This window comes from Panicum virgatum, chromosome 9N, assembly GCF_016808335.1.
Source record: "Panicum virgatum strain AP13 chromosome 9N, P.virgatum_v5, whole genome shotgun sequence".
In the NCBI taxonomy this organism is placed as follows: domain Eukaryota; kingdom Viridiplantae; phylum Streptophyta; class Magnoliopsida; order Poales; family Poaceae; genus Panicum; species Panicum virgatum.
In genome coordinates, this window is record NC_053153.1 from 8,532,979 (window position 1) to 8,603,923 (window position 70,945).

The window sequence follows — 70,945 nt, forward strand, 5'->3', positions numbered from 1 at the left end:
ACTCATTAGATTAATCTCGTGATTTCTGATTTTTATAAATAAATTTTATTTAATACTCTATAGATGTATCAAATATTCCATGTGATATTTTTTGATCAATTTTTTTTTAATCTAAACACACTGCTTGTGGACTGTAAACTGAAGGCTACAGTCCAGCAGTAATTGCGAGCTGGCCAAACTGCACGCCGCATCCAGGAAGCTGCTGCTCCAGCATTAACTGAACACACTGCTTGTAAATTGGGATGCCGCCGGCCGTACAGTCCTTCCGACCAACCCTCTCGGCCGGGTTCCGGCATCGATTCATTGCTTTACTGCTCATTCGGCTCTGTTTAGTTCCCAAAAATTTTTAAAATTCTCTGTCACATCGAATTTTTGGACACATGCATGGAGCATTAAATGTAATTTAAAAAAATAACTAATTCCACAGTTTAGCTAGAAATGATGAGACGAATCTTTTAAGACTAATTAATCTATAATTAGACACTAATTATCAAATAAATACGAAAGCATTATAGTAGCCAAATTCAAAAAAAATTCGCGAACTAAGCACGCAACTCGGCCTGGGGCCTTGCAGCCTGGACCTCTCGTTGGTTGGTGCGGTTTTGTCTATGCTTGTCCAATCCACAGCTCACCGCCGCGCTGATGCGGGGGCACGGCAAGAATGGCTCTGTTTGATTTGGCAACAAAACTAGCGTGCACGTTTTCGAGAAGAGAATATTACAAATGAAATATTTGTAAAATTTTTTAGAGATATGTGTAACTTTTCGCGACGAATCTAATGACGGTAATTAATTGATAATTAGCTACAGCGATGCTACAGTAACCATCTTCTAATCGCGCGGTTAAAGACCTCATTAGATTCTTCAGGATCATTAGCGCGGGGTTTCTGAAGTTAATTTTGTAAACTGATTTTGTTTGAGATCGTAATTAGTGGTCAAAGTTGTTACTTTTCCTAGCACGCTACGATTATACCGCAAAACAAACAAGGACAATGTATTTGGGCCGTGTTTGGTTCCCAAAATCAAAATTCCAAATTTTTTTTCCGGCACCTGCCTGGAGACTTAAATCTAGACGAAATAAAAAACGCATTGCGACTGTTGTCTGTAAATGGCGAGACGAATCTAATGAACCTAATTAGGCTGTAATTAGATGCTAAATTGCTACAGTAATGCTTCAGTAAATAACCTCTAATGACAAATTAATTACGCTCATTAGATTCGTCTCGCGATTTACAGACGAGTTCTGTAATTATTTTTATGATTAGTCTATGTTTAATAATTCAAATATAGAAAGATGCCTTTTCAAAATTTTTACAGCCTGCAACCAAACACGACCTTGGTCTCCTCGGCCGGCCCGGCTCCCATGCGCCGTGGAGCTGAAAGCGAGGCGCCGTCTACCCACCTCCCGATGTCTGAGAAACAGTAGCAGTTGGTTGGGTCGACTAGCTTCAGCTAGCTGCCACGACTCCATACTTGTCCTGACATGCACGCTGCCTGACATGGTGTAAGAAAAATGGCCCTATTAGGCTATTATTTTGTGATTTTGGTGATTGAGTAATAACGCAATCAATGAGACTAATGAGTTTGTCAAGTAAATATTTATGGATCACAGGGATGAATTAAAAAGGCCAAACAAACCAAAACACGAAGAAAGAACTAAAAAAATTGAAATAGACGAGTTCTGCAGAAACCAGTGGCACCGGATGATTCGATGCAGGGTCACCGGAGTATCCGGTTAGCACCGGATAAACCGACGCGTAGGCGTCGGTGCAATTTGCTGCACTGGTGGGAGAAAAGTCAAGTGGCACCGGATGATCCGACGATGCCAAGTCGGAGCGTCGGAGTAATCACCGGAGGATGTACCAGAGAGCATGTCAAGTGCGTTAAAACGAAGTCTTCAGCACCGGAGCATTGCGTCGGAGCAATAACGTCAGCAGCCAGCCGAAGATGCATTCAGCACCGGATGATCCGACGCACACCAGATGAACCGAAGCCACCCCATCAGTTTATCTGGTGCCTCCTACGTCACGTGTCAGAAGACCCAATGACTACCTCAGGGCGCAGAGTGACCGGATGATCCGGTGCCCTACCGTCGGTCTATCCGACGCCACGCAGAAAGTTGGGTAACGGCTCCCAATGGCTCTCTCCACTTGGTGGCATATATATATATGCCATCCCCCGGCAATTTAAAAATTGCTGGAGTTGCTACAAGCCTCAAACATACCCAAGAACATCTCCAAAGCCATTCAAGTGCTTATTGATCATATCTTTAGTCCTTAGCACACATTTGAGAGTGTTAGTGCTAGGTTAGCTCTTTAGAGAGTGAACAAGCAAGGCTTTGTGCCTTTATGCTGTGGTTCTCTTGTGAACCAAAGAAGACAATTTGGTGTGCCGGCCCCTTGGAGCTTTGAAGCTCGCCGGCAATGTCAACGACCCTCCGACTTGGTGTGGAGCGGGGCGGACGATCTTTGTGCGGGAGACGTGGAGACCCCCATCCTTTGTGGAGAATCTCCTTAGTGGAAATCGGGATCAAGGTGACCGTGATTGAGCTCACGAGAGAGACTTGATTGCCGAGAAGCAATACTCTTCGTGAGTGCTTCAACAACGTGGATGTAGGGGTGCCTTTGTGGCTAACCGAACCACGGGATAAACACCCGCGTTAAGAGTTTGCTTCCTCTTATCCCACTCTTTACGTTTCCGCATTTTATACTAGCAATTCTTGTATATCTTTACTTTCATAGAGTAGTTTCTTGATAGGAAAGGCTATAGGTTGCTAAACTCTTTTGGGATAGGAGTTTCACACTAGAACAACCTTAGTTATACATATAGATAGCATGTTTTAGTTTATTATTGTGCAATTTTTGTTGGATCCATAGGTTAAGATTTTAAGTAGCCTAATTCACCCCTCCCCCTCTTAGGCTAGAGCACCCGATTCGGTCTTTCAATTGGTATCAGAGCCGGAACTCACTTCTCTCAAAAAAGCCAATTTCATTGTCAATTTGTGTTTACCGACTCACTTGATCGGTTAGGATTCACCGCCTAGTGAGTTAGCTCTTTGAGGAAGGGTCGAATTCTTTAGAAATGGCTTCACGGTTCAACGGGGAAGAGTTAAGTATTTCACCATCTAGTTTTCCCCAAAAGGTTGAGAGAAAACACAAGAAGAATAAGAAGCAAAAGAAGGAGAAAAAGCCCAAGGATGAACCTTGTGTTTTTCTTGGAGAATGGGTAGATGATGGTGTAGAATTAAGCTCAAACTCAAGCTCAAGTGATGAGTCCATCAAGAGCACCACCACCCGCACTAACAAGAGAGCCTCATCATCATCTAACGCATGCCACATGGCTAAAGATATGAATAACAATGTAAGTGATGATGACTCCGACTCTCCTTCAATTGACGATCTTCTTGACTTTGTTCATGAGCACCAAAGAGTCATTAAAAAGCAATTAAAATAAATTAAAAACTTTAATGCTCTTAATGATTTTAATGATTTTCTTACTACAAATTATGAAGATTTATTGTGCAAATTCAAATTGCTTAGCAAGGAACACGAAAAACTCAAATCAAAATTTGAGAGCATTAATGACACTAATAACTTTTTGGAAATAAAGCAATCTACCCCTAGTACAAACTCAACTTCTAAGGTAGATGCTTCAACTTCTTGCATTGATTTAATTGATAAATCTTGCTCTAACCCTTACAATAAAAAATGCCATGAGTGATGACCCCATTGTCAATGAGAATGATGAACTCAAGTAAGAAGTAGAAAGGCTCATGAAGGACTTGGCTAGATTAAAGACAAAAACATAGAGAGCAATGTCCAACCTTCTCAAGATAAACATGAAGACATGGTGTAGAAGCTTGACAAGAGGTCCACCGTGACTTGCTCTAAGTGCCATCAAGAAGGCCACAAGTCCAACAAGTGTCCTCAACCAAAGAAGAAGTTTTCGGATGAGAAGAACAAGAAGAAGTTTACAATCAAGAGTTCTCTCATCTACACCAAGCCCCACCGGAGGAACAAAAGTAACAACACCTCCTATGTGATCAAAAAGAAAATCAATGGCAAGGTGGTTGCTCACAAAATTGGGAAGCAAGAAAGGAGTTGGAATCACTCCATTTGGGTGCCCAAAAATGTCATCACCAATATGAAGGGGCCTCAAATAGTATCGGTTCCAAAGGAGACTTGAAGCCCAAGTATGGCTTCAGGGGATTTGGAGGCTTGGCTAACTAGAAGATGAAGGATTCAAGTTAAACAAGCCAAACTCACATCTTGGACATTTATTGCCCAAGTCCCCCATAAGATAATGGTAGCTAGATTTCAATTCAATCATCATGTAGCTCCATTGCCCTTGCTAGGTTGTTTGCATTGCATCACTTAGTGCTATATATGGTGGGTTGCTTGTGTCATGATTCTAACCCATGAGCAACCTATATGGTTTGATAAGTGTGTAAAAAGCTACACAAGGTTACCCTTCATGGTACATGGACTTCATGAGATATGTGTTTCATTTGTGTACCATGAGCACAAGCTATAGGGTAAACTTCCCATTGTTGTCAAAAACAATATGCATACTTTTGATTAGTGATTCAAACACTAAATGCACACATTTAGGAGGAGCTCATCCTATGGTTTGTGATTTTGAGACTAACTTGTTTTCAAGCTTATCTTTTGTAGTCTCTTTCCGGAATTAACACTCTAAGAGAATGTTGTTCACTTCTAATGTGAATTGACAACTCTATAAGAGTGATTAGACAAATTAGTGTGCTTTCATGCATATTGAGTCATGCTCTATTGAACTTAATATCTAAGTTCATAGGCTATGTGCTCATATATTTGCTCACCTTGGTGTACGAAGTGCTCTTCACCTCAAAACTTTCAAATTGGTGCATGCAAGGTATCTAATCCCCCGGAGGTATGCATGGTCTATAACTCCTTCAATTGATATCTTTTTCGATTCTTTTTTTATAGAGCTACCTCCGTGCATGATATGATCTAAGGTTTCTCCTTCAAATGTCTAGTTGTGCATATAATTTTTACATTATCATTTTGTGCACATACTTTGTGGAAAGCTTAGCTCATGTCATGCTAGTTTCGTGATTTTGTGATCCACCTTAGCAATCGCTCAATTGGTATCTTCATTGATATCATACAAATTGGATCGTGATTCATGGAACTAACCCCCTAGACTACTAACTTTTCCCTTTGATCTATATTGTTTTGCCAAGCCTTCTTAGATGATTTGATTCTAAAGGGGGAGAAATTTAGATCAAAGCAAGATAAAAATGAGCATCACCCAAAGGGGAGAACAACTTTGATTCCAAAGGAGGAGGAAAAGAAGAAGAAGTAGCAAACATGGGAATAAACAAAGGGGGAATCATGGATTTAGGGGGAGGCCATGTCAACATTGGATGATGGTAAGCATCCAAGCAAGTGTAAGTGGGTCAATTTGTCAATTTTCGTAAAATTTATACTTGTTTTGATTGTGTTGTCATCAATCACCAAAAAGAGGGAGATTGTAAGGAAAATGGCCCTATTAGGCCATTGTTTTGTGATTTTGGTGATTGAGTAACAACGCAATCAATGAGACTAATGAGTTTGTCAAGTAAACATTTATAGATCCCAGGGATGAAGTAAAAAGGCCAAACAAAGTAAAACACGAAGAAAGAATTCAAAGAAAGATTGAAATGGACGAGTTCTGCAGAAGCCAGTGGCACCAGATGATCTGATGCAGGGTCACCGGAGTATCCGGTTAGCACCGGATAAACCGACACGTAGACGTCGGTGCAATTTGCTGCACTGGTGGGAGAAAAGCCAAGTAGCACTGGATGATCCGACGATGCCAAGTCGGAGCATCGGAGTAATCACCGGAGGATATACTAGAGAGCATGTCAAGCGCGTTAAAGCGAAGTCTTCAGCACCGGATGATCCGACGAGCAAAGGAGCATTGCGTCGGAGCAATAACGTCAGCAGCCAGCCGAAGATGCATTCAGCACCACATGATCCGACGCACACCGGATGAACCGAAGCCACCCCATCAGTTTATCCGGTGCCTCCTACGTCACGTGTCAAAAGACCCAACGGCTACCTCAGGGCGCAGAGTGATCGGATGATTCGGCGCCCTACCGTCGGTCTATCCGACGCCACGCAGAAAGTTGGGTAACGGCTCCCAATGGCTCTCTCCACTTGGTGGCCTATATATATGCCATCCCCCGGCCATTTGAAGATTGCTGGAGTTGCTACAAGCCTCAAACACACCCAAGAACATCTCCAAGCCATTCAAGTGCTTATTGATCATATCTTTAGTTCTTAGCACATATTTGAGAGTGTTAGTGTTAGGTTAGCTCTTTAGAGAGTGAACAAGCAAGACTTCGTGCCTTTATGCTGTGGTTTTCTTGTGAACCAAAGAAGACATCTTGGTGCGCTGGCCCCTTGGAGCTTTGAAACTCGCCGGCAACGTCAACGACCCTCGACTTGGTGTGAAGCGGCGTGGACGATCTTTGTGCGGAGGATGTGGAGACCTCCATCTTTTGTGGAGAATCTCCTTAGTGGAAATCGGGATCAAGGTGACCGTGATTGAGCTCACGGGAGAGACTTAATTGCCAAGAAGCAATACTCTTAGTGAGTGCTTCAACAACGTGGATGTAGGGGTGCCTTTGTGGCTAACCGAACCACGGGATAAACACCCGCGTCAAGAGTTTGCTTTCTCCTATCCCACTCTTTACGTTTCCGCATTTCATACTAGCAATTCTTGTATGTCTTTACTTTTATAGAGTAGTTTTTTGATAGGAAAGGCTATAGGTTGCTAAAATCTTTTAGGATAGGGGTTTCACACTAGAACAACCTTAGTTGCATATATAGATAGCATGTTTTAGTTTATTACTGTGCAATTTTTGTTGGAGTTATAGGTTAAGGTTTTAGGTAGTCTAATTCACCCCTTCCCCCTCTTAGGCTAGAGCACCCGATCCGGTCTTTCACATGGGCTCCAAATCGGATCACCGAGGTAAGGTACATGCTAGCCGCCCTCTAGGGTAAAAATCTTGCTACCTTTCGCAGCATGCAACCACCGGAGGAGCTTTTTCCACGCATGCTCTCCAGTCTGGCAGTCTCCATCCGCTCGTACCCATCGTCGCCCCTCCCCTGGAGCCGGTGCGTGCGATGGGATCGATTTGGCCAGGCGAGCGGCGACAGGGGGCAAAAAGAAAAGCGTCGAAAGGATCGGCAACTAACCGCCTGCTTTCCCCTAGAATTTGGCACTAGCAGCGGTGTCTTTCTTCTCCCGGGCCCGGGCATGCATCATCATGCCATGCGCGCACTCCTTTTCCGGTGCCATCATGCGCCCGCCTTTTTTTCTGCCGCGATGACGCTATGGATGGAGCTAGAGCTAGCGGTAGCGGCGTCGGTTTGCATTCAAACTGAACCGACCGGCTGGCGAGGTTTTTTTTTAAACGGAACCAGCAGGAGAGCTGCCGGTTGTATTAATAAGAAGGAAAGCCAAGAGGCTTCAAAACTGTATAGAGATTAGCACAAAGCCAGAAAAAAATGGGGTGCTAAAAACACAAGTGGACTCACACTCTACCAATAAGGTGTGCTAGGTGCTTCGCACTCGCCACAATCCACAAAGCGGTTTCATTTCTAATTTTTGTTGGCACCATGAAAGAGGGCGCTTCTGTACGGTTGAAGATACGAGCGTTGCGCTCCATCCAAACTTCCCAACAAACAAAGATGACTATGGATTTCAAACCTCTGCGCGGAATTCCTCGTGTCCCGGCCAACGCCGACCACCACTCATGGACTGAAGCTGTTTGTTTCCAATTTATCGGATGTAGTGATGGTTCCCCTAGCCAAGTAGAAATATCCACCCAAATATGCCTAGTCAACCTGCATTCGGTGAAGAGGTGCATTCCAGTCTCAGGAGCCCTGCGGCAAAGTACACAAACCGGGTTGTGTGGCCAACCTCTCGCATGTAATCTGCCCGCTGTCCAAATTCTATCTTGAACCGCAAGCCAGCTGAAGAATTTGCATTTTGGAGGTGCCCAAGCCGACCAAATGATTTCGTTGAGGTTTGTGCTAATCGACCTTAGGAATTGCGCATGATAAGCTGAGCTTGTCGAAAACTGGCCAGACTCGCTAAACATCCAAGCTATTTCATCTTGACTGTGCAGCCTCAAGTTTACCTGTTGAACAATCTTTCAAAGTTGCACAAATTCCACAAAGAGTTGTGCAGAGAAAGATGGGTGTAGGAGGTCCAAATCCTTGATTCATGTGTTGCCATTTAAAGCTTCCTGTAACGTTCTATTCTTCTTCTTTGAGATTTTGTAGACAGACGGTGCCAGTTCCTTTGCACGGAGACCCTGAATCCAAGCGTTGTTCCAAAAGGATATTTTCTCTCCATTTCCAATTGTGATGTTTGTTGCTGCTGCAAAAAGTTGTTGGTCTGTTTCATTGCAAGGCAGCTCATTGCCGATCCAAGGTTTGTCCTCTGGATTCCAAGCTCGCCACAGCCACTTGAGCGCGAAGTGCTCTCGTGAATTTACCTAGATGTAAAATACCCAGTCCTCCATTTTTCTTTGATCTCGCAGCCCGTGTCCAGTTTAGACTATGGTTGTATTCAGCCCTTGACGGCGAGGTTTACACTATTGTTGTATTCGGTCCTTGTTTAGATGCGTAAAAGTGAAGCTGTAAAGCATTACAGCACTTTCGTTTATATTTGGTAATTATTGTCCCATCATGGATTAACTAGGCTGAAAAGATTCGTCTCACAAATTACAGACAAATTGTGTAATTAATTATTTTGTTTAGCTATATTTAATACTTCATGCATGCATTCAAAGATTTGATGTGATGGGGAATCTTGTAAATTTTGGAATTTTGAAGGAAACTAAACAGGGGTCAGTATTCTAGCGGCCAGGACCTCACCGGCGGCGAAGCTTTGCGTGCGCATGCGCAGGGTCCCTGGACCGAACGAAGGGCAGCGTGTGTTGCAAGTGAAGGTTGCATAGAATATTCTATCTATCCCACTGTTTGGTGCAGTGTCGGTGTCCGCTTAGACTGACTTCAACAACGGAACGCAAAATGAGAGAGGCATTGGTTCGTTTGCCTCGCACATAGTACATGCCTCGCACACACAAAATTTCTTGTCTCCAACGGCAGAGGCAAAATCACGCGGGGAAGGAGGGAGCCGGAGCGAGAGGAGGGCGAGGCGGACCGCGCGCCGGCGGGGCCGGTTCCCGCGTTGAGCCCCACGGCCGGCGGCGGCGGGCTGCGGCACCGGCGGACGCGATGCCACGAGGCCACCGCGGGGCCTAGAGCCGCTTCGGCTCCTCGACAACGGCACCCACGCGCGGCTCGAGACCATCCTCTCGGGCAAGGACGGCCTCGCCGCAGCCGCGCCGCCGGAGAGGAGGAGGCGGCCCGCCGGGGGCGTGTGGCGGCGTGGGCGGAGGTTGTTGGAGCTGGAGTTCAAGGAGGTCAAGGGCCTGCGGGACCTCGGCGAGGAGGAAACGGAGGTCAGGAGGGCAACGACCTCAAGGAAGACGACGAGCCCCGCCGCCTGGGATCTGCCCGGGATCCTCCCCCCGCCGCCGTGGAGGGGCCGGCGGCCGGCGGAGTAGCACAGCCTCCTCCGCGCCTCCCGCCCCGGCGATGAGGTGGAGGCCGGGTATGCCGCCGCGCCGCCGCTCCTGGAGCCCCTTGTGCGCCGACGATGCCCCTTGGAGGGAGCCTGGGGAGGAGCCCCTTGCTCGCCGCCGACGCCCCTGGCCGTCCGCCATGGTCGATTCAAGCTCCGCCTGCGCCGATTCGAGGCGGGGCACGGCGGCTCCTCCGTCCCGGCCGGCCCCTCCCTCTCTGGCCCCCTCGATTCGGCTACTCGAGGTCCGGGCTGTGGGAGGCGCGCGGCGGACGGCGCGGCGCGCGGCGGCCGGTCTGCGGCGAGCTCGCACGGCGGCGTCCAAGGCGAGGCGGAGGGGCTGCGCGCGGCGGCCCGGCCGCGTCCTACTCCCTGCGCCGGCTGCGACTGGCGGCGGCCCTCCTCCTTCCGCGCCCCGCCTCCACCTCCCCGTCGCCATCCCTCCCTGCGACGGCACGTCTGTGAAAGTTCATCTCGGCCTCTAGTGTGTTTTGGTGGATTGATTGACACCACGATTAAAGGACTAACTATCTTGTTGAGTATATGAGCAGGAATTGATTATCATAATTGTAATCTATGTGATGAAATAAATCAAGATTCAAGACATATGCTCATATGACAAGATGAATGACATATTCTAGTATGAGAATATTAACAAGCAACAACTACCATGGAAATTGGGATATGTATCAACGATAAAGAATTTATTCATATATCCAAATGAAGCTTGTTGATGTAAGTGGAATTCAAAATGACAAGCCAAGGTATTATGAATGAGACAAATGTGTATGCTTAGGCATAGTCTCACAATTGGAGAAACTTGTCATAAGGAATGTATGAGATAGTTGATGATCAAGCAAGCATGAAAGAAATGATATTCATTGTAATGGCAAAATCAATGTGAGTTCAAGAGGGCTCTTGAGAATAAATGGATGGGATCGAAAGACGAGTTTCTAGAGGCTATGTAAGCAAAGGCTTGGCATGAGCAAGGAAACCGATAATGATCAAGTCCAAGAATTCTAAGAGACAAGGAGAATTTCACATTGAGAAGCATTATTCATTAGAAGAAGAAAAATAGCTTGAGGATCAAAATGGATTTCATTGTAAGTTAAATGTGATACAAGCCTACATGAAGCTATATGTGATGCAAGGATGAAGAGTTGGAATTCGGGAATGGGTTTCTAGGTACTAAGCTTGGAGAAGGGCAATTGTGGTTGTACCGAGGAACCAATGCTAGGGTGACGAAACGTTCTTTGGGTTCAACTTGAAGAATCTTGGTCATGTGTGATGTTCATGTTGGCAAGTATCAATCTTTCTAGAATCTTATTGTGAAGACGGTGACTTGAACTAGAAGTGGATTTCATTCAAAGATAAAGGTTCAAGGTCACTAGCTCAAGGAAGATGTGCTCAAAGTAAAGAAGTCAAATTGGATGCACACCTCAGATTGTGATTGATCAACACACGGCATAGGATGAAAAAGAGAAGCTCAAGAAGTTGAAATATAATTTATCTTTGATCTTGAGTTTAGGTATGCCGTACTATCAAGAGGGATGCATCACAATGGTTTTTGGTTTTGTCTCAGTGCTCAAGTAACCCATGTGAGTTGAGAGAGACACAAAAGCCTCACGTACACATTTTAACATTGCTGCCAGGGCAAATCCGGAAGTTCCGGATTTGAAATCCGGAAGTTCCGGATTTGAAATCCGGAAGTTCCGGATTTGAAATCCGGAAGTTCCGGATTTGAAATCCGGAAGTTCCGGATTTGGCACACGTGGCACTAACGGCTAGTTGGTTTGAAAACCCGGAGGTTCCGGGTTGTAGAATCCGGAAGTTCCGGGTTCTAACTGTCACGTAACGGCTAGTTTTGTTGGGACCGGCTATTTATACCCCTTAGCCCCCTCCTTGGTGGGCTGCTGTTCCAGGCTTTATTCTGTTCATTGCTGGTCGTCCCAAGAAGCTTGGTAGCCATAGTTGAGCTCTCCCCAACCTCTCTTTGTGAGATTGTGTGATTAGTGTATATCCTTGAGTTGGGTTGAGAGAGTGAATGCTTGAGAACACTAAAGAGCACAGCAAACCTTGAGCACTTGAGATTAGCCGTGATTTGTGTGAGTCGCATTTGTTACTCTTGGAGGTGAAGCCTCCTAGACAGCTAGGCGTCACCGGTTAGCTCCCAAGGATTGTGGTGAGTGGCGGCAAGTTTGTTGCAGCATCGATCTTGTGCCACGAGGGCGCATGGTCATATAGTGGAAGGAGGAAATAGCTTGACCTTGGGGTCGATATAAGCTTCCTCAACGGAGACTAGAATTCACATGTGGGTGCATAGGGCGAATCTGAACTTCGGTAAAACAAATCCTTGTGTTCGTTGCATTTACATTTGTTTTGTGGATTTGAGGAGCTCTCCATTAGGCACTTGTGTCTTGGAGATATTGTTGTTTCATATATGCATGATCTGCGTGAACCTGCTTAAGAAACTTCTCTGAGCAGACTCTACAATTGGGGTTTGAATTTACATTCATTTTTTAGCACTACTTTTATTGTGTTCAATCTGTTCTGAGTGAACTCAGAAGTTCCGGATTGACAAACCCGAAAGTTCCGAGTTCACCTACTGTCTAGCCCAAATCCGGAAATTCCGGATTTGAAACCCGGAAGTTCCGGGTTTGGCAGACAGTCAATTTTATCCGTTGCGCTTGAGTGAAAAGTTGTAGGTGCACCTATTCACCCCCCTCTAGAAGACATCACGGTCCTTTCAGTCTGCGCGCACCGGGTGCCTGCGCGCGGCGGTGGCGCCGGTAGCAGATCCTGGCGGCCCCGTGGTGCTCCTCCCCTTCTCTTCCCTTCCCTTCCCTTCCACGGCGTGCTCCGCTCTCGCCGGCCCGTGCGTCCATGCTCCAAATGCATTCGAGGAGAGAGGGGATGTATTTTTACATCTCCTCTCTCCTCGGAAGGAAGTTTGCCTCGCCCGCTGCCTCTGCTGTTGGAGCTCCGCTCGTCGAGGCACAGTGGCGAGCGCGAGGCAAAATTGCTTTTGCCTCGCGCTGTTGGACTCAGTCTTAGCCTCGGCATGTTTAGGCGTCGTTCGCAGAATGAAATGGATAGCTGCCGGAAACCATCGAAGACACTGGCAGTGGACAGTTGGATCTTCATTCAAGACTGAACTGTATATAAGCTGCTAACGGTTTGGGTTAAAACCGGTTGTAGCGGTTTGGATTTTGCATTGGGTCTACTTCAATTTGTTGGGATATAGTTTCTCTAGCAATTAATTTGGTTTGGTTTCACAAGAGAAACGGCTTGCTTTGATTTGGGATATTAATATTGTCGAGTGGCTACTCTCTTAACATGGCATCCACGTATAGGTCTAGTCACACTGTTTTGCACAGAGTAGCTGCCAGTCACACCGAGTCATCTCCAACCAATTTTAGTCAATTTCAATAAAATTTTATAGTGTGAACGCGAAATTTTATTTCCGGGATCCGACTCATGTTGTGGGACCCACGTGCAGTTCTAGCTACGCTGCTTTGCAGAGAGTAGCTACCAGTCATATTGAGTCATTTTTAACAAATCTCAATCAATTTCGATAAAATTTTAGAGTTCGACTCTTGATGTAGAGCCCACGTGTAGGTCTAGTCACACTGCTTTGCATAAAGTAGCTGCCAGTCATACTAAGTCATCTTCAATAAATTACAGTTAATTTTGATAAAATTTATGGTGTGAATGCGGGGTTTTATTTTCAGGATTTGGTTCTCAACACGGAACCCATATTTATATATATTTATGCTGTTTTGCACAAAATATTCATTTCAACCTAAGTTTCTAGGAGGCCTAAATAGGGTGGTGTGGTTTGGTTTTTACGTGCTATAGAGTGGTTTGAAGTGGTTTATATCTGTATATTTAATAAAAGTAGTTTGACGTGGTTTTAGTCTGGATCTCAAACCACTAGCACCTTGAGCGGTATATAGGAAACACGATCGGGGCACACTGTTAAATAACCGTTTGGATTCGAGCTCCAAACTACGGTATTCAAATTGAAAACAGGTTGATGAAAGATCAGTAGATCACCAGAGGAGTTTTCATTTCAAGGAAAAACAGGATCACTGGAAGTTTTTTTTTTTTGAAAAGCTGATCACTGGAAGTTAGAATTGAGACCTTTATTGAATACGTACATCCTTTAGCACAAAACCAATTCATTTTTCAGCTAGTACAACAGATAAGCACGTACTGTATCAAATTTCCCCTTAGCAATGCAAAGTTGCAAGAAAGAAAAAGCAAACACACCTAACTAAATTCACCATCCCTTGTCTCGAAAAAAGGCGCCAAACTACCCAGCTCGTGCCCAGCACAAACTAGCAATAATTTTCATACCTTCCATTTTCAGCTATTTCCGTCAGTATATACTGTATGTATTGAGGACGTATGTGTAGCGATCCGGCCGGCAGATTCTTTGTGTTCATCCCTCCAGGTCCAGGATGGCAATGTGGCATTATCCGGCGAAGCGATACGTGTGGTTTCCCTGGTTGCAGGTGATCTATCGGTCAGCGGAACGACGTGGACGAGGCGCTGGCCCCGAACGTGTCGCCGGGATACCGGTCGAACATCTGCGGCGCGTCGCCGGGGCCGGGGAGCAGCGCGTCCTGCGACGCCTCGTCGGTGACGCGCCACACCTTGATGGACTTGTCGAGGCTGCCGCTGTACACGATCCACCGCGACGCCGACGAGCCCCCTCCGCCGGCGCTGGATGACTCGCTGGAGTCGCCGTTGTCCTCGACGACGGCGATGCACCTGATGGGCTCGGTGTGGCCCGTCAGCACCGAGAGGCACGAGTGCATGCCGCCCTCGCGCCGCCACACGAAGATGGTGTTGTCGGCGGAGCCGCTGAGCAGGAGCGCGCCGGCGGAGGCGAGGCAGAAAACGGCCTTCTTGTGGCCGCGGAGCACGCCGCCGTGGACGAGGTGGCGGTCGCCCTCCCAGAAGTTGACCAGCCCGTCGGAGGAGCCGCAGTAGAGCACCGGCGCGACGGCGCTCACGGCGAGCGCGTTCACCGCGTGCTCCTGCTTGAGCAGCGTCTGCACCGCCGAGTGCTTGGTGCTCTTCCCCTGCAGCTCGCGCCGCCACACCTTGACCGTGCCGTCCGCCGAGCCCGTGAACACCAGCCCGTCGTACGCCGCCACGACGGCGTTCACGTTGTCGTCGTGCGCCACCACCGACTCGAGGCACTTGGAGTCGGTGATGCGCCACACCTTGAAGGTGCGGTCCCAGGACCCCGAGTAGAGCAGCCCCTGCGCCGGCTCCGTCGGGCTCAGGCACGACACGGCGTCGCTGTGCCGGATCCACAGCGCCGACCGGTTCTTGCGCACCTCCACGTAGTTGGACGGGTTCAGCGAGCCGCGCAGGAAGTCGCGCAGCCGCGGCAGGCTGCCCACGCGCTTGTGCAGGCCGTTCTTGGGCGACACCTTCCACACCCGGATCTTGCCGTCCTGGTGCCCGGTGAAGATGCGCTCGCCGGAGATGACGATGGCCTTCACGAGGCCGCTCGAGGACTTGAACCCCCCGGAGTCCTTCTGCTTGCGCCACACGCGGATGTTCTTGCTGTCCGAGCCGGTGTACAGCGTGTCGGTCTTGGCGGCGAGCGAGTAGATGTGCCCCTCCTCCCTCACCAGCGAGCCGATGAGGCTCGTCCCCGGCGCCATGGTCGGCGGCACGCCGAGCCCGACGCCGGACGCCTCGCTGTGGTGCGACCAGGGGGACGCCATGGTCTGGTTCCAGGGGGACATGTTGTACGGCGAGCACTCGCCGCTGAAGCTGGACGGGTAGTCGGAGTAGAACCCGGGGCTCGCGCCGCCGGTGGCGGAGGAGCTGCTGTTCCGGTTCGAGTATTCATCGTTGGTGCCCCCCGAGAACTGGAGGTTCGGGTCCGAGTGCGGCGCCGGCAGAGGGAGGTTGGACGGGTGCGAGCGGGAGACGCCACTGCCGGCGCCCTCGCCGTCGCTGTCTCTCATCTGCTTCTTGCCGGAGGCCGTGATTGGAGCTCCCCGGTAGGGCGAATGGGAGAATTGCGAGGAGGGGAAGAGCGGGCCTGTGGATGTGTGGGTCAGAGCTAGAGGGAGAGGCGAAGAGAAAGTGGCGGGAAGGGACAAGTCGTTACGACCGTTAAAGAGGTTGGGGGCGGGGAAGAAATGGTGGGACCACCGCCCGCGAATCCCTCCCTCTCATCAGTTTATTATTAGGAGGCACAGACTATCTTTAGAAATGGAGCATAGCAACTCCATCCAATTCGATCGATCCTAAGAAATCTGAGCTGATCTCTGGAGAGCTGGATTGGTATGTTTACAGACCCGCTCCCAATTTTTGGCCAATAAAAAGATGAGTTTTACAAACTGCACTCGTTTTACAGGTGTTTAAGAGAAAGGATAAGACTTGCAGGATACTGACACCAGGCTGGGGGATGTGATCTCAATAAGCTTGGCATATTCTACAATTATCAGATCCACGAGCATACGTGGATGGCCTCCAAAATATACTTTGTATGTCTTAGGCCTACAAGACAACCAACAACACGGCAAGCACGCATATTATTCAGAGATCATACTGGAAATGCAACTGTCCAAGAAGAGTGATGCTTAATATGGGCTATTATTCATTATAAGATCTTGCAGTAGGTGTTTACAATATGGGCTATTGACAGAAGTCGCATATGCTGTAAATTGCCAATCACTCTCTTAACATAAGATGCCATTCCACTTTCGCCATGGATTTATGTTTACATGATCATGCCCATCTGAACTCCAACAATTGTCTTGGCATCTTTGCTTGCTGCTGAAAAGAAAACAAAAGATAGTTTGTTCAGTGATCGCAGTCACCATTCTTCTGCAAAGGCGATCAAGAGGGAAAGGACTCAAGATTCGGAATTTAGTTCTTTAAACAACTGAGTTACTGCACCAGTGCTCCCAAGTCCCAACTACAACTGAATTACTGCACCTTAAACAATAAAACTCGACTAGATCAAGATGGAGCATACCTTATCATTCAGATCTTAGTTCTTGTATTTCATGGTCTCTTTCTCAAATCCAACTGTTGGGAACTGTTTTGCAAATTCCTCCACGTCATGGCGAAGCTTTGCAATCTCAGCTTGGATTTTGCTATCAGATTGCAAGGTGGCAACAAAGTCCTTCAGCTTCGTTCCACCTATTTTGCAAGAGTTAAAAACGAAAACATATATCAGATTACCCCACTAGTGACGCAGACACCTCAATAAATGCAAATACTTTCTTTAAGAAAAAGGACTTTGAGTGACCTGTCGTTGCAGCCTTAACCTTCACAGCCAAGTTCACTGCTGCATCAAAGAAGTCAGCAACCTTAGCGAAATCTTCCTCCACAAATCCTCTGGATGTAAGAGCTGGGGTTCCTGCATGATGCAGAGCTGCTATTAAGAATTTCCAAACTTTATTTTGAAATAAATCCAAAGCATATATTCTACAGCCACATATTTACCCATCCTGATGCCTCCTGGTACCATAGCTGAAACATCGCCAGGAACAGTGTTCTTGTTTGCTGCAATATGCACAGTTTCTAAAACCTTCTCCACCCTTGAACCATCTATCCCCTATAAGTAAAATTGGAAGACCATTAGTTCAGACATAGCATCAGAATTGGACAAGCATTTCCCCCCCCCCAAAATTAGCACAATTAGCTAACATGTATATAGTAACAGCTAGGCATCAGGTCGAATGGACAGCAACCAATACTTTCACTAATAATGACAACAGACAAGCAAACCAAAGGTTTATCGATCATTATAATTAGGATTGATGCTCCCAGTTCCAAACTAACAAAACATGCAATTTGAAACACATTTTTTTTCTCTTACCTTATTCTTGAGGTTAACAAGGACCAAATGGTTATCAGTTCCACCAGAGACAAGCTCGTATCCTTTTGCTACCAAGCTCTGAATAAAAATATTTCCATCAATAAGTGATTTTAAACTGTATAACACAAGTAACAATGCTTTAGAACTAGATATTTTTGTTTTAAAACATCTGGGGTGATGAAAATGAAAGATAACATCATTGAAAACTATTTGATCTAAATGTAGCTAATCCAGCAAAGTGCTTTGAGATCAGGGACAAAATAAAACAGATAAACTAAAAGAATTTCCTAAAAGCATCTGCTAATATAAACAGTAAACAAGTTAATCATCGTATTAAGTGAGCATACCTGTGCAAATTTAGCACTGTTACTGATAACTTGCTCTTGATAAGCTCGGTACTCTGGAGTAGTTGCCTGAAATATAAGCAACAACTGGTAGCCTTAGACAAAGGAAAGCAATATGAATAAAAGGTAGTATGAAACAGCATAGGTGGCACATACCTGCTTAAGCGCAACAGCTAAGCCAGTAATGGTATGGTTATGAGGCCCACCTTGCAAACCTGGAAAGACGGCAGCGTTGATCTTGTCCTCAAAATCATACATAACCTGTAAAATATATACCTTAGTCCCTTTATTTTCTTACGTATTATAGCATGAAGTAAGTAGAAGAAACAGCTTCAACATCCTACGCTACTATATTTTACCGTTTCCCTCCAGTTATACCTCTTTTCCATGCTTATTTATTTCTTTCACTCCCTTCCTGTAAAATATCATGGCTCCACGTGGCCCACGAAGTGACTTGTGAGTAGTGGTAGTCACTACATCTGCATAATCAAAAGGAGATGGAATGACGCCAGCTGCAACAAGCCCACTGATATGTGCCATGTCTGCTAGAAGTATTGCTTTCTGCTTGTTGCATATCTGTCAATTGCATAACATGAACGAATTATTTGTCTGATTACAAGAGAAAATGGTTCACATTTCATTGTTAAAGCAGAAACTTGCCTTCCGCATACGATCATAATCATATAGGCGAGCATATGCACTCGCACCAGCTATGATCAACTTCGGCCTGAAAAGAACTGCACTTTTCTCCAACTGTACAAGGTAGCAATGAAGCATAGGAGCAAATAATGTGTCTGATTCATCAAAACAATTTTACCATTGAAAGGGACATGCCACACAATAAATATATCCTAGATAAGAATTTTTTTTTCACTAAAAAGGAAAAAAAGGAACACACTACTGCCATCTGTAAAAGCGACTAAGCTATCTGAATAAGCTGATGACATAAACAATATGAAATAAGGAAGAAAAGTACCTGATCGTAATCAATTAAGCCAGTGCTTTCATCCAATCTGTAGGGCATCGTCTCAAAGAATATCGAAGTTGCCGAAATCTTCTTAGTGTCAGTCTGCAAACATTAAGTAGAACCTTTGAGCAACAGGAGTTTCAGTAGCATACATGAACATTTCTAAGAACTAAGGGAAACAATAACTCATTAGTAAATATATGAGTATGTGCGCATTACATAATCATGTGTGCAGGTAGCATGTAGCTTGCATAGCAAGTGCCAATGCAAGAATAAAACAACCATAAAGATTAAAACTTCTGCAGGGCTAGCAAGGAAAACAAGCAACAGAGGACACATTCATGCTTGTATGCTTCCTCTGAATAAAAACAGTAAGGAGATAAAAGTAAAATCCAGACCCATGTACCTGGTAACCATGAGAAAGATGTCCACCGTGTGGAAGATCCAAAGCCATGATCCTTTCATGTGGCTTCAATAGCGCAGTGTACACCTGGAAGTTGGCAGGTGAACCTGATAGAGGTTGCACATTCACTGCAGAGGTAAAAAATGGCTATTATGAGCAATGCCAACATATAAAGTCCCATGCACTCGGAAAACCTTGCAAGACTTTATAGCATTTCTAAATTGCACAAACCATTACGCATTCCCTTAATATAATTAATGGTAAAACAGATTGTTTCCAACATCTTCCCAAATTTGCACTAAAACTAGAAAAGAGAAAATAATTACATGCTTCAATTCAATGAAATAAAGGCGTTAATTATGATGAGGCAACATAATATATATTGGCCTCTTTTGCGCAATGGTTTTGTAAGACTGTACAATATTTTACCTCCCCACTTCGCTGGGTCCAAGCGGAAAGCCTCCAAAGCACGTTTCTGACACAAGGATTCAGCCATATCAATGTATCTGCAACCAAAAAAAACAGAACAACCAATACATGTTATCCATGTATTCGCGCAGACAGTAATTCGATTTCTCTTGCAAACATGCGTGTTTCCGTCGAAACAATCCCGACAATGACACCTGATAGAGCAGGGCCTTACTCATTCCCACCGTAGTATCTCGCGCCGGGGTACCCCTCGCTGTACTTGTTGGTCATGACGGAACCCACCGCCTGCATCACTGACACCGACGTGAAATTCTCCGACGGGATTAGCTCCAGCCCCTGCACCACATAAGCACAATTCAATAAACCTTGAAAAAAAAAGAATATTGAATGATCCAACATTGCAATGAGCCAATGACTGAAGAAGTACGTCTAAGAAAAGATGACTGAAGAAGCAGTGACCTTCCATTGGCGGGCCTTCTCGAGCTCGATGATGTCAGCAATCTCGGGGTCGACCTCTTCAAGCGGCGCGTTCAACTGCTTTGGCCACTGTACCCGACGCCAAGAACACGAGATGAACAAAAGCGAGCGACAGACACGGAGCAAGGGACACACCAACGATTCAGAACAGAGTAATCAGAACGTACGGTAATACTGGATCTCTCCTCCCTCGCCGGCAGGGACGCCTGCGCACCCAAAAAGGCCAAACCAAATCAGAAAAAAACGAATCAGCACCGCCCCATGAATCTTCCCTTCTTTCGAGGGGGGTAGGTAGAAAGATAAGAACAGAGTCCCGCCGTGGCGCCGTGCCACGAAAATGAATCAAGAAGCGGGCGGTGCCGTACCATGTAGTAGAGCGGCGTGATGCGGGAGAGCGGCTGGTGGCGGCGGAGCGCGTTGGCGGAGAGCTTTCGGAGAGCCGTCGCCATGGCCATGGTGGGCTCGTCCTCCTCCTCCTCCTGTGCAAGGATTGGAGCCTCGACTCACGAGTACGGGAGGTTGTGGAATCGGTGGCGCTTTTGGGAGGTTGCGCTCGTGGGTGTGGTTGGATGGCCATGGCCTGGCCACTGCCGCAGCCCGCAGTCATCAGAACCCACCACGCAGTAGTCAGTCCACACCAAACGCATCAGCGTCACCAACCATGAAAGGTGCATTTCCATACCGATTTTGTGCAGTATAATGTATTTTCTGTTCTGTTTGTCTTGTTTCTTGAAAGGAGTCTGTTCTGTTTGTCTTCAAATCATTTATCACTCATTATCTGAGATTCTTCATTTGTATATTTTTTTGGAAATGAAATTTTCTTGCTCATTTTTGTGGCATTTATTATTAGCAACATACACATAGCGACGCGCACTCTAAATGATTTTTCTTTCTCCTCTAATGACATTTTCAGTTGATAGAAAGATTCTGGGCATTTTCTCCTCGATTCGTTAGATTTTATAAAAAGTGTTAATTGCACGGGGTGATCTTGAACCTGCTGCATTACTATAAAACGAGCAGTCGGTATAAGTATCAACAGGGGAAGAACTTATTTCTATTTGGGCACCTCAAATGGCCGCTAGAGCAAGGGTTGGTCCCAGAAGGGAGACATTAGAATAAAAAAAGGATGTCCTGGGTTTGTTTTTAGCGTCGAGTATTTTAAACCGTCACGATGGCCACCAACCATGGCAGGAAAGATTCTTCACATCGCATCGAACCCTACAGACAGATATGATTTGGGAAGTATTTATTTCAAAAAAAAAAGATTTGGGAAGTAGCGCTAATCAGAAAGGCAGGGCAAGAAATCGCAAATAACACTTTCTCGATCGTCCACTACCAAACATTCGGAAAGCGACACTAGAAGAAGTGATAGTACTATATTCTTTTCTCAGCATAAGAGACAGCCATTGCCAATTCAATGATCTTTATTTCTTTCAAAAAGATTAATTTACCATTCATCCGTAGGAAATGCACGTATAATTTAACCGCAGAAAATTATAAACATGAGAGACGAGATGATTTTATCTGAATGTCTACGGAGAGGACTGCGCCAGGATGTTGCTACCCTACCTAGGTGCATCCAGGCCACCCGAGCCCTATCTGTTCCACGATCACCAACAGAATAGATACTGCCCACGAGTTCGGACTAATGCAGATAAAGCGATCATTATCTGTCAAACAATAAAAGGAACAGAAATTAATGACTAAAGATAATCAGAAGATTTTTCTCTCCTTTTCTGTCTTCATTATTTTTTTTCAGCCCAAAGGACTGGGGACAATCATGCATATAGGTACAAAGCTATAGCCAAAGTGGAAGAATCATATTAGTGGTGTCAGACTAAATCTTAAGTTATTGCATTTCTAATACCATATTATGCTTAATCAGGTAAAATTATCTGATAACTGGAATGAGGTTTCGTGCTTGGGATCAGCAAAGCAAGAAATGTAAAACATTTCTATTCACAGCATGTTCATTGGAAATCAGAGATCAAACTAGAATTCCAGTTCCAAAATTGCATGTCTAACACCTATATCTCAAGGAAAACCACATGGCCACACGAGGGAACCACCAAAATCACAAGTACAGTAAAAAACTATATGTACATTTTATATGGACCAGATAAAGTCCACATCGGTTCCTAGGGTTATGGGGAAAAAGGGTTAGCCAGGGTCAGCCGAAAAAAACTTGTCTTCCTTTTATCCATGCTCTTCAGCCTCAGCCGAGCCATCCAGCTCTACGTGGAGCTGTGCGCCATGGGAGCCATTGGAGTGCATACCAATCTCAAGCTGGATTACAAGAACATTGCATTAGCTTCGGCATTCCACATTGTTGATGTCTGGAATATATAGGGAATGACCAGGCCATGGGGCTGCAAGTGTATGCTCAATTACTCTGCTAATCCACTAGGAGCAATCCGTTCATGCATATCGTGGAATCTCTTTGGCCAGACTTGCAAGGATGGATCAAATTCAAACCCTCCTACAGGTAAAGCATAAAACAGGTTCACTATCCTCTGCAGTAACTAGCAGCCAGAGCCTCTGCTGGACATGCCACAACAATCCTTCTTTTATTCCGGATCTTCTGTACCACCAAAGCTCTGAAAATGTGACAACAATTTTATAGAAAAAATGCATATATATATGAGCCCTAAATACAAATATTGAAAAAACCATACAATCAAAATTGACAAATGAGTATTAAAGGAAATTTATACCAGTGCCGTAGGCTCCCGCACTGCGGGGTCAGGGGGAGGTTATTAGCGGGAGGTCTTTCCCACACATCGTGCAATGTGTAGAGGCCACCGCTCGAACCTGTGACCTCTCGGTTCACAAGCGGCAAGCACTACCACTTGCACCAGGCCGCCCTTTTTATTAAAGGAAATTTATCCACTAGAAAAAATCATGAACATGAAAAGAGCGACGGTTACCTTACGGGGTGTAATACACTAACATTTCTGTGAGAAAAACAGTAGCTAAGTATAACTGACATGTTGCTCATAGAAAAAGAAAGTAATGGTATAATCAAAAGTAAACCCAAGATTAATCAATACAACCATAGGAACGTAGAGTAACTATGTATCATTTGAATGAGTGATGCAGGGCCAGAAAGATTATTCTATATGTTAAGGTTGATATTGAACAACAAACAGAGGAGAAATCAACTAAGAAGGGGGCATACTAACTAGGGAAAGAAAAGTGAATATCAGAACATGAGATGTTTGGTTCAAAAAAAAGAACATGAGATGTTCACCAAGGTCTCAACTTCAGCTAATCCTGGACATGATTAAAAATTGTATCCTTCTTCAGGTTTTTAACTAACCACTCATTCAGGTTTCTAAGGATAGTGCAGTGTGAAAAGGTTTTACAGCTCGGCTTACTCTATAATTGCGCAAGAATCCTGCACCCTGGTCTGGTAATGTTTTTGAACCATGAAGCCGTCCTCCTTTTGGATTATACAAGACCGACGCATCTTCGAAGAAATTGAAGAACAAAAATTCAGTATGTTGTCCTTAAACTTGCAGTGAATAACAATTGACTAACTCAAATTCAACATTAACTAGGCAGATCCACAAAGTTGGTAACTGTCACATAGGTACTTAAACATGGAAGTAATGTCAACTAAGTTGTTAAAACTTATTTTGCTAGCTTTCTGACAAGGAACAGTTGCTCAGCTGTCTGCCTGTCTCCCAGCAAGAATAAATGGGTTGCTCATCAAGATACAAGAAGGCTTTGATGGTTTGTTATCAGGATTTTGCCACTATCGAGAATCCCCTGTCCCACCTGGAGGTCGCATGCCACCAGTTACCCTGGTAACTGTGTTGAAGGCACTGTTCGCGTACACGGCCGTTTAGGCTGTGTGCACGCTACAAAGTGGCTTACCGTTTAATCAGCCGTTTATCCCGTTTAATCACCGTTAAGTCCATTCAAAAGGCCGTTTAGCCCGAATAAGTAGCTAAACGGTAGGTGACCGTTTAGTCCGTTTAAACGTTTAGTGTAAAGGCCAGAACCAAATATTGCTGCTCAAGCAGACATCATTACCATCCTTTTAATTAAGCAAGAACCGTTCAGTTTCTAAGGTATCTCAAGTTTAGCTTTTACTAGCAAAGTCTATCACTGCAGAGTTCCCTGACTCACCGAGTGCTGTTTACTAAGTCGTCGTTAACGAACCTCTTCCAATGGTGTTTGCCCTCTCTTACATCCCAGTTTCCGTTTTATCTTGAGAACATCAGTAAACAAACAGGTTGATTTGTGGCAAAAAAAACATATGTTATAATGCATAGCAGCCACATATATGGAGGCCTATGATTTAAAACCATAAAGTGAGACAAATAGAAAGGTTTTATGTAGCCTTGTAGGCTTGGGCATAATATCAAGTTATTACCTGGATCGTTTGCCGATGCACTTTGAAGGAAGTCACGTCTTTGAATCATATCCATGGTGTCCATCCCTCATACATATTGCATAAGTTGTCAATACTTGTTGCTTGTTTAAGAAGATAGTCAACTTGCTCGGAAATATTCAAGGACCTTGACATAATAACATGGGATCAATAAAAAGGTAAACATAAATAAATAAATTGACTGCTAAAATTATTTCCCCTTAGTTACCGACCTGGTGCCATCTATATCCCTTCCATGTAACTTATGTTCCACTTGCTTCAGGATGGACAGAGCAAAAAGATTTTTACCTGTGGCCATCAAACAGAACAAGCAAACTTAGCTGTAATTTTTTCTCAGCTTCAGAATCCTTCAGGCATAATACTTGATGAGAAGCTAAGTTCTCGGACACAACAAAAAAAATGAAAATAGAAAAGGTTTATGATGATTTACGATAATCAGTTTTGAATTGCAAAGACATAATATGAGAGAACCATAAATTATCCATCATTGGGCATTAGTATTTTCTATAAAAACCGAAGTTAGATAGCATACTGCTTAAAAAGTTAAACTGAAGTTAAATAGCATATTAAATAAAAAGTTGAGTAAGTTAAAGATATCTTATTAGTTTTCTCCAGCATATGTAATTTTAGTTGCTACTCAGAGCAAAATTATTTGCAGTGTCAACATGATGCTGACTGTACATTTACAAACAGGCTAAAACAAGATCTGATAAATTTAAGTGTTGAGATACACTATACACTTCTTGAAGAAGTTTCTGTAGGAGAGAATAATGCTTGTATTCCTCCAACCCTAGAAGGGTGGGCATATATAGTACCTACACATGGGCCTCTAGATAGGCCTCTATACACATGGGCTCAATATACTCCAACACCCCCCGCAGTCTGAACTACCGGCGCAGCGGTGTTCAAGACTGGACAACAAGAAAGCTAACACCCCCCGCAGTCTGAACTAGCCACCGGCTACGTTGAGGCTGGATCGAAACTCCGAGAAGGTCGACGAGGGCAGTCCCTTGGTGAAGATGTCAGCAAACTGGGAGGTAGTCGGGACATGGACTACCCGAACATCGCCGATGGCGACTCTGTCGCGCACGAAGTGTAGGTCGATCTCCATGTTAGAAGCTCAATTCTAACTCTCATTGAGCTGAGAGGATGACAATGAACTTGGGGCAATTTTCTGGTTTTCTCATATTCACAAACTCAAAGCCATGCCAACCCAAGGGGCTGGGGATACATACTTATAGGCAGCCAGGGTAGGCAGCCAAGATTGCTGCAGCGAGGCAGCAGTCAAGCAAAAGATGCTAAGATGCTAGTCAAAAGAACTAAAGCTAGATGTTGTCCTAGCAAACTGACTGTCCTAACAAACTGAAATATGCTAAAGGAATAGATGCTCTGGTCCTTGCAAGGACCCTATGCCTTATCCATCCAGCACAAAGACTTATCCATCATTCTCCCCCTAAGTCTTGTGCGTCGTCTTGTGGGAGGATTGGACCATCCCGGCCCTGGAGCAGAGCTCAAGGAACTATCCTCCCAAGGGGCTTGGTGAGCAGGTCTGCAAGCTGGTCCTTGGTGTTGATGTAGCTTGCCTTGATGCTCCCGTCCTCCAAGCAGCCTCGGATGAAGTGGTACCTCACCCGGATGTGCTTGCTCCGTTCATGGAAAACGGGGTTCTTCGCCAAGGCCAGGGCGGACTTGCTGTCCACCCTGAGCTCCACCGCTCCAATGTCTCTGCCGAGTAGATCACCAAGCAGTCGAGCGAGCCAGAGCGCCTGAGTCGACGCGGTGGAGGCCGCTATGTACTCGGCCTCGCAACTGGACAAGGCCACCACCTGCTGCTTGACCGACTGCCAGCTAACAAGGCACTCGCCGAGGAAGAAGATGATCCCGCTCGTGCTCTTGCTGGTGTCGATGTCGCCGGCGTGGTCGCTGTCGCTGTACCCGACGAAGTGTGCCGCTCCAGGGCACCTCGGGTAGTGGAGACCGTGGTCGAGAGTCCCCGCAACATAGCGGATGATCCTCTTCACGGCCTGCTGGTGCTCCGTCGTCGGTCGCTGCATGAACCGACTAATGTAGCCGACGGAGAACGCCAAGTCCGGCCGCGTGTGGGCGAGGTAGCGGAGGCTCCCCACAAGACGCCGGTACTGAGTAGCGTCCACCTCCTCTGTCGTGCTGTCACGGCTCAGCTTCAGCCTCTCCTCCATTGGAGTGAGAGCTGGGTTGCAGTCGGTGAGCCCGGCAAGCTCGACGACGCGCTTGGCGTAGGCGGTCTGTCGAAGTGTGATCCCGGAGTCGTCCTGCTGCACCTCGATCCCCAGGTAGAAGGAGAGAGGCCCCAGGTCGCTCATCTGAAAGGTGGCCTTCATCTCCTCCTTGAACGCCACCACCTCCTCATCCTTGGTGCCGGTGATCACCAAGTCGTCGACGTAGACACCCACCAGCAGGGCATTGCCTCCATTGCCCCGCCGGTAGATGGCCGCCTCGTGCGGGCTTTGCTCGAAGCCCATCCCCTTGAGCGTGGAGTCCAGCTTGGCGTTCCACGCCCTCGGGGCCTGCCGCAAGCCATAGAGGGCCTTGCGCAGACGTAGCACCTTACCCTCCTTGCCGGGGATCGCAAACCCCGGCGGCTGGTGCACGTAGACCTCCTCCTTGAAGTCGACTTGACGTCCATGTGATGGACGCGTCAGCCCTCCTGGGCAGCCAGCGCAAGGAGAAGTCGCACGGACTCCATCCGTGCCACGGGAGCGAAGGCATCGTCGAAGTCGACTCCCTCCTGCTGCACGAAACCTCGTGCCACCAGGCGAGCCTTGTGCTTGACGACGGTGCCGGCCTCATCCCTCTTCAGCTTGAACACCCACTTAAGGGTGATCGCACGGTGACCACGAGGGAGATCAGCAAGCTCCCAAGTGCGGTTCTTCTCAACCGCGTCCATCTCCGACTGCATCGCGGCACGCCATGCCGCGTGTCCCTCGGCCTCTGCGAAAGACCGAGGCTCGCCGTCGTCGCACGCGAGGTGCAACTGTGCCTCCAGGTCGTAAGGCACCAGTCCCGGCACCGGCTGATCGCCGAGAAGGTCCTCCATCGTACGGTACCACAGTGGCTCACCGTCGTGGTACGCGTCGATGCGCTCCTCGTCGTGAGATAGCAGAGTAGCGAACTCCACCGGGCTGTGCTCAGCATGAGCAGGTGCTGTAGTAGGCGTGCCCGGAGGAGTGGCTGTCGGTGCTGGAGTGCGCGGCGTCGCCGGCTGTGGTGGTGCAGCCGAGGAACTTGGCGCAGCCGGAGTCGTAGCAGAAGAGCATGGTGCCGCCGGTGTGGCGGGCGCCGGAGTCGGTGGAGGCTCGGGGACCGGGGTAGGCACGCTCGGCGAAGAGGAGCTGCCTACTCCCCCGGCTCCCTCGAAGTGGACGTACTCGACGGTGAAGTCGTCGTACGTCGGAGCCGAGCCGTCGTCCACCGCCTTGTCCCACGCCCATCCTCGCCCTTCGTCAAACACAACGTCGCGCGCCGTGCGCACACGCTGTGTCTCCGGGTCGAGAATGCGGTAGGCCTTCGAACCCTCCGCGTAGCCGATGAACATTCCCGGAGTGCTCCTGTCGTCGAGCTTGCCGATGTGGCCAAGCTCCTTGGCGAACGCGAGGCAGCCGAAGACCCGCAGGTGGGAAACCGCCGGCTTACGCCCATGCCAAGCCTCATACGGCGTCATGCCGTCGAGTGCCTTGGTGGGCGAGCGGTTGAGGATGTAGACGGCCGTCACCACCGCCTCTCCCCAGAAGACGGCCGGCATGCCCCTCTGCTTGAGGGCCCGGGCCATCCCCACCACCGTCTGGTTGCGCCGCTCGACGACGCCATTCTGCTACGGGCTGTACGGCGCAGAGTAGTGGCGTTGGATGCCCTCATCCGCGCAGTACGCCATGAATTCGACCGCCGTGAACTCGCCGCCGTTGTCGGTGCGCAGCACGCGCAACTTGCGGCCGCTCTCCGCCTCCGCAGCAGCCTGAGCACGCCTGATGGCGTCCGCAGCCTCTCCCTTGCTGCCGAGGATCATCACCCACATGAAGCGGGAGAGGTCGTCGACGAGCAGCAGGAAGTAGCACCGTCCTCCTGGTGTGACTGGTGTCACCGGGCCACACAAGTCCCCGTGTACGAGCTCGAGCCGCTCCTTGGCTCGGAAGCTCGCCTGCTGGGGGAAGGAGTGCCGCCTCTACTTCGTCAGCACGCAGACGTCGCAGAGCTGCTCCACGTGGTCGAGGCAAGGGAGGGCTCGCACCATCTCCTTGGCGCCGAGCCGCTTCAGGGCCTCAAAGTGGAGGTGCCCAAAGCGCTCGTGCCACTACCATGCCTCGTCGTCCCTGCGAGCTGCAAGACAAAGAGGCTGGGCCACCCCGACATGGAGGATGTAGAGGCGGTTCTTCCCTCGAACCACCCTGGCGAGAAGCTGGCGACAGTGGTCCCAAATGCGGAGGACCCCGCTGTCGATCACCACGCGGGAGCCGCTCTCATCGAGCTGCCCAAGGCTGATTTCCGCAGCGCCGGGATGTAGTAGACTCCGGTGAGCATCCGGTGCTCTCCGGTCTTGGCGGTGAAGATCACGGAGCCCACGCCCTTGATCTCCATGGCGGCGGAGTCCCCGAACCTGACGGAGCCACCTACGTCGACGTCCAGGTCGGAGAACTCCCGCCGCCCGGTCATGTGGTGCGTGGCGCCGGAGTCGAGGTACCAGCCATCGACCCTGTCGTCGTCGGAGCCGTTGCCGAGGAGAACTCGGGCACGCGGCTCGTCGAGGTGGAGTAGAGCGGTGACAGGTGGTGCCGCCGGATGCGGCTCCATGTCTCCGTGGAATAGGAACAGAGCTGGCTCGTCATCCGGCTGGGCCTCCGCGACATGGGCTTGGCCCCCACGCCTCCGCTGCGGGCAGTCCCTGGCCTAGTGGCCGGGCCTGCCACAGTTGTGGCAGGCGTCGTCTCGTGCCGCCTTGGGCCTGTCAGCGGCGCCGCCCTGAGCATCTCCGCGGGCGCCACCCTCGGCACGCCCTCGTGCCCCGGCTTGGGCACCTCCGCGCCCCTTTCGCGGCTTGCCGCGCTTGCGGCCACCAGTCGAGGAAGAGGGCTCCCCCCTGGACCGCCGCCGGGCGCGCGGGCCCCTGGACCGCCGCCGGGCGCGCGGGCCCCTGGACCGCCGCCGGGCGCGCCGCCGTCCAGGCCGCCGCCGGGCGCGCGGGCCCCTGGACCGCCGCCGGGCGCGCCGCCGTCCAGGCCGCCGCCAGGCGCGCGGGCCCCTGGACCGTCGCCGGGCGCGCCGCCGTCCAGGCCGCCGCCGCCGGGGTGGGCTGCTGCCCACCGCGCGATCCGGTCCCGCGCTCTCTCCCTCTCCAACTCCTCAAGGTCCTCGTCGGCGGTGGCGTCGCCGGCGATGGAGCCGCTGAGGCTGCCGCGCAAGGTCTCAACCTCGATCTCCGCTGCACGCGCTGCATCCTCCGCCGCCTCTGCTTCCACCTCCGCCCTGGCCGCCGCCAGCTCCGCTGCAGCCAGCCTGGCCGCCCTCGCCGCTGCTGCAGCGGCTTGTGCCGTCGCTCGCCTGCGCTCCTCTGTCGCGGCGAGCTCGGCTTCTCGCTGACGCCGTGCGCTCGAGGCGACCGAGCGCTGAGACGGTGCGTCGGACATGGCGCGCCTCCAAGGGGCTGCTGCGTGGAGAAGACGCAGCCTCAGACGAGCTGCTGCTCGTCTGCTCGGGTGAGGAAGGTGGAGCAGAGGGTGCAGCAGGTGCTGCTGTGCTAGCTGCTGCTGCTGCGCTAGCTGCTGCTGGTGGCTGAACTGCTGCTTGGGAGGAAGAAGAGCAGGAGATGTCTAACCTACAGGAAAGTACGGCTCGGATACCAGATGTTAGAAGCTCAATTCTAACTCTCATTGAGCTGAGAGGATGACAATGAACTTGGGGCAATTTTCTAGTTTTCTCATATTCACAAACTCAAAGCCATGCCAACCCAAAGGGCTGGGGATACATACTTATAGGCAGCCAGGGCAGGCAACCAAGATTGCTGCAGCGAGGCAGCAGTCAAGCAAAAGATGCTAAGATACTAGTCAAAAGAACTAAAGCTAGATGTTGTCCTAGCAAACTGACTGTCCTAGCAAACTGAAATATGCTAAAGTAATAGATGCTCTGGTCCTTGCAAGGACCCTATGCCTTATCCATCCAGCACAAAGACTTATCCATCACTCCACGTGCTTCGTCCGCTGATGCTGGACGGGGTTGGTGGAGAGATACACAGCGCTGACGTTGTCGCAGTAGACGAGCGTGCTCTTGGCGAGCGGGTTGTGGAGCTCCGCCAAGAGCTGTCGCAGCCAGGACAGCCTCCGCCACGCCGTTAGCGACAGCCCGGTACTCCGCCTCGGCACTGGAGCGGGAGACAACCGGCTGCCGCTTGGACGACCAGGAGACCAGGTTGCCGCCCAGGAAGACGGCGTAGCCGGAGGTGGAGCGACGAGTGTCCGGACAGCCAGCCCAGAAGCGTCGGTGTAGACCACCAGCTCAGCAGAGGATGAGCGGTGAAGTACCAGGCCGAGGTCCACAGTGCCACGGACGTACCGGAGGAGACGCTTCAGCGCAGCAAGGTGTGACTCCCGGGGATCATGCATATGGAGACAGACCTGCTGAACAGCGTAGGTGAGATCCGGCCTGGTGAAGGTGAGGTACTGCAAAGCGCCGGCCAGACTCCGGTAGGCAGTAGGATCATCCACCGGATCACCTAGGTCAGCAGACAGCTTCGCCTGAGTGTCGACTGGAGTGGAGCAGGGCTTGCAATCAGTCATCCCAGCCCGCTCCAGAATATCGAGGGCGTACTGTCGCTGGTGAAGGAGAAGACCAGACTGGCGAGGCTCAACAGTGACGCCCAAGAAGTGGGGGAGCTGACCGAGATCCTTCATAGCGAACTCCTGCTGCAGAGAGGAGATGACACTCTGAAGCAACTGCTGACTGGAAGCTGTGAGCACAATGTCGTCGACATATAGCAGCAGATAGGCAGTCTCATCCCCACGGTGGTAGATGAAGAGAGACGTGTCAGACTTGGCCTCGGTGAACCCCAGTGTCATCAAGAACGTGGCGAACCGAGAGTACCAAGCCCGAGGAGGCTGCTTCAGTCCATAGAGAGACTTGTTGAGCCGGCAGACCATATCCGGACGACTCGAGTCCACAAATCCCGCTGGCTGAGAGCAGTAGACAGTCTCTGACAAGGTGCCGTGAAGAAACGCATTCTTCACATACAGCTGGTGCACAGGCCAGGAGCGCGAGAGCGCAAGCGAGAGGACTGTGCGCACCGTAGCGGGCTTCACGACCGGGCTGAAGGTCTCATCATAGTCCACACCAGGCCGCTGAGTGAACCCCCGGAGAACCCAGCGAGCCTTGTAGCACTCCAGTGTGCCGTCAGCCCGACGCTTATGCGTCCAGATCCACTTGCCAGTCACCACATTGCAACCAGACGGACGCGGCACGAGGTCCCACGTCTGGTTGGCAAGAAGAGCCGCGTACTCCTCTTCCATCGCGCGACGCCAGTGAGGATCCGCCAAGGCGTCGCGGACAGAGGAGAGTACTGGAGAGACCCGCGGCTCTCCCTCGGTGGCGGAGAGAGTCGCAGCCTGGGACGCCATCCGCCGAATCACCATGGGATGGATATGCCGAGGATCCCGATGGATGACCGGCGGGTGGTACACCTCCGGCTCGGCTCGAGGGGGAGCCGGAGGAGGCTGCGGCGGCGACGGCTCCGGTGTCGGCGTCGCAGGAGCCTCCGGAGCAAGAGGCGGCGCCGGTGTCGACGCCGAACGACGCCGGTACACCTGCACCGGCTCAGCGTACCGCTGCGGCGCCGGGTTCGGCGCCGAGCGACGCCGGTACACCTTCACCGGCTGAGCGTACCGCGCAGGTGCAGGTGGAAGCACCAGAGCCGCGCGTGGCGCCGCAGGAGACACCGGGCCCGTGCACGGCACGACCGGAGGTCCGGGGGCCGCGCGTGGCGCGACCGCGGGCACCGGGGCCGCGCTCGGCGCAGCAAGGATCACCGGAAACGGTGCCGGTGTGCCGGGAAAACCTGCAGGAAGAGGACAGACAGATAACGGTGTCTGAACCACCGGGTCAGTCGGAAACAGAGACTCCAGCTCGGGGTCAGGAGAAGGTGTAGAGGAGGTAGAGTAGGGGAAATCCGATTCGTCAAAGACGACGTGTCGGGAGATCAGAACCCGGCGAGAGGTGATGTCAAAGCATCGGTACCCCTTGTGGTCAGGGGAGTACCCGAGAAACACACAACGAGTCGAGCGGGGCGCAAGCTTGTGAGAAGCGGTGGCGGAGGTGTTAGGGTAACACACACACCCGAAGACCCGAAGGTGGTCGTAGCGAGGAGGGGTACCGAAGAGAGCGTGGTGTGGAGTGGGAGCAGGAGAAGCAGTGGACGGAAGACGGTTGAGCAGGTAGGTGGCGGTGTGGAGGCTCTCAGCCCAGAAGCGCGGGGGCAGAGAAGCCTGGATCAGAAGGGTGCGCACGACGTCGTTCGTCATGCGAATCATCCGCTCAGCCTTGCTGTTCTGAGGAGAGGTATACGGACAAGACATACGCAGCTGAACACCCCGAGACAGGAAGAAGGAACGGGAGGTGGAGTTGTCAAACTCCCGCCCGTTGTCACACTGGACGGCCTTAACGGTGAGGCCGAACTGAGTGGACACCCAGGCAAAGAAGTGGAGAGTGGGGAAGGTCTCAGACTTGGCGCGCAAAGGAAAGGTCCAAGAGTAGTGCAAGAAGTCGTCGACCACCACCAGATAGTACTTATAACCAGAAAGGCTAAGTACAGGAGAGGTCCACAGGTCACAGTGAACAAGGTCAAACGCATGCGTCGCATGCGAAGAAGAGGAAAAAGGGAGCCGAACATGTCGACCGAGCTGGCACGCATGACAGAGGGGCTCAGCAGGAGCCCTAGTACCAGGAACATCGGTACTACGACTGAGCTGAGCCAGAACGTCGTGGCCAGGGTGACCAAGACGGCGGTGCCAGGTGGTGTCAGACGGCGTCGTGGCAAAAGCGGCAGACCAAGACGGCCAGGGCGAAGAAGAAGAGTGGTGCAGCGGAAGAAGAAAGGCGAAGGGTGTAAAGGGGCCCCGTGCTGTCACACCGGAGTAGCGGACGCCGGGAGGCCGAATCCTTTACAGTGAGGCCAGAAGAATCAAACTCGATGGAACAAGAATTGTCAGCTGTAAACTAACGAATGGAAAGAAGGTTATGAACCATCTGAGGAGCAACAAGGACATTGGGGAGACGAAAAGAGCCAGGAGCAGAACCCACGGCGGTGACAGGAAGTCAAGACCCGTCACCAACCATGATGGAAGAAGGACAAGAGGGGTGTGGGGGTCGGACAGAATAGAGGACACCAGCATGTGGGGTGGTGTGGAAGGAGGCACCCGAGTCGGCGATCCACTCGGTGCAGACCGGCGGCATCCGCCCCATGGCGCTGAAGGACTGCGCCAGTGCGGCCTGGTCGCACCCCCCAGGCCAGGTCGGCTGCTGGCTGGGTGGAGCGGGCAGTGTCCAGAACGGCGCGAACAAGGGAGCAGCAGCGGCGAGCATGGCCGCCGGCTGGGGCCGCGGACGAGGGCCCGCGCCGGCCTGGACCGGCGCGGCGTGCGCGGCGGGCGCGACAGCCTGCGCAGCGGCGAGAGAGGCAGCAGCCCGCGTAGGGTCCCTGGGCGCGACGGCAGGGGCGGCGTGCGTGGCGGGCGCGACGGCCTGCGCAACGTGCGCGGCGGCGAGGGAGGCAGCGGCCCGCGTGGCCTGTGCAGCGTGCGCGGCGGGCGCGACGGCGGCCACAAAGGCGGCGGCGGCGGCCAGGTCTGCGGGCGTGACGGCCTGAGCCTGCGCGGCGGGCGCAATGGCGGCGTGCGCGGCGAGCGCGACAGCCTGCGCGGCGGCCACAAGTCCGCGCCCGTAGCCGGGTAGGTCGGGCTGCACTTGCAGCGCCTGCTGCAGGGGAGGAGGCAGCTGGGCGGTGGCGGCGACGGCGACGGGCGGCATCAGGCCGGATCTGCGGCCTCGCGGCCCAAGCAGAGGAGGGGGTGTGGCAGCAGGGCGACGGCAGGTCCCGCGGAGGCAGCAGCTGTGGTGGGCCACGCGCCCTGGGCGGCCAGGGCAGTGACGGCAAACTGGGCAGGCCACGCATGCCTGGCGGCCAGGGCGGCGTCTGCCTGGGCAGGCCATGCGCGGCGGCTGCCTGGTCAGCGGCGGCGGCCTGGGCAGGCCACACGCGCCCGGCGGCCAGGGCAGCGGCTGCCTAGACAGCGGCAGCGGCCTGGGCGGCCGGAGGAGCACCGGTTCCGACGGATCCGGCGGCGGTGGCGCTGCTCCAGGCGGCTCCAGGCGGAGCAGAGGAGGATTCGGCCCCGGGAACGGCCTGGGCGGCGGCGGCGGCGGCTGCAGCCCCGGCCTGGGCTCCGCCCGCGCCTGTGCCCGCACCAGGGCCAGCCTGGGCGGCCAGCGCGGCGGCAGGGCGGCCCTGGGCGGCGGCGGCGGCGGCTGCAGCCCCGGCCTGGGCTCCGCCCGCGCCTGCGCCCGCGCCAGGGCCAGCCTGGGAGGCCAGCGCGGCAGCAGGGCGGCCCCAGGCGGCGGTGGCGCTGCTCCAGGCGGGCGGCGGCGTCGGAGCAGAGGAACCGGCCCCGAGCAGAGGAGGCGTGGCTCCAGGCCTGGGAAGCGCAGATCCGGCGGCGGCGGCCTCGTGGGCGACGGATCCAGCGGCCCCCAAGCCCCTGCTGGCGGCGGCGGCCCTGCCCTGCTCGGGATCGAGCAGGGCCAGGGAGGCGGCGGGCCTGGCAGGCCAGGGCGCCGGCGCAGAGAGAGGGGAAGGAAGGGAAGAGAGGGAGGGGAAGGAGAGGGGAGGAGGACGGGCCGGCGGCCGGCCATGGTGGCCGGCGGCGGCGGCGGCGGGCTGGGGAGTGGAGAGGGAGAAAACCTAGACTAAAGATACCATGTAGGAGAGAATAATGCTTGTATTCCTCCAACCCTAGAAGGGTGGGCATATATAGTACCTACACATTGGCCTCTAGATGAGCCTCTATACACATGGGCTCAATATACTCCAACAGTTTCAAAGCAGCTTATTCTCTATCAGCCATCCACCCTGTTAGCGCGCCCCACCTAGCCAATCCGACCATAAAACCCAGGTGTTATAGTGGGAGGGGTGGAAGCTTTTATCCATAGTCCATCACACCCTTTTATTGGTCTTACCTCTGGTCACTCGAATCGAAGAATCTGCATAGGATTTAGGATCACTGTTTTCGCATTCTTGTCCTCTAACTTGTTTGAGGGCTGCACTATTATTGTCACTTCCAATTCTTCCCTCCACCAATTGGGTTTCAACCTCATGAATATTGCTAGCATGGGTCAATGCGGCATTGCTTGATATAGAATGATTATCACTACTGTTTCTTGTTTCCTGGTCAGTAGCACCAGGATCTTCTATTTCAGTCCTGACGTCCATAAGAGCATGTACTTTCTCTAAGTTGTCAGAAGAACTATTCTGGGTCAACCTTGTGGTACATCCAGAGCTACTAGTGTATGAGTGCTCTGGAGGTGAAATCCAACATCCATCTTGCAAAGATACGTCTGTATTCATTTCTAAATCTGGAGAGCCACATTCCATGTTTTCAGAAGAGTCTCTATCCTTCTCAGTTGATGAATCACTTTGCAAAAGATCTGAATGTGTCGAGGGTATATCCTGGGATTTCACAGATGCCCTTTCTCCTGGAACTTCTAGAGCCTGTGAATACGAGAAAAGATAAGTGAAATAATTGGCACCTAGACACATGTAATATGTTGTAAAAAGAAAGGGTTTAATGTTAAATTTTATGTCCATCAAATACATCTATATTCCTAAGAGCAAAAATAGCAATAAAGCTTACTAAAAAACCAAAGCAGAAACATCAGTATGTCAGATGCCTATTTAGAAATTCAGACTCACGCACATTGACTAGGATGTTCAAACCAGGTCAAGGCTCTGCTAATATATTACTGTACCTGAAGGTTTGCAAAACATTCACCTATTCTTATGCCTTAAAGTTCAAACTGTGGGGTGCAAATGATTAGCATGCTCTCAGCATATAACATTTCTTAGCTAAGTACCTTATGAAGATTCCCAGCATGAATACTTGAAAGGTGTCCAAGCTTCATTACCATGGAATGCAGTCCCTCCACATTCTCAGTAAGTGGACCCAATAGTGGTTCTATAATTTTACAAGCTTCCCTAATTTTAATGTTATAAGATTGGTATAATGCTTTTCCATGAATAAGGGGCACACTGTCATTGTTCTTCTCTCTTTCCTTTGAAATCGCTTCAAACATTACAGTTACATCAGCAGATAGACTGGCTTCAAGTGGAAATAAAATTGCATTTGCCTGTCAAACACAAAATAAAAGCCCTTTCTTCAGACAAAGGAAACAATTTCATGCTCTACAAAAAACTATATTGATGGTATGTATTTATATGTTCTGGGAATAATGTTTAGCATATCCCAATAATGTGGTATAACCCACATATATCATATATCGAAACCATGCCAATATTAAACTTCAATATCCTCAACTGAAAAAAGTAATTATATTGAAATTGGGGAAGGAAATGTAATGAACAAATAAAAGCCGTGACAAGCCTTGGAAAGATTGGTCATAAGGGAACTGTGCACTGCAGCAGCTTCCTTCCCCAGAGTGTACACATCATGCAACCCATCTGCTATAGTCAAAACCTGCAAATAATTTACCATGAAATCAAGAACAAGAAATAACTGATTCTCATCGTCACGAACATATCTAATTCTTCATGGTGGAAGAGTTAAATTCATAAAAGACTCGTATAAAATTCAGTAATGTGAAATAGCGAGCTAAATAATATTAATTAATTTCTAGATTTCGCTATAGTGGTTGCAAACCATTTGCAGACTTCAACAGCTCAATTTACATGATTAACTTCATTGACTCCTATGCAGTCAAAAAACTCAAAACAGAAAGTTCCATCAAGATGACATTTGATTAAGTACCTCATCGAGCAAGGAACCACATTCAGAAGTCAAAGCAGAGCGATCCTGCGAGACATGTTTGAATCCAGATAGCAATGCACTTACTTCACAAGCATGTTCATACATGGCTACAAGAGCATCCTGTAGATTAACTGGCAAAAGATATACCAATATGATTATATAATGGGAAAAAAGGATATATACAAATTCCCACACTGGATGATCAAAAGAAACGAAGCAACAACTCCAATTAGGAGTGGCATACCTAGAGCAGATTTTGCTTTTACAGAGACTACAGAAACCTGGTTATTTGCTGAAAACAAGCCTTTTCCCGCAGCTTCCAGGTTGAGTTGGCCAAGTTTCCACTCCTGTTCTGCACCTGCTTGGAACATATGTAAATATAACTATTATGAAACAGGAGAAGCTTATGAAGAACAACATGAGGAACCATAGTGGTAGAAGGGTGCAGAACTTTCAGATTTTGAATAGACTTTGGTGGTATTTGTATATGTTGCTTCAATGATTGTTCTGAGCACTACAGAGTAAACTAAAAAAAATAAAACAGTAAACACAAGCCACCACAGCCTATACACTAACACACCAGCACAATTACATCCCACAATAAACTACAGGCTATTTTCAGTGAATTCAGTTTTTTAGAAAAGAATAAGTTATTCTGTCTTGATTAATTTTAAGCGAGGCAAAACAATCACCAAGAGAGTTGGATACTCATGTGCACACGAACAGCATCTGAGCATACCTGTAATGGAAGCATGACAAGAAGATTATAGTCAACTTACATGTAAAGGAATGATACGCTGCATCTAGACGTGTCAGGAGATTCAAGAAAGTTTGCTGCCAGGCCCTGCCTTTGTCCATAGATTGTTCGGAAGCTTTATACTCAGGAATGAAGTAAAGTCCATCTCTGGATGCTTCAAACTCCAAAACAGATGTGCACAACTTAACAAGATCAGATGCCTCTTCTTGAACCACTCGAAGCAATTTCCTCCTTTTCAAAAGATGGCTGTGAAATTCAGGGGGAATTCCTGAACCCTTTGCAGTTGAACCACCTGCACCAGAAGTATTTGGACCAGCACAGGCCCATCCCATCGCTCTCTCAAGTTGTCCTTCAGCTGAAACAGAAATGCTTTCACAAGCTTGCAGGAATTCAATTGACCTTGTAATCAATGAGACCGAAGACTGAAACTTATCTAACAAGTTGTTTCTGGTCAGATTTAAAATCAAAGAGACGAATTTATCATCACCAAGAATATTTTGTGATAAAACCTTTGCCTTCTGCGCATGGGGTGATGAAAGATCATGGAGCCATTCAACCTGAACTGTTTCCAAAATGATTTTGCGCAGAGCCTCTGTGAGCTCATTCAATTGCTTTTTCATTAGCGAAACTGTAGTCCGGGCAGCTCTAACTGTCTCATGAGCATTACAATACTCCTCAAGCATTAATGCAACCCTTCCAACAGCAGCAGAATCTCTTTTAGGTTGATCTGATTCTGTTCTTCCTTGACTCAGCTGCAGTGAAACACTAATCTCTTCATCTAAACTTAGGATGAGTGAAGGAGCAGCCCTTTCTGTAATATACCTGAAAACTTGTTTTTCCACATGGGCTGCAAGCTTCTTTTTAAGAGTCAGGTAAAGTTGATTGGCGTTAATACCATGCTCAACAGAAGACGAAATCTCATGCATGCACATATCAAGGATTGAATCCAGAAGATTGAGTTCCCAAACAAAAAAAGCATGATCCTTCAATATGCCAACTAGAGGCCACACCAAATCAGACAATGAAGAACCCAAAGACAAAGCATCTTTCATATTTGAAATGGGTCTATCTATTTGAGAAGGAAACACATGATCAAGCGATTCCAGGTCAGCAAAGGGCTTTGTCAAGATTGAAAGGAGGACCTTGCTTTGTCTAAAATGAAATTCATTTTCATTATCACGAGCCACCAGAGATGAGAAGTACTGTTTAGAAGAAAGCAATGAGTTGATGACACTGTCTTCTACTTTCATAAGTGATGAAATACACATATCTTTCTTGCTCCATGTTTCATGTAGTTGTTCCAATTGTGCCCTGCAGATTTCCTCCTGCGAAGCGAGCTCCTCTGCTTCTTCCCAAGATAGATGTTCTCTGCCTCTCGCAGCAGCTTCTTCAAGAGCTATTTGCTGCTCAGTAATTCGGCCAACTCTTACAGAGTAGCTCTGTTCCAATTCGGTAAGAGATGTTCTCTCAAGTTCTATTTCAATCAGCTTCTCTAGAGCTTTATCAACAGAACTGCGTATCTTAGAAATTGAACCAACAGCTTCCATTACCTCTGAATTGTGTGAAACAAATGATCTTATAAATTCTGGAAGAAAAGATTCAGTCATTTGTTCAATCATGTTGACACTTGAGTGCAAAGCGGCCTGAAAAGTAGAAGCCCAGTGCCTAGGGTGGGGATTTGCATAAGCAGCACTTGTTTCAGCTAAGGTTTTCCCAATAACTTCATGCACTTCATCAACAACTCCAGAGATCAATGAACATTTTTCTATGTGCTGTTCAAAAAATTGCAAGCCCATTCCAGCATCAACCTGAAGACCAGAATCATCTGCCCTAAATTTAGCTTCTCCAATAGCTTTAGTTGAGAGGTCAGACACTTTGGCTCTAATATCACTATATAGCTGGCCCACAGCAATCCCAAGAATAGAAAGTACCTTACTTGTTGTCTCTTGTATATCATTCTTGGCTGGAGTTTTGATCTCACCCTGTCTAAGACTTTCTTTATGTGACAAATGAGTATCATCGCCATCCTTCTTTTGTGAAGGCAATTGAATAGAGTTCATGAATGCAGAAAGTATCCGCTCTTTGGATTGCACTTCATTATCCAATCCAATAGAATTCATCAGTTCAGAACATTCCCTTGCAAGTCTTTCCACGCATGTAACATAACTTTCCATCTGATTTAAGAGATCCCGATATCTTTGCTGCACTAGATGAATGCCTTCACCTTGAACCTTAGCAATGACTTCTGCAGCCTGTCTTTTGGCAAGGGAAAGCATATCTTGTGATGTACTTCTTACAGATAGCTGCAAAACTTGCGCCCAACTAGAAATTGGACTGGTTGTGATGTAGTTAACTGGAAGAACTTGCTGCAGCACTAAGGAATATTCACCAAGTGAGTCTAAAGCAGAGGAAAGCCCACCCTGCAACTCAGATATTAATTGAGAAACCTCCCTATCCAACTCAGAGCACTGTGCTCTTGTTGGCTCTGGTACAACTGTAAGTGGAACTCCTGATTCTTGGACAGCTGAAATAAGGCTTAACGCCTCGTCCTTACAATTCAATTGCATGCATGACTCAACGCACACAACAGAGTTGTCCTGTATAGCCTCAAGAACTCGTGCATGTTTTTCCACCCATATTTTAAGCTTGTTAGCTTCATCAACTACTGCAGCTTTTGCTTCTGCTAACTCATGAGCATGAATTTCAAATGAAGTGCGAGATTTCTCAGCAACTGAAGTAGCATCAGCTAGGACTGACTTAGCCGACATTTCATTCTGCAAAACACTTGATCTCTCTTTCTCAGCATGATAAAATATAGCTGATGCAACCTCGTAGTGATCTAAAGTATCCAAGAATTTCTGCACATGGAGAGGAGGAATCAGTAGATGTAAATGTTTTATTTGAGATGCTTAATCTTTTACTTGCAGATTTGAAAATAATACCTTTAGAGCAGACACTGTGGCTGGCAAATTAGTTAAGAAAATATCCTTATGCTCCTGGGGAAAGGAAACTGTTCGATCAGATAGTGATGACGACAAATAAAAAACCTTAATAGTTCAGGGAAGGTGACAGCTACAAAATGGGCCTCATTCCTGCAGTAATTATCATAGCATCTGGGTGTACTAGTGCATGAAAGATGGCAATAAAGAGTGATATATCACCCAATTTATTGCTACCATCCTATCGGAACCTATGTAGATCGGAACCTATGCAGATAATGAAACAATTAACCTACTATATATTTCTTAGGAATAAACTAAACAAGCAAGTTTGGCTAAAACCATGCATACAACATCAGTTAGTTAATTTGCTAGAAAGTCCTTACACATTTCCTTCAATCATTGATAACTAAAAAGTTTCCATATTAGACGTTACTCCCTCTACTCGATCATTTTTGACTCTTTGGACAAGTCATGATCTCCAGTAAGTAACTTTGGCCATCAAAATTAAATTATTCTTTAGTAATATATTAGGAAAAGAAAAAAAAATCACGTTTTGAAAGTACTTCTAATGATAGATAATAAACCTAATGATGCAATTTTCATATGAAAAACTAAATTGTTTTGTGTAGTGGTCAAAGCTAAAGTCTGACCATTCAAGTTCTACAATATTGCTGGGTAGAGTTTTGCATAACAAATACAATAAGATAACAGACTTTCCACAATGTAGAGCACATTTAGTACCAGCTCCTGGTTAAACAATAAACCCACTAATGACCAGGTAGATGAAAGAGACATTTGCAATGATGCTGTGTCAATGCTGCCACTCCAGATGTAAACAAGGTCATGTGTTTTTTTCCCCAAATACGCAAGGGAGCTGCGCATTAAGAAAGATTCCTGGCAGATGTGCACAAGGCCATGTGGGCAGTCAAGGAAGAAGGCACTTTGTGGTGCATGGCTAGAGCTAAGGAACTCAAGATTCCACTCTTGGGAATAGGTTAGGTATTTATTGATTTCCTGGCAGGTTGTTTTTTTCTTACTTAAAAAGTGCACTGGATCTGGATGTAAAGCTTTGTAAGGTGTAGTACAGTTTCCTTTATTCTACTTTAATGAAATGATATGTATCACAAGAGGTCAAAAAGAGAAGCTTCAACTCCAATAGCAAACAATTACCTGCAAAGGAACACGGATTTCTTGAATTCTTGAAGAGAACAAGCTCAAACTAACTGCTAATTCCATCCCTTTCTTCTCTTCACCAGCAATTCCTGCTTCATCTTGGATATTTCCTCGTGTCCACTCAATCAATGGGTCCCAAACAAATACTTCCAACAACATCAAGATGATATCTTTGTTCTTCAAGAGGACATTCATAACTTCCTCACAAGAAACTCTAAAAACACCTTCCACACCAGTCAATCCTAAAGCTGATTCAATAGTTTGAGTGAGACGGAATGGAACAATTTCTGGAATCTTCAGCCTTTTCCCTTTATCAAAACATATGTTGTAATCTATATGAACTACATCACCATTGCTGAAATCCATAAGAATGTTGTCCAGATGTCTATCTCCTAGACCCAGCATATGGCCAACCATGCTCATGGCTGCTAAACTACTCGAGAATCTGCAACGAAAAATTGATTCATAGCTAAGCTCTCACCAGGTGTAACAACTTTAATCATCAAGCAGTAAAATCAAGAAGGAAAATTTCAGTTATCAATCTTAGAAAGGCTGTCATAGTATTCTTTGGTAACCTGCATCATGTTAAACAAATGAGTTACCAAGAATTTGTTCCTCAAGGAATTCTTGAACTCTTAATCAAGTTACCATATATAAAAAAAAACAAACATAATAGCATGGCACATGTTACTTCACAAACCCTTTCTTGTAAACACAAAAATTTTATCCAGAGTTCCTAATATTAACACAAGTGCCAAACACTGAAGATGTCCCACACACACACATCAAACTCTTGTCAACACTGATGGAATCCTATCCAAGAGAAAGTACAATGCATTAAAAAAGGGGGGACTACTATAGTTTTAGAATATATTGTTTACTCATTAAAGACTAAAGCTATTCAATTTAAAATATATAATCATATAAGTCTTCTGTGTTCAATGTGATTTCCTAATGTTACCTACAATTAACAGCATATTTATTCTTTGACAACTAGCAGGAAAAAAAACATTTTTTTTGCCAAGGAGGGTGGGGGTATTGAGCTCTCAGCCTCCTAGCAGTGGCAAGGAGCAAGTTGCGAATAATGTATGTGTTCAAAATAAAGGTGCCATGCCTTGCATACCTCTTTACTTTGGAGTTAAAGTTTCTGAAACCTTCGCTTGCACACCACATTTCTTGCCACAGAATCTGTTTTGGAGTCTCATTCATAAGCTCCAATAGAACTTTTCTTTTAACATCTAGGGGCCAATCTCTTCGTGATACTACCCTTTTGATCCCTTTTTCTTTAAGTGCTGGTATAATTTTTCCATAGAACATATCACTTGGACGGGGAACAGGTGGAACAGGGTTGTGAACATTACCAGTGCTAACTGAAGATAGCTGTGCCTCTGCCTGTGCCAACTGCGAACGCTTTTGCCATGATTTGTACACATTGTATATGCTACTTACATTTTCCACCCACTGGATCAGTCCAGCTCGTCCACTAACTGGTGTAACAGAATAAAACCGTAGTGCAATATTTCTACTCCGAGTGTCAGAAGACGAGTACAACAAGCAATTTATCGCCTCCAACAACTGCATTATCCGAGAATCAAGGCGTAGATCCTCCCGGCCCTTGAGAAGGTAAGTATACCTTTGACCATCAGATCCTTGCAAGATGAGCTTCTTAGGTCTTGTCTTTGTTGAAAGTATTGTCACCTCTTTGCAGAAGGAAGATACAGTTACAGTGCCATGGTTTCCAGTAAAAGATTCTAAGGAATCAAGTATCTGCTTCTCAAAACCAGGCATTGGAATGTCAGAGGTTGACAAAGCAGCTAGATGTGGAGCAATTTCACTTAACAATATGCATGACTTTCTTTGATGCGTGGCTAAAGAAGCAGCAATTGAATCAAAAGGCTGCCAAATCTCTCCTAATGTTGTCAGAGACCCAGGGGGCGTCTTAAGGGTTGCAATTGCATGTTTCAGCTTAGCATTATATTCCTTATGGAACCACATTTCATGAGATGTTTTTGGTTCACGAGATGTAGATGCCAGACGACGTTCCAAGGCTACAATGATTGGAGTCATCACAGCAGAATATTTTGCAGCATTTATCTTGTTCTTTTCTGCTGAACTCAGTGTAGAATTTGCAGCGACCCTTGCAGCTTCCTCTTTAAGTATATTGATTCTCCTTAAAACATCTGCATCACAATAGAAATTTGGCCAATATTAACATTTGCATCTCCTCAAGAACTATAGTTTACTTAACATAAATATATTTGTCATGGGCAGTCAGCTGGGTCTTATGGGCCAGATCGAGAGTATTGTAGGCCCATTAGGGTTAGAATTAGAGATAAGATTAGATATCTTGCTTAAGGATTAAGTAAGCCTCTCTATATAAAGAGAGATGTAGCAATCAAAGGAAGCATTTAGTAAAATCAATCTATTATCCCAGTCCCCCTTGTCCAGTTCTCCTAACCCTGCCTTCGTGGTGTGGCTGACACCACCATAGGCCAGATACAAATCATGTCTACACTATTTTATGCAACAGTAACTGGACAATATGCTTCCAACTAAACTTCAAGATGATCTACTGCCAGTGACAAGAAAATTTTCCCTATAAGAAAATACATTTACAGTATTGGAACCTGAAACTGAAGGATCACATGAATCATGTCAATATGTCATAAACACTCAAGGGGCACAATCAATCCTAGCAATTCTATGCAGTGATGTTTTTTCATCATTTCATGGCACTGGAACTAGATAACAGTCTTGTCATGTGCAGTAGCACATGACACTAAAGGAACATGTAATTCCATAAATCATAGATTAAAACAAATGAAAACTTAAGGTACTTTTCTTTAAACCAACTTTGTTTTACCACTTATATCACCTAACTGAAAACATCTAGATTCCGTAGAAATGTCGAGCTGAACCTTAAGCTAACTCCTATGTTGGTATCTAAGTTTTCAATCAAGGCCTGGCTCCTCTAGCTGATTCGACAGGACAGCGAAAGGGGAGGTGAGGCTTACTGCTTACCTGAATGGAGATCTTGTAAAGTGCTCAGCCATTGTTCCTCCCAAAGAACAGTGATCATACCTAGCTCCTCAATTGCAAGCTTAACATCTTTGATTAAATTGGGGTATAGCTTAGCCTATGAAAACAGAAAGGTTTAAAAACATAAAATGGCACCACTAGTAGTCTAAACTCTAAAGTAGATAACCATAGCCTGATATGGTAAGGTAAAATACCAGAAAGTCTGATATGCGCTGAAGCTCCTCGGAGGGTTCTCCTTCACAAGCATTGATATCAACCAACGTAGGATATACAATCGAACAAGGAGAAAGTTTTCCTAGCTTCAGTAATATACTCTCCAAAAGTTCCCTTACTATCTTCTCTGGGTGGGAACTCAAGCGTGCAAAAAGTTGAGGTATAATCTCCTGCATATTTCCAAAGAATATAAATATAATTATGTAGTAATTATTATCAAAATCTCATAATTACGTAATATAGGCCACTATCATGATGTACCTGCCATGGCAATAAAGGAACTGCAGAAACCCCGCTTTCAAGTGTTTCCTTCAGTTCCACCCCATAGTTCAACATTATGTGAAGGAGATACAGCATCGCACGCATAGTGTAGCTTCTTGTCTTCCCTTTCAAAGCATCAGGGTGATACGAAGGTTGAAGCTCAGTTGATGAATTTTGAAGATACTGAAAATAAGCATGTGCTGCATGCCCAAAGAGTGATACCCTCCTTTTCCTTAAAGACCACCAAATTTCAATAAGCTTGTCTATTAGAGGTGCCTTATCCTTTGCACAATCACATTTACAAAGAACTACTAGTTCTGATGCTAGAACTGCTGGGGGATCTTCACCTTCATGGGCCTCAAAGCCTGGTGCTCCAGCTGCAGTTTCTATTATATGAATTGCTTGTTCAATAATTAAAGTTATGGGGTCCGCTGTCACTGGATAAACGGACCCCACATGATCTGCATGTTTATTAGCACAGATGCTCCTGATTATTTCCTCCACCTCTGACTTCTCCTCATCTGTCAAGTGATATCTATCTGGGGAAAGTTCAGGCTGAAGAACAGGGGACAGTGAATTCTGCAAATTTGAATCTTTTCCAGACAGAGAATAACTGGCATGTGTGAAGCACCAGTATGCATAAGCAAGCCAAGCTTTACCCATGCTGGGGCAAAGTTGCCAGGATATCTTCCGAGCAGTGCCTATGATTTCTTGGGCAAGTGCATGATAATTCAAAGATGAAACAGACACACTATCACCAAACAAAAGTTTCTGTGTCCCATTTTCAAAGCCATCAGAATCACTGAAATCTTCTATTAACTTTGGAATTATCGTATTTAAGATAGGAGTTGAGTTTTCTTGCTCCATCCAGGTTGAGAGTTTCAAACAAGCCCTAGCAATCAGTGAACGTGAAGGGCCAATGTCAGGTGAACAATTAATGGTAGACTGAACGCTAGCACGGACCAGTGACCACATATCAGATAGAGCTTCTTCATTATTTCCCTTTTCACGCTTCAGCAAGGCACCTTCATACTTAATGTTTAATTCAAGTATTTCCTTGTCCATCTCATCAGATGACTTCAAAGGATGATTTATGAGGTACTGGTTTAAACGGCTAGCCAACATAAAGTTTCCCTGCTTTCTAGCAAGACTTGCAAGCTTCTGACAGAGAAGAAGAGTGGATAAAGAAGATGGCTGTGCATTACGGTACACTTTGAAGAGCTTTAGCCACATGCTGCAATCTTGATGCATTCTATCGATGGGATCATGAAGGACTTTCTGTAAAGAATCCATTATTGATTGTGATTGATTAGGTCCATTTCGGTAGGTCAACCCCGAAGCTTCCTCAAATGCAAAGATGCAATGAAGCTGGCCAGCGCAAGCAGCAGCTTCAGGCAATCCATTGAGTGGGGCAACAGAGAGAGCTTCATCCAACATCAATTTAGCCTTATCAAGCTCCTCTTTTATGCCCTCCAACTTGCTATTAGATCGAAGCATTCCACGCAAGAGCATAAGTTCACTTCTCTCAATTGCAACCTTGGGATCAAGGGTGAGCTCGCTGCTGCTTTTCGGAGTCAGGTCAAGATAACCCCAAGCTGAATGAAAGTCCCCCTCGTCAAAGCATGCCATCGCATGAATAGCATTAAGTTCGTTGCCAGCACTTGTTAGAGCACCTGAATAAGGTTTGCCAGCATGTACAGCACGGAGAACTTGTAACTCTGCAAGCCAGCTCTCTAAACATTTCCAATCTGAAAGGGATGTGTAGCACTCAATGACGCGCTCTATGATGTACTGAATGCCATCAGACTTCATGGAGGTAAGTGCTTCCTCCGACTGAAGTAGATGGGAGTAATGTGCAGCAGCCTTTTCATACTGCCCCTGGGATTGATAGATCAGTCCTGACATCCACGACAAGTACTTGTCGCAATCAGATACACCCTGCACTAGTTGATTGTCTTGCTCAAAGTAAGTGTAGAATGTTGATATAGCCCACTTCTGAAGTCCAACTAAGGCATCTGTTTCATGGCATCTGCACAGTGACAAGGAAGCATGCCGGAGGACCTTCAGAACATCTGCTTCTAACCTCTCTCTAAAACTGTGACTTTCAGTAGCCCCTCCTGTGTGACTGTTGCCTCTGAGGGATGATGCAGCCAGGTTTCTGAGATCTACCAGCTGCAATGAACAGTAGGGAACGACTGCATCACTGCAATGCATAGCTAATCCTGCATTCAACATTGGATCACAAATTCGCGAAAACCACTCTTCACAAACTCGTTTATTTGTGCGGAAAAACACAGAACTTGCTTTTGGTGGGGGTGATAGAACAAAGGAACCTTCATATGCATTGTAAGCATATTTTTTCAATGCCTCAACAAAATCCAATAGCAGACGCATTGGCAATAAGCAAATGTCAGCTGGCCCTGTATACCTGCCTTCACCTTCCTTAGCTTCCGGCGTCAATACATTTGTTACATCCAAAAGCATGCGTTCTAGAGCTGCAAATGTCTGAGTAGGACCACCTAGATGAGTTCGAAGCCGAAGGTTAATGCAATGTCTAGCAGCTTCATGGATTCCCCACCAAACTGCAGCATGATTGTTCACGGAGTATATCCTATCAATAGTAGCTCTGTCCACACCAGGACCTTTGGGGAGATCGTTCCCATCAGCATCTCCAGACATATCAGTATGACCAGAAAGCATATCTTTCTTGCCACGGTAACTAAAGACCAGACGTTGCACCCAAGATGAAAGAGGTAGCTTCAATCTGAGAGAAAGGTAGCTCAAAATAGAAACGAGCTGCTGCCAGTGGAGTTTCCTAGGTTGTTGCTTCACAGCAAGCACATGCCTCCAGTTCATGCAATGGTTGGACATGTTAGCAATATCTGAGGAATTCAGATAACTGTGCTTGTCCACAAGCAAGCCAAATGCATATGTTGTTATAGGCAAAGCGATTGAAAATAACCTTAGAAATACATCCTTTACATTACTATCTGGATCACTAAGCTTGTCATGCAGAACCTGAGCAACAACCGAGAAGTTCATGGGATTGATGAGCCTACCCAGGAATAGTAACTCCAAGGTTAATGCAACATGGCATCTCACTTTAGGCTCCCTATCATATGCGCAATCCAAGACAGTGAAAAGGATACCATTCGAAAGTGTAGCATCCCCGATGACCTCATAAGAGAAACTAAACTTATTCACATCCCTCTCCATTCCACGAATCAAATTTTCAAATGAAGCTATCCAATCTAGAGCCTCTAATTTCAGTGTCATGGATGATGATGCATTAAGACCCTGAACTATGTATTTGCCATATTTATGCACAAACTTCTTTTTACACTCACAAGAAATCAGCTGAATTTTACTACCTCCAGAGCCTCTTTCAAATGATTCAGACGTTGGCATAATACTTGAGAGTTCCACGTTGCTCAGTTTGTGTAGTGTAGAGAAAATCTGAAACTGCATCTCATGGAAATTATGGAAAGGGGTACCAAATGGGTCAAGCTTCTCTGAGATGAATGATGTCAAGCTAGTTGCTCTCTCATTTCTCTTTCTTGTATCAAGTGCAATCGTGGCCAGAAGAATCTTCAGATCAAATTTTATTAGTGAAAGCAACTGATCCTCTGAATATTGTGCCCAAGAATGTGCACCTGAGTTTGACTTGCTTTTCCTTTCACTGTTAGGCTCTAAGGAGAGACTCTGGATATCAGGGCAACTTACTTGCACTTCCTCAAGCAGAGATTTTATCAGCTCTAATTCTTTCATCAACGACGCAGTTGCTTGATCAACTACATCTTCCGATCCATGTTGTAGGCAAAAAAGGTATGTAGCTGCTGAGTTTGCGACCACGGTGTGGTTTGGATGAAGACGCAACTTAGGCAAAATTGAACTGAACTCAAGCAAAGCTCCCACAGAAGATGCTCGGAGACCCAAATTTTGCAGTGACAGAACTTGCAGGTTAGTCTTAAGTGCTGCCACCAACTGTGCTGATGAGGCAACTTCCAAGCTCTTGGCTAACACATCCACAAAAAGGACATAAAATTCAGCAAACCTTTCCTGCAGAATCTCGGCAAGCAAGACCAAGCATCTGGATGCTTCTTCCATCCTCTCAGACCAGCCAAGCTTTGAGGCTATCACTGATGCACACCTTAAAAGCTGAGGAGCTAACCCTTCCAGTGGCCCAGCTACAAGTTCCCTTAGGTTATTTCGCTCAGCCACACCAGACGCCATGATCTGCAGTACTGTAGAGAAGCAAGCAAACAGCGGACGAAGCCGCCCAGAATTATGGCTGGCTGCAAGGTTGGGATCATGCACAAGCACCTCCATGTCGGCTAAGAACTTTGGAAGCAACCCAAGCGAGAACTGTAGATTCCCAAGCCAATGCCACTGAAACTGCAAAAAGCTATCCATAATCATGCTGCGATCGGCATCAGCAAGGTCCGGCACAAACGCCCACCCAAGGAGCAGGTCCATGATATCAACAAACTGCGGACGGAAGCAGTGGGGGAACTTGGCGGCAATAAGCATGAGCAGGCCGAGCAGACACCGGAGCACGGCGAGAGACGTCCGCTCATCCTCGAGCACGTCACGGCAGGCGGCAAGGAGAGGCGGCACGAACCGCTCGACCGGGGACACGTCCCCGGTGGCCAGGAGCTCCCGGAGCCCTTCGGCGACGAGCGCGGCTGAGGAGGGGTCCCCCAGGAGCGGCAGCGCCCAGGCGACGAACCCGTCCGGAAGGCCCCCCGGGGCTTCGTGCGAGCACAGCACAGCGCAGAGCGTCGCGTACGCCGACACCGCCACGCGTCGCACGGCGTAGGACCTGCACAGCAAACCGTCAAGCACGAGCCGGATGAGTTGGGGGAGGCGAAGAGAAGCAGAGAAAGGTGCACTTACGCATCGTCAGCGAGGAGGACCGAGAGGGGCGGGGCGAGGAAGGGGGCGAGGGCGGGGAGGAGGGGCCGGTTGGGCGGGTGGAGGAAGGAGAGGCGGAGGTTGGAGAGGGCGGCGGTGCGGGAGGCGTCATCGGAGGGGTGCGGGGGCTCGCCGGCGGCCGCGGAGAGGAGGGAGGAGAGGCGCTGCTGCAGCTGGTGGTGCGCGTAGGAGGGGCGAGGGTTTTGCATTGTCGCGCCCCCGCGCCGTCAATCTCATCGGGCTCCGCCGCGCTCCGCTCGCCGGAGAAACAGCTGTGGGCTGTGGCGTCGCCGTCTTCTCTTGTGGAGCGCCAGATGAACCCGACGAGTAGGGGGATGGGCCCGTTATGGCCCGCTGAGCCCGATGACCGTGTGCAGCGGCCCATACGATGCTAAATGGGGCGTTCTTTTCTTTTTATATTAAAAAAATCAAAATTTCAAAAATATATGTCCATTTTGAAAAAATTCAAAACTATCCCCCGGTCGCCGTATGGGGGCGACAGGCCCTAGATGTAATTTTTTTCTTTAAATTTGCAACGAGGTCCTGTCGCCCCCCCCCCCCTCGGGCGACCGGTGGCCCCCGCCCACAGGCGCGACAGGGGGGCCTGTCGTCGCCCCCCCGGGCGACCGGGCCATACCCCTCTATATAAGCATCCAACCATCATTCCCTTCTCATTTGAGCCCGAAAATTCCACCAAAAATCCAGAAAAAAAGAGGGGTGAGGAGAAGGAAAACGGCGAAGCCCTGCCGGATTCCGCACTTGTGATCTGCAGGTTAGTCCATTTAGTTTATATATTTTTCCATTGGTATTGTAGAGTAATTTAATTTAATTAGTGCTAGTAGAACCATTTAAGTAGGAGTTTAATGATACTTTAGTTACGTAGTAGTAAATTAGTTTAGAAAATTAGTACTACGCATTTATTATTACAATTGCAGTAGTATTAGAGACGTGTTTATAAATTAATTACGATTTAGAATACAATTTGGCATATGCAGTATAGAATAGAATTAATCACGTAGTTATGAATACTTATACGTTGTAGTTGAATTCCATACTTAGTTTTTATGGATTATTGAATAAGGTAGTGAAGTAAAGAGTATAACTCGATAAGTATTCTGTGATATACAGATATGTCGAGCAAGATGCAGTTTCAAGTATTTTATGGTGACTACAATGTTTTGTATGGGCCAAATGGAGTAGACCTTTCTGCCTTTAAGTGCACATCTAGCGCCATAGATAAACCTCTGGAAAGGAGTTTTGGTTTCATATGTAAGTGGCTGCAGCGTGGGTTCCATGTTGATCCGTTGACACATGTGATGACCGTCCAGACTCTTGTTAATTGGGAGGTAGAAAGTGATTTATGTGAATTGATGATGATACACAGCACTGATGACTGACAGAAGTACATGCAAGCAGCTCTAGAGCGTGGGTGGCCTCTGGCCATTCTTGTTCAAATCCGGGAGAAGACACAAAATGAAATCCAACATGGTGCAGATCAAGCAACTCCGAGTATTCGAAGAGAGACCAATTATGTTGAGCAAGATGAGTCAGAAGAGATAGAGAACCAAAACATGGGACCACAGGGCCTTACTGATGAGGGAGAGAGGATACATAGCATTGTGGACGAGATGGAGGCAGAAAACCAAACCGCAATAGAGATGGAAGAATATGAGGGCTCATCTGATGACGAGCAGTACTCATTGCCAAAAGAGTGGAAGGAGCATGGTTTTGGCAGTCATGTCGCAGAAGACGTACGAAATCAGGAGTGTGAGTACAGAGGGAATGAGGTAGTGCAAGGTGCAACATATCCAAACATTGAAGTCGTAAAAGATGCTGTGAGACTATAGGCAATATCATTGAAACGAGAATTTAGAGTCGTAAAGTCTGGCAGTAAAGAATATGAGGTGAAGTGTGTGAATGATGGATGTCCATGGCGAGTACATGCATTCAAGGGAAAATGGAAGTCGAATTGGAAATGTTCCATTGTGACAGAGCACACTTGTTTGCTGTCAGAAGTTCTTCCCTCGCATCGCAATATATCATGCGACTTTGTTGCAAAGCAAATATATGGGTTGATTATGGACAACCTAAATTATGAGCAAAAAATGAGTGTTCGACACATTGAGCAGACTTACCAGTACACCATTAGTTATTTGAAGGCATGGCGGGCTAAACAAAGGGTGTTTGAGATGCGGTTCGGCACATACGAGGCATCATATGATCGTATGTTATCCCAGGTTGCTGCTAAAAATCCTGAAATCTTTTATGACACATACCTCGTACCAGCCGTGACTAGGGGCAAAGAATTATGCAACGAGCCTTCTTTTGCATAGGTACTTGTGTTAGAGCATTTCAGTGTTGTCTTCCGGTGATCTGCATTGATGGCACATTTCTGATTGGAAGGTATAAAGGTCAGATACTCACCGCAATTGGGGTAGATTGCAACAACCAAATAGTTCCGCTCGCATTTGCATTTGTTGAGAATGAGAACTTAGACAGTTGGTATTGGTTCCTTGAACGAGTGAAGGTTCATGTCGCATTCTTTGCCCAGACATACGTGACAAAAGACGACAACCCAATAGCAGTGCCCTTCCACCATTTCAAAAAGATGTGACAACACGGCAACCACACCAGCTCACCTTCAAAGCCGTCTCTCTGGCGAGGACGACAGACCTGTCATTCTACAGCGAAGGTCTGTGGCATGTAGTGGGGAAGGCGGCATCTAGGCGCGATCGACCGAGCCGCAGCAATGCAGTGCTGTGAGTCTGCATGCATAGAGATGCATCGAGTAGTCATTTCGAGAATCGAATCTAGCCTTTTTAGTGTTAGGTTAGCTAGCCTCTTCATTGTGTTGTCATGTAGGCTTTTTAGGTGCATTTGCACTCCACACTCCGGGTATCAGACCTTTGTGCGCCTATAAATACTCCGAAGTTTGTGAACTCCCAGCAGCACTCAAACACCAAAGCTCATTGTATACCCAATGTCTGGAGGTGAGTCTAGCGGGAAGAATTACTACGGTTTTGGGAAAGTAAAAGGGGGAAGAAAGGGAGACCCCATAATATGGGAGGGGTCTCTTGGACCTGATTCCTTTCCGGAATCAGTGTTTGAGTTTCCGCCACAGCACAAGAGCGAATTTACCAATGAAAATCATCTTCGACAATACGATAACTGTAGAGAACCATGGCCAAAATGCAGACATGGTGAGGACTGCTTAGTGCAGATGTGCACCGACGGGATGGATGGCAGTCGGCATTTCTTTAAATGTCCACACGCATGGGTAATACTCGGTTGTTTCATTTCTTTATCTTCAATGAGACACCTTACATGAAATTTGTTTTGCAGTCTTCCGATGCTCCAGAAAATTATGATTTTACTAGGTGGGTCGATCCTGCACCAATTGATTCTGTTTAGGAGTTCATCGAGTACCTCCAGATAAAGATCTTTGATCTGAAATGCAAAGTGAACCATTATGAGAAAGTGAGCAAGGGAAACAAAGACGACGAAGATGATGATACCAGCAATGCTACCGGTTCACAGGATGAACCATGCACTATTCCTTACTGCAACTACCCTTGTCACAAGAAGAAGGGCCCTGCGCCTCCGGCACCACCGCCTGCACCACCTGCAATGGGTGGGTACTGCGGAGAAGGCTCAACGCAGTTTGCTATGTGGGGGTACGGCTACTAGGACTACCCTAGTGCTAGTGACATGCTGCATCGTTGTGTTTGTTGTGTTTTTTTTTAAATTACCTAAGGCATGTTAGGTTAGTCCAGAATCTGTTTACCGTAGTTTGCAATGGGTTCTGTCATGCCACTGCATATGTGATGTGTGTTCCATTATCGTTGTATTATGATGTAAACTTGATGGTTCACATTATGTAATGCATTTCTTAGTTATTATTTCTTATCGTTATATTAATTAAATGTGTGCTTTTTAGTATTCTAGTGACATGAAAAGCTCCGAAAATATTAAGGACAAGTTCAAAGATTTCATAGATTCCCGGCTACAACTGCAAAATAATGGTAAAAGTTACAACACACAGAGTCAAGCTCTCAACTGAAAATATAAACAACTAATTGCAGTGGCATGTGCACGCAATAAGGTAATTTCTTGTTGCATCTAAAACTACCATGCCTTATGGAATGTAAAATGCCGGGATTATATGGTACTACTCTATTGAGTGCACCGAGGATATTTACCCTTCCTAATTGCTTCGGGCCCGGCTTTCTTCGCACGGCGTGCCCTCTCTCGCTTTCTCTCTCTGCCAGCTTCACGTTCGGCCGCCGCCTTACGATCCACCTCCTCCATCCTCTTGTGGATCTCTTCTTGCTCTTTTTTGCGCTTCTCCTCTTGCTGTTCCTCGTGCTTCATTCGGCGCCAACATTCTGCAGCCCACCTTGCTTGTTGTTCCACAAAGTTCTTTGCCTGCACGGTGTTGAACCACTGCATAAAATCACAAGGCGGAGGAGACTTTGTCCAACAAAAGTTAGAATCATAACTCAATGTTAGGTCACAAAGAAAAATAGCGTATGTTGTCCTCCTACCTTGGCCCGGTCTTTGCCGTATCGCTTAGGTGGATCATATTCGTAGTTCTCACACATAAAGAACCTCATGCCGTAGTCATCTCCTAAAACCTCAGATTGCATGAACTTGCATAACGAACCGCAGAAGCACATTGGCACATCAATTCCTTCAGGTACGGTGGCTACACACTTCCTCCACGGAATGTAGGTTGATCCTGACGAAGACATTGGCGCTATAGTGTGTTGCGCCAAATGACGAACAATGATTTAAATAATGCACATATCGTATACCAAATCGATGCGTGAAAATATAGGTACTGTCATAATTCTATTGTCTTATGCTGCAATATCAATAAGGTACTGTCATAATTCTATTCTAATGCATAATTAATTTAAAAACAAGTCTGTAATAGTACTCAAATTGTAATACTAAATGAGTGTTCTAAAGCACCAAATCTAATTCAGCTAATCCGCTAATTAAATTAAATTGTTATACAATATCAACGGATTCATACGGAAGTTACCGGTAGATCACAATTGCGGAATTCGACAGAGCTTCGCCGCTTTTCTTCTCCTCACCCCTCTCTTTTTTCCTGAATTTTTTTGGCTCAAATGACAAGGGAATGGCGGCCAGGGCTTATATAGGGGGAAGGGACCCTGTCGCCCCTGGGGTGGGCGACAGGCCCCTATCGCCCGTTGGGGGGGGGGCGACAGGCCCCCTTTCATTTTTTTTCGGCCATGGACCTCGTTGCAAATTTGAAGAAAAAAAAACATCTAAGGCCTGTCGCCCCCCATAGGGCGACCGGGGGTATTTTTGAAAATTTTCAAAACGGACATATATTTTTGAAATTTTGTTTTTTTTAAATATAAAAAAGAAAAAAGTCCCTAAATGGGGCTACCTCTATCTATTTTCTAAAGGTCTCTGTATTTGCTCCAACTCCAACAATAATCCTTAATAATTTTAAAAAAACATAATTATTAATTCTAACTTATAATTTAAAATAGAGAATTCTCTAGAGACCTCCTAGGAATGGAAGGTGGAGTAACGAAGAATTTGTAGGACTCCCCAAAATAGAGGGCCCAGTAAAGGATCTGATGAAGCGCACCTTTTTAGTTTAATCCGTTAAATTTAAGATAGGAGGTTTTGAGGGTCTTTTAAAATTGTTCTTACTTCTAGCAAAAATATTATGAGTTTAATTTCCCCCTAATACTAAACCATGAAACCATATATAAATCACCTATCAACTAGTTTTTTTTTGCCATCTGGTGGGACTAATGCTAGTGGCTCTTAGTATTCTTACACATTATAGATTATAATTCAATAAGAGTTCGGTGAACTAACAGTACATAACAGTATTCTTGATGTGATCTCAGAATTGATATTGACAGGGCAACATCTCCAAGGTGCCGCTTGGGAAGTGCATGGACTATGTTGACATGTACTTTCTCCATCTATTTTTATAAGGCGCACACATATATCAAAATTCAAATTTTAGAATCTTTGATCAATAATTTTACTACTAATTTTTAATTTTTAATATAAATTTTATATGGTTGGATTCATAATCAAATATACTTTACCATGATTATAAGTTTATAATCATAAGTCATATAATATATGATAAATAAATGGTCAAAATGTTATTTGGAAGACCATGTCATGTTATACTATATTTTATAAAAATGGGTGGAGGGAGTATAATATAATGGGTGCTGAAGCTAGTAACCTTTCTTCTAGCCATTGTCGAATAAGCTAGTTATTTCTTTGTGTGATTTGTTCAATTGGGTGCCATGATTGACTCTATCGCACAAGCCAAGCCAGTGAATGAGCTTACTGTTGCGTTTTCTTCCTACTGTAGTAACTTAATGTCAAGTGTGAGCAGGGCGTAGCCAGAATTTGGATATAGGAGGAGCCAAACAGTCATCCGTACAAGTGACAAAAATATGACATGATACATACAAAAGTACATATACTAACTCAAGTAGAGCATCGCTAATAAGTAAATCAACACGAATTGCAGCATACAATTGTCTACTAATTAGTTCTTAGAGATAACAAAATAAGGTTGCTACAGAATCTGCGATGATGAATCTCGAGGCCTTTAAATGGATATTCTTTCAAAACAGGTTGATATGGACCCTCTGATATATAGAATTGTAGAGCTTCATCTTGTTGCGCCGGCAAGAGTTTCCAAATTTGTTTGCGTTTACATGGTCCCTCTCAAATGCTGTAGTTAAAACTCTATCTTGTTCAATTTTGGAATGTGCAGATTGATTTTGTTATGGTTCTGGGACTTGCATTTCATCCGGTTCAGCAGCTTGGTCATTGTTGACACTAGGATTTTCGGTAGCAACAACTGGCTTATACCAACTATCAAGGGTTCTTACTCTTCATCTTGGATAAACAATCTAATGTTGGTGATTAGTACATTTCATTAGGGAGCACTAGTGATGCTACCGGAGCATTGGGGGAGAGGCCCCTGCACGCCCCCTGTGTCTCCGCCCCTGAGTGTGAGGCAGTAAGATGCATGTACTCTGGTTCTTCTGCCTCGGTTTCTTGTTTATTATATTGTCTGTAAGTCAAGCAAGGCAATTTGTGGCTTGATGTTTTTACTTTGACGTGTTCATCGTTGGTGTGAATTTTGAATATGTGGGATGACAAACAAGTTTTAGCTGACTTGGTTAGATGGCTCCAGTAGCACTTCTCATATCCTAAGTTCGACTTCCGGTACGAGCGACTTTCAGGTTGAGGTGAATTTTAGGTCCTTGGAGGTCGTGAGTTCGACTCCCCAGTAGCAACCAGTTTGTGCCTGCACCCATGCCTTCTACCAGCATAGTGTGCCAAACTTTTCGGAGCTGATCTAAAAGAGCAGCGGCGCATGTAGGTGGTTGTTGGGGAAGTCCGCGCCCCACACAGACCGTGGGGCTACGAGGTGAAGCGGGCGGCAAGACTTCATGAAGGAAGGCGGAATGGGGTTGAGGCGGAGCGGCTAATTCGATCCGTAGCGTCGGGAGCTGATCTGGATGGTGGGAAGGGCGTTCGATCCGTCGGACTCCCTATCTCTTGCATTTTCGGGAAGGGAAAGGGGAAAGGACGCCATTCTCGATTCACAACCCGAACACTGAGGGCTGGTTGACTATGGAAGGTCGACATGCACGATAGGAGTGTCGGTGAAGGGAGCGCCCACCTCGATGGCCGGTCCCTGCTGACCTTCGGGGTTGCTGCTTCAACTGCTTCTCCTCATCTCATCATGCGGGGTGCCGGTCCAAGCCGCGTTGCTTCACGTATCTCAACCTAGGACACATTTCTTCAGCTTGCCCCACTCGGCTTTGATGGTCAATGGTGATACAAGAAAGGTCTAAACTCCCTCATAATCCTTGGTGCTTGAACCATCTGGAAAGTTCGAAATGATTGTGTGTTCAATGGTGCTACCCCTAGCATAACTACGCCTCTTTGCTCGTGCTAGGGAGGAAGCCCAGTTATGGGGTTTAACTGGTGCTAATAAGGGGTCGTCCTTGCACGCAGCCAGTGTTGCCGTAGCTTAGTGGGTGTGTGGTATCTTTCTTGACAGCAATAGGCGATTAGGGTCTTGTAGTAAAGGATGTGTGGGTGTGTGTTTGGGTCTATGTAAGACTCTCTCTCTTCTATTAATACAATGAATACGTAGTTCTCTGCGTATTGGAGAAAACAAATTATTCTCGATCGGTGGCAGATGCACGCATGTTGTTTTTGTTTATTTTGTTCATCTGCTGTTTTAGTAGCAAAATACAGTATGGGTTCGAGTTCCTCTCACCCTTTTTAACATGACCTGAAACAAGGCTGAAAGTCCCAGACTTGCCCGAAGCAAACTCCTATCTGCCAAGCTGCCACACATCACTTACTGTATGTAGACAGGACCAAGGTTTTCCTTATCATGGAGACAAAAATGATATTTTTAATATATCAGTATTACCGGTGGGGCCCGATAAATTTAGTTTACCGCTAAAAAAATTCGGCATTTTGAAATCACTCGCGCCCATCCACGTTTTCGTGGCCCGCTAAAAGCCCAGGAACGCGTAAAAGTGCTCCTGCAGGCCTCCCAAACCCTTGCACACAAACGTCCACGGCCTCGCCATCGTCAAGCCAAGCTTCGCATTGTCCTCGCTGCCCGCTAATGCGGCCACATAATCATGTTCACATGCGCACCCACGCGCTCGCACTACACCAGCCGAAGGACTGAACCTAGATGCTGACCAGAGTCGCCGCATTCCTCGCCGCCGACGAACTCCACCTCGCCGCCGTACTCCGTCCAGCTTCACCCAGCCTAACTTCACCTCGCCATCGCTGCAACACTTGAAGCCCGAGGAGGAGGAAGGAACATCACCAGCTGACAATGGGTGATTACTGCTAGCAGGGATTCAAGGGAACCCCCATTTAGAGATTCGGCCAGAGGTGTAAACCACGCAAGGATCTCCCTTACGGAAGCGAGTTGAGATGGTGGTTTTTAGACATGTTCAGGCCGCCCGGAGGCGTAACACCCTACGTCCTGTGTGTGTTGACCAAACACATAGAAGTTGACTATCACTACATAAGAGAAAAGGGTCCTTGAGAGTGAGATCAAAATGGTGCCTACCAAGACAGAGGAGCAGACTACCGACATATTCACAAAAAGTCTCAACAAAGCAAAGTTCGAGAAGTTTTGAGAGGCACTCGGCATGATTTGAAGGACAACATTGAAAAGAAGTTTGCCTTGAGGGGGGAGTGTTGAAAGAAGACAAGGCAATCTTCTAGAATGATCCACACTATGCAAGAATTAGATATTTATCATGGAGTAGTCTAGATTTGGTAATAAAATAAATTAGATAATGTTGTAATATCTAGAAATTTCTAGAATGGGGACACTTGTTACAACCTCATGGTTCCCCCTTGCCTATAAATAGAGCCCGCCCTCTCTTGCCATGCCATTCATTCCATGAGCATGGTAGATGTGTGGTGCTAGGAAGTAGTGAGAAGGGTGAGTGCTAGGTTACACACAAAGGGAGGGTGTGTTGTGTACCCTTGTATAATACTATTGTATTGTAATAAAGCAAGTGTTTTGTAAGTGTTAGTTTTCTTGTTTTTAAGTACTTAGTGTATAAGTTGTGATCTATCGTAGGTTGGCTCTGCCACCCGGGATCACATAGGGTCTGGGCTTCATCGTAGGAAGGCTCTACCTCCCGAAAGCCAGCTTCATTTGTTGGTAGGCTCTACCACCCAGAAGCGAGAAAACGGCTCTGCCGCTGAAAGGATCTTATACACTAAGTATCTAGAAATTGAAAAGGCTAACCGACTCTAGAGTGAGTTGGTGTGTCATCGGTGTAGGTCCTCAGCTTGGTGGGTATTAGGACCACCTTGATTCCCAACATGGCAGTTGTGGTGGTGAAGGGGGCATCCCTGGCATCGTGACTGGTAAAGATCCAATGGGATGGAACCAGTAAATGACATCCATACCCCGACAGTGTTCGACAAGCGCCACCAAGTTCGGGGCATGGAGCGCAATGTGTCTTTGGAGCTTGATCGGAAGATCCATGGTAGTGTTGGGGTGATTGCAGATGGGTTTGGTGCCTGCAATCCAGAAGTGAAAAAGAGTCGAGAATCGCGACCAAGAAGAGAGTGTTATTCGAACAACGATTCAAAACGAGAATGTAATTCGAATACACGCCTGACAAGTAACAAAAGGTTAGAATTGCCAAATCTTCAGAGCAAAGAGACAAAGATTCGGCGGATCCATGGTAGCCGACCAGTAGGCTGTCCCAATTCGGCCGCCAGCCTTTTGCAGAAGCAGCGCCGCTGTCGACTGATCCGCGGAGCCGCGGTTCGCCGCTCGGCGAACAAGTCACCGACGCCGACGCACCTCCGCACCAATCCCCAGCTCCGCAGATGAACCCACAGGCCAGGCGCCTCCCGGCCTCCCCGACATTGCCGCAGTGGGCGCGTCCCCGCCGCCGGCTGGCACTCGCTAGTGGACACCCCGCCGGTCCTCCAACATGGCCGGCATAAACACTCACTGTAACACCCCGAGTGTTAATCTTGTGCATTAATCGCTAATCATAGCCTAATATTAGTCATTTGTACTGATCATGCACTGTTCATAGGTCCAGATATTTATCTCTCTTGAACCCTCCCCGCGATCTTATCCTCGGGCGTCCTGTTTCCTTTCTCCCTCTTTCTTCCTCTTCCTGCTCGACCTAGGCAGACTGCCGAGCGGATCGCCGAGCCGGCCATCCATGTCGCCCCATTCTGATTCCGCGCGATCAGGACCTCCTCGCCTTTCCCTCCATCTCCTCCGAGCATCCCCGAGCCCGGCCGAGTCCTACCCCGACCGGAATCGGCCATCTGCGGGCCGCTAGAGCTGCTGCTCCGCCCCCAACATCAAGCTCCTTCCTCCGGCCATTCCCCGCCTGATTCAAGGCCTTGGTAAGCACACACACTCCCTCCTCTACCCACCCCCAACAGGCACCCTTCCATTTCTCTGCCGGAGCAGACCTCCCCACGAGCTCTCGTGGAGGCAACAATGGCCGCTCATGGCCGACCATCTTCCACCCCTTTCCCCATGCTCCGAGTCACCTAAATAGAACCTCCTCACTCTCCTCTCTCTCCCCATGCCCTCGGCTTCGAGAATGGAGGCCGGGAGCGCCATTCCCGTGGAGCTCTGTGAGCTCATGCTCACTGTAATGGCGACCAGGGTGTAAGGATCACCGGGGTGTCCGACCCTAGAGGGGGAGGGGGTGAATAGGGTCGCTAATCGCTTTTTAACATAGGGCTCAAACTACTTGCATAAGATAAACCTAACACGTCCTATACATGCTAGTTATGACTAAGGTTTATCTATGCTACTCTCTACTTACCCCTAAAAGACTTGCAACCTAGCCAATCCTAATCAAACTAACTAGGAAAGAAAAGGTACGCAAGATAGAGTAAATGCGGAAACGTAAAGCGGTAAGTAAAGGGGTAAGTGCAAGAGGGATGCAAACTCCCGAGTAGACACGGTCATGTAACATGGTTCGGCACAAACGCCTACGTCCACGGGACACCGAGGCTCTTCCGATCACCGTCTTGCACTACGCCACCAAGGCGATGCCGGCAAGCAAAGGCAAGTGCCCCTAAGACACCGAGTCTCGTGCACCGCCACCGTCTCTCTCGGTCACCCGGCCGTAATCCACTACGGAGCTTCTCCACCAAGGAGGGGGCCTCCTCTTCCCCCGCACAAAGTGTCGTTGCCACTCCACACCAAGGCGGAGGGTCACACGACAGATCACAAGTTGCTTGCCGCAGCAAGACTTCTCTCAAGGGAGCTCTCGCAAGAACTAATCCCTATTACAAGCACTAAGCACTCTCATAAGTGTGCTTAAGCCTATATGATGTACAATGAAGCTCTATGGTGGTTGGAGATGTTCTTGGGTGTGTGTGGGATGTCCAGCAACTCCAGCACCCTTCAAATGGCCGGGGTGAGGCGTATATATAGGCCACCAAGTCTTGTAGCCGTTGCTCCAACGGTCAGCTGAAAATCTGTGTATCACCGAAAGAACCGATGCCTCTTGGCGGGGTAGCGTCGGTTCATCCGGTCACTCATAACCCGAAGTAGCCGTTGAAGTCCTGACAGCTGACGCAGAGACCACCGGTTGAACCGATGCTTTGTACCGATGCATCACCGGTTCATTCGGTGCTTAAGAATCTTCTCCTGGGCGCTGACGTCATTGCACCGATGCAATACTCCGATGCACCGTCGGTTCAACCGGTGCTGAAGAAACTTCTCCTGGGCACTTTACATCGTCTCTGGAACAAAGGACGGCCAATGCACCGATGCCCCCTTTTTGACCCGTCGGTTCAACCGGTGCCTATAGGCTGACTTGGCTTCGATTCCCTTCTTCGGACCTTGCTATGCCTATCTTCTCTTTCTCTTTGTCATCACTTGAACCTAAAAGCCTGAGAATGGTCATCTTAACAATCATATTAGTCCAAGTGTTGTGTTGTCATTCGATCACCAAAATCACTTGAAATGGCATAAATGATGCCATGTTCCTTACAATCTCCCTCTTTTTGGTGATTGATGACAACACAATCAAAGCAAGCATAAATTTACAAAAAATTTACAAATTTAACCACTTGATACCAATTGAAATCAATTGAAAACCGCTTACGCTTGCTTGGATGTTTACCACCATCCAATGATGACTTGGCCTCCCCCTAAAACCATTTTCCCCCTTTGTTCCTCCCCCTATCTTGCTACTTCTCCCTCATGACTTGATTTACTTAGGTATTTCTCCCCCTTTGGGATATGCTTCTTCTCCTTAAGAAAATATCTTGCTTTGATCCACATTTCTCCCCCTTTGGAATCAAATCACCTAAAAGGTCTTGCTCCAACAAAAGTCTTGCAAAACAATATAGCTTAAGAGAAGATTAGTAGCCTAGGGAGTTAGTTCCATGACTCATGATCCAATTGTATGATATCAATGAAGATACCAATTGAAAATTTACTATGGTGGATCACAAAATCACGAGACTAGCATGACATGAGCTAAGCTTTCCACAAGTATGTGCACAAAATGATAATGTGAAAGTCAAGTGCACAACTAGATGTTATAACTAGAAAGTTTAGATCATATCATGCACGGAGGTAGCTCAAAAAAATTATAAGGAAATGACAATTATACCAATTGATTGAGTTTAGAACCTTGCATACCTCCGGAGGAATTTGTTTACCTTGCATGTACCAATTGAAAGTGACTTGCAACCAAATGAAAGTCTTTAAGAGGTGAGCACTTGGTACACCGAGGTTAAGCAAATGTATGAGCACATAGCCTATGAACTTAGATATGAGCATTTAAGTTCAATAGAGCATGGCTCAATATGCATGAAAGCACAATCTATCTAATCACTCTTATAGAGTTGTTTGTTCACATTGAGCGTGAAACACATTCTCTTAGAGTGTTAATCTCCACCGTGAGACTACAAAAGATAAACTTGAAAACTTGTTAGTCTCAAAATCACAACCTATAGAATGAACTCCCCCTAAATGTGTGCATTTAGTGTTTGAATCACCAAGCAAATATATGCACAATATTTTTGACAACAATGGGAAGTTATACTCTATAGCTTGTGCTCATGGTACATAAATGAAATACATACCTCATGAAGTCCATGTACCATGAAGGGTAACCTTGTGTAGCTTTCTACACACTTATTAAACCATGTAGGTTGCTTATGGGTTAGAATCATGACACAAGCAACCCACCATTTATAACACTAGGAGATGCAATGCAACTATCCTAGCAAAAGGCAATGGAGCTACATGATGCTTGAATTGAATTCTAGCTACCATTACCTTATGGGGGACTTGGGCAACAAATGTCCAAGTTGTGAGATTAGCTTCTTTGGCTTGAACCTTCACTTCAACTTGTGAGCTAAGCCTCCAAATCCCCCGTTGCACTTGTTTGGTGCCTAAGTCTTTGCACTTGTTTGGTGCCTAAGTCTTAGGAACCCAAACCTTTTGAGAGCCATCCATGGTATGAATAATATCCTTGGGCACCCAAATAGGTCGGTTCCATCCATATGTTCTCCACCCCATGACATGAGCCACCACCTTGCCATTCTTCTTCTTTTCAAGTATGTAGTGGTTGCTCTTTTGCTTGTTCTTGTGGGTGGGCTTGGTGTACATGTAAGATGCCTTCAAGTATGGAGATGTGCTTTTCTTGATCTCCTTAGCCTTCTTGTGGCCCTTCTTGCTCTTGCTCAAGTTCTTGGGCTTGCCGTTTTCTTTGCCCTTTGCTTGGTCCTCTTTTTCCTTGCATTGGTAGGACTTGTGGCCTTCTTTGTGACATTTGAAGCAAGTCACGGTTTCTCCCTTCTCAAGCTTCTTCACGCCCGCGGAGGTGTTATCTTGAGAAGGTTGGACTTGCTCTTGAGTGTACTTTCCTTTGAGCCGCCTCAAGTCCGCCATTAGCCTTTCTACCTCTTGTTTAAGCTCATCATTTTCCTTAGCAATGAGATCATCACATGTTTCTACAATCACATTCTCATTGCAAAGGGGTTAGATCACAAGAGGTAGACGCATCTACCTTGTCAATAGAGATAGCACAAGGAATATTACAAGGAAATGATTTATCCGATGATGATTCATTTTTAGATTCAAGACTCTCATATTTCATTTTAAGTTCTTTATGATCATTGTCTAACAAATTGAATTTGTTTAGCAAGTTCTCATATCTTGAGACAAATGAAGCATGAAGTTTTTCTTTAGCCTTGAGAGTTTTGATTTCTTCATTTTGTTTAGTGAGATATTCTTGTTGATTATGGAGAAGTGTCATCATCTCACAAATTTCATTGGTTTCAACATCGGATTCATCATTTGAGGAGGAGTCATCACTTACATCGTTATTACCTAGTGCCATAAGACACATGGGTGGTGGTGATAATCTCCAAGGGCGATGGGTGGTATAGCTCTTGGAATTTTTCTTGTGACTTGAGCTTTCACCACTTTTCTTGGGCTTGTGGATGGCGGAGAGAGCTTGGGCTCTTGACTTGTTCTTTTTTTCGCCATCTTCTCCATCCCAACCGCACTCCCTTTAATGAGTGTTTTGTACCCAAGCTCATAGAGCTCATGTACATGCTCGGCAATCTTGCGGTGATGGTATAGCATGGCCCTTGGATATTCTTCATCACTTGAACTTGATTTATCATCACTACCTTCCTCATCCTCTTCTTCTTCTTCACTTGAGTTTGATTCCCTTCTGCACCAAACTTCATAGCGCCGGTTCTTCCGGGCCTTGCTATGCCTATCTTCTCTTTCTCTTTGTCATCACTTGAACCTAAAAGCCTGAGAATGGTCATCTTAACAATCATATTAGTCCAAGTGTTGTGTTGTCATTCGATCACCAAAATCACTTGAAATGACATAAATGATGCCATGTTCCTTACACAGGGGCCTCGTGCAGCAATTAGAGTAAGTCCAGGGGGTTTTCTGCAATGTCATAGACTCATAGGAATAGTATTTTAGGGACCAAATCGCTTGAAACTTTGAAAATCCGTAGAAAATAGTAGGAAAATGCTAAAAATGCAAAACCAATTTTGTTAGATTCATATTTTTATGCTCTATAAGATAGAACCACGAAATGTGTTGTTTGACAACTTTTTCTGTGCAGTTTTATTTATGCTAGATAAATGCTTTTTTAGATTTTTAATTGCCTAAATAAAGTTAGGAGCATGAGAAAAATGTAAACCTAGTTGGGTTAGCTTTTTTTGGCATGTAGAACTTAGGAAAAATATTTAACCTGCTATTTGTTTAATGTTTTATTGATGTATTGATTTAATCATGAGTAGTGCTTGTTTTCGATTGTTTATTTAACATTTGTAGTTCTGTATGTTCAAAAATTATGAAATTTATGCAGTAGCTTACTCTTTACATGTCTAGTTCACTGTAAAAATTTCATGTCCAAAAGCTATGCACATGTGTGTAAATCTATTTTTGTTCAGTTTGTCTTGTTGCGGCTAAAATAAATGCTTCCAGTTATAAATAATTATTGGTAAATTTTTGTTGCATACTTTATTGATACCTTAACCTTCTGGTAAAATTTTGCTACCATGTTATTGCTGCAAGTTACGTTTTCTCCTTTGTTTAGTTCCTAGCTAGAGCTTTTCCTTCCAATGGTTGCTAGTTAATGCTTCTCTGCATGTTTAAATGCAGCAGCTAACTTCTTGTTCATGTGTGAATAATGTTAACCCTGTTAGGACCAGTTGTTATTTACCTTGACTGTGCTTAGTCTCTCTAAATAGGTTATTGATACTTCTTGTAGGAAACACTTCAGGCTAAAATAAATTGAATGAACTTTCGTGTTGCAGCACCAACCCTTTTGCCTTTTGAGTTTGTTTGTTGTGTTTACTCGATAAATGATTGCCCAGTCATGTCTTTTCTTTAATTGCATTGCATTTGCATCGTTGCATATCATCTAGGTACGCTAAATGTGCGACACGTGGAACCGGAGGGCAATGTTGAAGCCGAGCCAGAAGATGGTGCACGGGTGGACCAATCCAGAAGACGGAATGCATGCTTAGACTGGGATGATGTCAAGCTGGTGCAAGACTACAAGCTAACTAATTGGCTTTGTGTCAAACCCAGGCAAGCCCCGGAGCATAATCCTTAATTTTAGTATTCAATGTTATTATTTAAGTATTGTGCATTTACGTTGCTAGGAGTGGTATGAAACCCTAGTATGCATGTTTCTACCTAGGTACCTATGAGTCTCTACTAGTATGCAGGTGTCGTTAGAAATGCTCTGCTAAGTAGGATCTCGGTAGAAGTTGAGTGATTCCTGTCTCTCGTGAGATTTAAGATCTTGTTACTTGTGGCAATGTGGTTTGAGAATGAATCAATGAGGAAAGAGAAATGAAGACCGGGCGGAGATGAATTGGTTCTGGATATGAAATGGATGGAAAGTAAGCCTCCGCCTGTGTCGATTGAGGACCATACCATTGTTGGCATTGCTGACCGAGTTTGAACAGTACTAACCACATGACAGAAGTAGGAGGTAGTCGAAATCGGTAAGCTGTGTACCGCTTTACAACGATAGTTTGAATTCCGACCTGCTATGCTGGGCGTGGGAGTTGGCGGGTGTTGGATAGGATGCCGCCTTCGGGTTCTCTGGGAGTTCACCGGGAGGGGCCCATCACCTGGGTTTTAGCAGGCGTGGTTCAGATGTCGTGGTAATGATGGAAACAGTTGACGCGCGTGGCCCGCGGGGCTTACATGTGCCGTGTTGGTTAGGCCCACCTTGCAAGGTTAAATCGGATAGATTCGCCGTGACTCGTGGATATGAGAGCCTTGGTCACTGTGTCACATCGTAGTAAAGAAGTGAAAATGAGAAGAGAAGTATGATGAGATATGTTTGTGGTACTCTGTAAAGATTAATGTGATCAACCATGCTTGTTTTAGATGTTTAGGCAAATCTAGTTGGTACTTGATAAACTTAAATTGAGCTAAAATATTGAAAGTAAGGATTCAGTATTAGTAGCTTTTCAGCAAAACAAACTCCAGAGCCAAAAAGCGTTGCATGTCTAGATAGTGGGCTAAGTATACCCGTGTCGGGTAAGTCTTGCTGAGTATTAGTATACTCAGGGTTTGTTGTTACCCTATTTTCAGGTAGCTGCTGCCGGTTGGAGCTAACCAGGGTTCACATTGGTGGGCTCGATGTGACATCCTCACGTCTTCGTAGTATCGTGATTTTTGAATCAAACTTCTATTTAAATTCCGCTGCTTTTTGAACTCTGATATTTTAGATAAACTCATTTTGTTAAGCTCTGTTTTGTAATTTAAATTTGAGAAATGTCTGTTTGCATGTAATCATCTGTGCTCGCCTTCGGGTGAGACTTTTGGTGTTTTCGATCCTTAACCCAGCAGGCTGCCGGATTACACTGTTTTAAGTGCGCGGTAGCTTGATTAATACTTAAAATGATAGTTAGCGCACTTAAGCCGGTTTAATTTGGGCGGTGCTGCTACACTCACCTTCTCGATCTAACTCTGGTCTCTCAATCCTGAGTTCTTTCGGAGATGTCGGCTGCCTTCTCATCGAAATATTGAGGTATTTATAAAAGCAAGGTTAATAATGTAGCCAGCTACTGGCTGTAAGGATTCTTGCAGCCTATCTCTCAGCTCACTCATATAGTAGTTAGCCCTTCACTATTAATATAAGGTCCCACTTGTCTCTCTCACAATATTTCTTGGTTCTTGTGTCGAAACCGACTGTAAGCTTGCCGGTTGCTTCTACTCTCTCTCCTCTCCTCTTTCCTCCACCTCAGCATTTAGCTTTTTTGTAGCCTGTTATAATACTCAGCTCTGGATTCTGCTCTAGAGTGATATGTGCCATTCCCGTCCCCCCCGGGACAACGCCGGGGGCGACTCGGGCGGGTCGCGTCACTCACCACCACCGCCCCCCTCCCGGCCTCCCCTGCCCCTCGCCGCTGTTGGAGCAGCCGCCAGAAGTCCGCGCGGCTGCTAGGATGGCGGCAGCGGGGCCCCTTCTTCCGTTCAACACCGCGGAGACTCCATTCCCCACACCGCCTAGGCCGCCGACCCTCCCCATCGCCGGCGACGCGCCACCACGACCATGGTCCTCTGGCGCTCCTCGTGCGACTGCTCGGTGTTGGCGGTCGATATCGATGATTTTCGCCGCCAATGCTCTGCCTAATTTCATGAAAGATAGGCCATAACCATTATTACTAATGAGTTCCACAAGTTTTGGTGTTTATTTGACTTCAGGAACAACATATCCAAAGTTGACCCAAAACAGACATTGTTTGGACCGAAAGGGCCGAATCCGGCCGACGGGCATACTTTCTGTGGAATCTTGACATGAGATTTTACCAAAGACATCTAGAGGGAGAATTCAAGCCATTCCAATGGGTAGTATCCCAAAATGCACAAGATGGACCCGGAAGGTTTGAACCCATATCCAAAGTGAAGGAAATCTAAGGCCACAGAGGATCGTGTCGGTGCAACGGAGGGCCGAAAGGCTTCCAGAGCCAGGCCGCCCGGCCCCAAGTAGGCCGTCCGGCCCAAAGAGTGTCGGTTGATCAAACCGCCAGAAGAACTGACCTCCAGAGATGATCAGGACCGTCCCTTGGAAGGCGGTGCCAGGTGGCAGCAAGCCCAGGCCGGCCGACCTAGGCCAGGCTACCCGACCCCACTTTGCAGTGTCTGGTGATCAACCTTCGCGTGGAAGTCAAGCACAACCGCCATGGTCGCTTACAACCGGCGCTACCTGAATTAACTGCCGAGAACCGACCTTGGAGAGCTATAAATGGGACCCCCTCACCTCACTTGTACATACACCACTTGGAGTTTGAGTGCCTCATAGTTCGGTTTCCATCTTAGTAGAATAGGGAGAGTGTGAGGTGAGAACTTTGGCGGAAGCCGGCTAAAGGGGTGGAGTCGAGTTCTCTCGACCGTACCCCAACTTTGTACCCACCTCAGGGGAATCTTATAATCAAGTAAGTTCCTCGTTTATCTTTAGTTTCTCGCTAGTTTTACTGTTTACTTAAGTTACTTGCTTAGTTACTTTCTTTGATCTGCGGGTTCTTGAGTCTGCGTAAGTAGCAAGTTCTACTTATCTGAGGTTACTTTCTGCCTTAGTACACAGTAGGAGTAAGTAGCTCGATAGCTGTGGGCGTGGTGCCCAGGCTTGGTTAGCTATCTCGGGTTGTGTTCCACCCCACGGTACCGCAGTGGTAGGCGGCAAGTGGTGACAGCCTTGTCCTTCCCTAATAGTCCACCACGTTCGGGTGCTTTCATAGCAGTAGTTGCCGAAGGACGTCGGACTCCCTTCTCATCTCTTTTTGAGTCATTCTCTTATGCCGCTGAAGTAGATCAAGTTAGTAGTCTACCAGGTTAGCTTAGTAATTAGGATTCTATCTGGAGATAAGCCCTCTACCCTCGTACCTCTGCTCCTTGGCGGGTCCGGCTAAATCGCTTCAGACCACTAGTCGAAGCTTATCGTTCCTTGGATTCGATATCCCAGGTATACTCCCTGGTGAAAGCTACAATCGGTCTCCGTG

The 70,945-nt window shown here is 47.1% G+C and overlaps 3 protein-coding genes across 8 annotated transcripts; all 3 read right to left on the reverse strand.

Annotated features, from left to right (window-relative positions):
• Positions 1-13,750: 13,750 nt before the first annotated feature.
• LOC120692177 (protein JINGUBANG-like) lies at positions 13,751-15,728 on the reverse strand. Its single transcript, XM_039975419.1, has one exon. The coding sequence runs from the start codon at positions 15,617-15,619 to the stop codon at positions 14,156-14,158; it is 1,464 nt and encodes a 487-aa protein (XP_039831353.1). The 5' UTR covers positions 15,620-15,728; the 3' UTR covers positions 13,751-14,155.
• Positions 15,729-16,174: 446 nt separating this feature from the next.
• LOC120692176 (serine hydroxymethyltransferase, mitochondrial) lies at positions 16,175-20,722 on the reverse strand. 2 transcript variants are annotated; one of them, XM_039975418.1, is made up of 16 exons: positions 20,473-20,722; positions 20,275-20,313; positions 20,090-20,176; positions 19,845-19,966; positions 19,631-19,707; positions 19,205-19,329; positions 18,808-18,900; positions 18,492-18,584; positions 18,210-18,407; positions 17,988-18,092; positions 17,835-17,900; positions 17,488-17,565; positions 17,112-17,223; positions 16,915-17,025; positions 16,639-16,805; positions 16,175-16,433 (listed from the first exon to the last, which is right to left on the reverse strand). In XM_039975418.1, exons 1-15 carry the CDS (start codon positions 20,560-20,562, stop codon positions 16,654-16,656), a joined length of 1,548 nt encoding a protein of 515 aa, XP_039831352.1. In that variant the 5' UTR covers positions 20,563-20,722; the 3' UTR covers positions 16,175-16,433; positions 16,639-16,653. The 2 variants fall into 2 exon arrangements, with proteins under 2 accessions (XP_039831352.1, XP_039831351.1); XM_039975417.1 differs by having other exon boundaries at positions 16,175-16,436.
• A 1,312-nt stretch (positions 20,723-22,034) lies between these two features.
• On the reverse strand, positions 22,035-51,173 carry LOC120692175 (serine/threonine-protein kinase SMG1-like). 5 transcript variants are annotated; one of them, XR_005682501.1, is made up of 18 exons: positions 50,840-51,173; positions 45,944-50,765; positions 45,664-45,852; positions 45,452-45,566; positions 43,554-44,610; positions 42,428-42,875; positions 41,258-41,311; positions 38,338-41,173; positions 37,803-37,916; positions 37,559-37,689; positions 37,175-37,267; positions 36,648-36,920; positions 35,754-36,285; positions 24,719-24,794; positions 24,489-24,633; positions 23,485-23,576; positions 22,499-22,704; positions 22,035-22,393 (listed from the first exon to the last, which is right to left on the reverse strand). XR_005682501.1 is itself a non-coding variant. In XM_039975415.1 (16 exons), exons 1-15 carry the CDS (start codon positions 51,064-51,066, stop codon positions 24,534-24,536), a joined length of 11,067 nt encoding a protein of 3,688 aa, XP_039831349.1. In that variant the 5' UTR covers positions 51,067-51,173; the 3' UTR covers positions 22,077-22,704; positions 24,489-24,533. The 5 variants fall into 5 exon arrangements, 1 of the variants encoding a protein (XP_039831349.1); XR_005682499.1 differs by adding an exon at positions 24,242-24,322 and having other exon boundaries at positions 22,035-22,704; XR_005682498.1 differs by having other exon boundaries at positions 22,035-22,704.
• Between the last annotated feature and the right edge of the window lie 19,772 nt (positions 51,174-70,945).

Coding starts and splice junctions, on each gene's coding strand:
- LOC120692175 (XM_039975415.1), bottom strand. CDS start 51,066: ATGCAAAACCCTCGCCCCTCCTACGCGCACCACCAGCTGCAGCAGCGC. Junction 45,853..45,943: donor TTCCTTTATTGCCATGGCAG/GTACATCATGAT, acceptor GGAAATATGCAG/GAGATTATACCTCAACTTTT. Junction 37,268..37,558: donor GTGGTTCCTTGCTCGATGAG/GTACTTAATCAA, acceptor AATTATTTGCAG/GTTTTGACTATAGCAGATGG.
- LOC120692177 (XM_039975419.1), bottom strand. CDS start 15,619: ATGAGAGACAGCGACGGCGAGGGCGCCGGCAGTGGCGTCTCCCGCTCG.
- LOC120692176 (XM_039975418.1), bottom strand. CDS start 20,562: ATGGCCATGGCGACGGCTCTCCGAAAGCTCTCCGCCAACGCGCTCCGC. Junction 18,585..18,807: donor GCTTAATTGATTACGATCAG/GTACTTTTCTTC, acceptor TACCTTGTACAG/TTGGAGAAAAGTGCAGTTCT. Junction 18,093..18,209: donor TAAATAAGCATGGAAAAGAG/GTATAACTGGAG, acceptor TATATTTTACAG/GTTATGTATGATTTTGAGGA.